This window comes from Pipistrellus hanaki (assembly GCF_964339955.1).
Source record: "Pipistrellus hanaki genome assembly, chromosome: 3".
NCBI classification, from domain to species: Eukaryota; Metazoa; Chordata; class Mammalia; order Chiroptera; family Vespertilionidae; genus Pipistrellus; species Pipistrellus hanaki.
The window spans coordinates 92,068,544-92,140,632 of record NC_140505.1 but is presented as its reverse complement, the minus strand read 5'-3'; the positions used below and the strand labels follow the sequence as shown (position 1 = coordinate 92,140,632).

Below are 72,089 nucleotides of genomic sequence, written 5' to 3'. Positions count from 1 at the left end.
CCTATCTAATAAAAGAGTGATATGCAAATTAACCATCACTACACTACACTCACAAGCCACACCCACCAACCAATCAGAGTGAGTATGTAAATAAACCCAACCAACAGCCACAGAGAGTAGGAGGGAGGTTTGGGTTTCCCAGGCAACGGAAGAAGCCAAGCTTTCTGCCTGCCCTTGCTGGCCTAAGCCTCCACTCAAGGATACAAAGTTTCAATTATAGAAGTTAAACAAATCCAAACAGAAATGGTGGCAGCCACAGAGTAAGCAGAAGGCTTGGCTCTGCCCCAGGCTACAAAGTTTCAATTGTAGAAGGTAAATAAATTCCAGATACCAGGGCCTCCACTTGGAGGTGTGGCTGACCTGCTAACCACCACAGGCCCCTCGCTCAGGCTGCCCCATGTCTCAAGGGAACTCCCATCCTGATCCAGGACACCCTTCAGGGCAAACCAGCTGTCCCCCACCCATGCAATAGGCCTCTATCCTATCTAATAAAAGAGTAATATGCAGATTGATTATCATTCCAACACACAATATGGCTGCCCCTATGTGGACACAAGAAGGCAACCACAAGATGGTCAGCAGGGGAGGGCAGTTGGGAGGCACCAGACCTGCAAGGGAGGGCAGTTGAGAGGGACCCGGCAAGCAGGGGAGGGCGATCAACCCTGCAGGGGAGGGCAGTTAGGGGTGACCAGTCCAGCAGAGGAGGGAAGTTGGGGGAAAACAGGCTGGCAGGGGAGCAGTTAGGCATCAATCAGGCTGTCAGCAGAGTGGTTAAGGCGGTGATCAGGCTGGCAGGCAGAAGTAGTTAAGGGAAATCAGGCAGGTGAACAGTTGGGAGCCAGCAGTCCTGGATTGTGAGAGGGATGTCCAACTGCCCATTTAGGTTCGATCCCACTGGGATGGGGTCTAAACAGGCAGTCGGACATTCCTTGAGGGGTCCCAGATTGGAGAAGGCGCAGGCTGGGCTGAGGGACATCCCCCTCTGTGCAAATTTTGTGCAGTGGGCCTCTAGTGTTATTATAATAAGTTAGCGGCCGAGAGCATAAAATTCATACATGGGTATGGTCCCTAGGGGCTGCAGTTGTTCTGGTCTCTGGTCATTTTGGTCGTTTTGCCATTTCGGTAGCTGGGATTTTATTATATAGGATGAGAACAAATAATTTATCAAAAATATGTAATTTTATTTTCATAGGGTATTTTTTAGTAAGGTTAAATGAAGACATTTCATGTCTTACAAATATAATAAATAACATGAAATATTAAACAAACCTGAAAATAAAGTCTAGTCATCCATGTCAGAGCAAAGCTAGGCTAGGATCAATGCTATTTTTCACGCTGGTCAGTTTGATATTTTGGCTTTTGAACCCAAGAATATTGCCTCATGAATTCATTTTTAAAATTCAAGTATCCACCAAAACCTTACCCAATTGCACCTACTTCTTTATTATGTACTCCTGCTTATCTTTCAGAGAAGACTCATTATCTTGGTCACCAGCCTTTGTTTGTAGACAAATAAAATACTCTCTCACAAACTTTATAACCTTCCATCTCATAAGCTCCAACCCTGCTCTTACTATAAGCCCTAAGTAAAAGATAAAGCAGAGAGCACATTATTATTATTTATTTTTTGGCCTACTGCCCGATTATTTTAAACAGCTCAAAGAAAGTATTAATTTGAAGTTGCATATATTACTATACACTGATCTTCAATGGGCCGTTAGAAACTTTCTTGATCCAGCTGTTGATGGCAACAGGAATGGCACCAGGTGTTAGAACAGTAGGGTCAAACTGAACCTGGGTTCAGCAACCTTATATTTGAGTTCTGGCTAGGAAAGAATTCAGAGCCAAGAGTCCAACTGTTAGAAAACATTTATTTAGAAAAATCATAACGGTAGAAGAAGTAATTCATAAAAGAAATTGGCTTAGGAAACAAGTTGTAGAGGCAAAGGAAGGGCCCTTGTAACTTAGAAATGAGGAAAGTGAAGGTCCTGGGGGGATGGAAGCTGGGAGGGGAGAGGTGTAGGTGCACTCCCAGGAGAGAGAGAGTATACTGGGTCCTTCTTCAATATTCTCAATAAAATATTTCCAGGTGTGTCCTTTCAGGGTCAGGGTCTCTACTGATAAAGTACAATTGTGTGTTTTTTAAAAGGAGAAAATATAATCTCTATCAGTACTTTTAATATGTACAAAAAATCTAAAAGAAATATGAAATGAACAACAGTGGCTACCTCTCGGGGGAAGAAAAAACTTGTTAGATGGAGGACAGGAATTGGGATACCCTCCATATTAGGCCTTTAAAAGAAAAAACACCTATATATTCAAAAGATTAAATGTGTTCTTAAATGAACATATACAAAAGATTAAATGTGTTCTTAAATGAACATATACAAAAGGCTTAGTGCTTCTTTAAGTCACTAGAGTTATCTGCAAAGTTATCTGCACTACATATTCAAAAGATTAAATGTGTTCTTAAATGAACATATACAAAAGGCTTAGTGCTTCTTTAAGTCACTAGAGTTATCTGCAAAGCCTACTTCCTGTGCTAAGAACCAGAAATCTTTGTGGAGTGATATATATATATCACTGGGTTCTAACATCCATGACTCTTCCCTCCCACATCTAACACTTAATTAACAGCAACAAAGTAATAACTAGCACCAGCTCACTATATGCCACTCACTTTTTAAGTGTTTATACATGTTAGCACTATTTAATTCTTACAACAAACCTAAGAAGTAAAATAATTATTATCCTCATTTTAAGATAAAGAAACTAAGGCACAAGAAAGATAACTTGTTTAAGGTCAAAGTTGGGGAGCTGAAGTCAAGCATTATGGTACCCACCCTCACTTATACCGCAAATTTACTCCATTAGAATTAGACCTTGTTTCTCAAAAAGAAAAAAGCCTTGTAATTCATGAGTTTCCTGAGAGGATTCACAAGGCACATATTTTAGATATTGTCCTTAACTCCTCTGAGATGGTGAACTCTCACCTTAGAGACCATGAAATCCATGAATATGACAAAATAGTAATAGTGCTAAGGGGGGAGGAATTAGGATGCTCAGGTGTTCCAGAACAGCAGGTACCTGCTGAGTGAAGGCTATCAGTGCCCAAATGCTCAGGGAGACTTGGAATGGTTATGGTGACTTTTATAGAATAACAAGGCAATTTTACAATTTCTCCATCTTGGCAATAGAAAAACTCTCAGATAATACTTTGGAGGGGATCAAAGACACAAAATGATTTCCTTTCAGAGAAAGCAGTCCATTCCTTGGGATCTGGACCAAAGAACTTGACTTATCCATGTGAATTATCTGGTGGAACCACCAGCTTGTATTTATAGCTACCCTGAGGGATGTCAGCCAGTCTTTGTTATCACTAGTACATTTGAGAAGGAACACCTCCTTATTTTTCCCTCTGCAGTGAGCTGAGCAATGATACTGCTAAAGCAGGAGCCAAAGTACTGCGTCCTTTTTCCTCCCCCTATCTCCATTTCCACCCTTTAGTCTGGCACTTGCCTTTAAGCTCACCAACTTTTGCAGCTTCTATTTTTTTCCTTCTAATTCCCAGGGCCAAATTCAAGTTCACCCAACAAATCTTTATTACATGGCCTCTTACATTCTTGGCCTCATTTTAGATGTTATAGGGTATATGAGAACATAACACTGGAGCCAGTCTGCTTAGGTTCAGATCCTAGTTTTACCACTTTATAGCTGTGGGATAATTGGGTAACTTAGCCTCTCTGTGTCTATTTTGTCATCTCCAAAAGAGAAATAATAATACCTACCTTATTGGCTTGCTATGAATTAATTAGTTAATATATGTAAAGTACTTAAAATGATGCTGGCACATCATAAGTACCTTACAAATGTTAGCTATTAATATTATAAGACATGGCCCAGACTCCACACAAAAGGCTTTCATCCAATTAGAGACAATATACAAAACACCCCTAAAACAGTTAAAGAACAAACAAATATTAACACAGTGAAATGAAAGGTTCAGCTATTAAGTGCAAGAAACTAGCTAAAAAAAGAAACATCATTATAACATTAAGAGTGGCCAGCGAAGCCTGCATAAGACAAATCAGCTGAGGGATAAATTTCAAGTAAGCTGAAATCTGAGGGATAAATAGACAAATTAAGTACAAGGGAGAACACAGGACCTTAGAAGGTTTGGGGATAAAGCTGATCAGCAGAAACAACCATCATGAGTCTAGATAGGAGACTGGAAAAGAGGGGGAGAAATGTAGATCTAGGTTTTCTCTGCAGTTGGAAATATTAGACAAACATTTAGAGGCAGAGTTGGAGCTGGAGATTGGAAGTCATTAAGTTAAAGATAACGATTGAATCCATGAGAGGAGAAAAATTCACATGCAGAAAGGGAAGACCTATAGACAGAGCCTTGAGAGTACAATTTCAATCTGAGGCCAAAAGAAAAACCAACTAAAAGAATAGAAAAGCAAGAGTTAGAGAGGTTAGAGAGAGAGGAGGGTGCCAAAAAAAAAAAAAAAAAATTAAAAAAAAGGGGGGGGGATGATGCTGAACTGCATTTGGAAAATAAGCCTTTTACCTAAAAGTATGACTTTTTTTTTTCTAGAACTTAATCTCTAAGGTCGAAAACCTATTGGTTACCTGTGGGGTGCTGTTTCTCTGTTTTCTGCAACCTGGATGGAAAACGACAGGTTCCTGAGTGGAGGAGCTGGGGATTAAGAAATTAAAGAAAAAAAGAGACAAAGACACAGAAATAGATTCAAGATGGGACCCAGGTGAGGGGCTGTCACTCTGATGAAGGGACAGTCAATCCTTACCACAGACAACACAGCACATTTATTTATTTCCAAAGGGGAGTTTAAGGTCAAAGAAGTTTTGAGTGTGCCCAGGTCCTATTGATTTCCTCATTCCTGGGATTTAGCATATCAAGACCTGGTTGAGTCAAGGTCCTACTTGTTTCTCATTCCAAGCACATGGATAAAGATAAGAAATCAGTACTGATAATGGTCTCCCACATTTTGGGGAAACCCGTTCCCTTAGTACGGCTTTGCCTATGCCTTGAGTTCAGCTGATAATAAGTAAAGGTCATCCATGTGCATTCCCAAGGGGCCCTCTACAATTACCTATATAAGGACTATATAATTTGGTTTTCTTCCTAAGGAACCTCTCTATATAAATAATTATATGTTATTTTTTAGATAGTTTCCTGAACAAGATCACAGGGAAGATAGTAATAATTCTTGGATGTTATTAGTAATAAAATTGATCATAATATTCTCATGTCTTTTTAATCTATGCTATATCTGCAAATATGTTTCAATTTTAGTCATATTATTATTTTCTCCTTTTTCATGATTACTGTCACCAAAGCTTAATATAATTTGATTACATTTTAATGACTTTCAATAGATAAATTATATATATATCGATATATGAAAGTACATACTTAAAATAGTGTTTTTTTAAATTTACATCTCTCCATCCCCATCCCTTTTGGCAACTATCAGCTTGTTTTCTATCTCTGAGTCTGTTGATGCTCTGCTCCATTTATTCATTTGTTTTCTTCAATTCCACATATAAGTGAAATCATACAGTACAGTAAAACCTCAATATAAGTGAATAATTCAGGTAACGGGTAACCATTAAAGCTGAAAATCCTTTATATAATAAAGCAGGTCTGCCTAATGTGTATGTTAAAAAATCAACAATTAGTTTACCTGCTTTTACTTATGTATACATCTTTATGTAATTAAAATTAAGTATGTATGAAAAGGTTAATTTCACAGAAGTTTTCTATATGTATTATAGTAATTTAAATTTATACTGAATGGGTCTAGTAAATGTGTACATTGGCTAGTCACCTCGAGTAATACACAAGGCTGGGGAATGGCTTAGTAAATGTCAGAGTGTAGGCTTGCACATGTTAAAACTGTAGCAGAAAGACACACCACATAACACAGAACCAATTACCACATGAGATCTGGTGTGACCATTTTCTAATCATTTGCTGAACACTGTTTACCAGCGGTGACTCCTGGATTTAAATATGTACACTTATAAATATGTAATATCTATTTATGTCAGTGAAATTACTACAGTGTTTTTTCCAACAAATAACAATGAATTGAGGAACAAGATAGTAGCATAGGTAAATCCCTGTACTCACTGCCTCCAACAACCACATCAAAATTACACCTACAATACAAACAACCATCATACAGAACTACCTGAAAGCTGGCTGAATGGAAGTCCTACCATTAGAGAAGAAAAGAAGAAAGTGCATTGAAATTGGTAGGAGGGGTGAAGGTGCAGAACAGGCTGGTCTAACACACATGTGCAACTTCTAATAAGGAGGGAGACCCCCAGACTAGAGTTCCAGAGCTGTGAAGAGAAGTTCCTGTAACTTAAGGCTATAAAAATCAGCAAGTATTTTGGCTGAGTGACACAGATGTTGCTGGAGTCTCAAGTGTTCCTCTTAAAGGGCACATAGGTAAACTTACATGGTCCTGCTTTTTCTGAGTCCAGGGCTGGGCAGCAGCTTTGCGGGAATGCTGGGACTTATGGGAAAGAACTGGACCATCTGGCATTGGGGCAGGAAAGCAAGGGATGGCTTTTTCCCAAACAGGGGTGATTATAGGGGTCATTGTTCTTGTGCTGGGACCTCCACCATTGTAGATCTAGCACCAACCTGCCTTGCTTCATAGCTGGGCCTTGCCTGGGCACTTCCTAACCCAATACAAGTAGTAGCCATCTGAAGATCACTATAGCTCCTGCTGGGTGGCCCCAGGCAGTGGCTGACTTTGCAACTCTCAGGAGGCCCCAGAGCCAGTGCACCTATTGGGCATCTTCAAATCATAACAGATTATAATTGTATGCATCCATAAGTGACACACTCAGGAGGCAGACACAGTGAGCACCAAAGCCCCATTAAAGCAAATCCTGTTCAATAGGGGTGTCCCCCACATAGAAGTTCTCCCATTGCATACATAGATGGTCCTCACAGCCAATTAGCCTGGGGATCAATTCCTATCAGTGATAGCAGCAATAAAAGCTCAACTACAACAAGACTATACACATAGCCCAGAGAGTCCCAAACAAGAAGAACCCAAAGAGGGCCACATGAAAACACATCATAATTAGAATGCCAAGGCTTAAAGACAAAGAGAAAATTTTAAAACCAGCAAGAGAAAAGCAGTTAGTTGCCTAAAAATAAGGATTCATATGACTATCAGCTGATTTATCAAGCGAAACTTTGCAGGCCAGAAGGGAGTGGCAAGAAATAATCCAAGTGATGAATAGTAAGGACCTACAACCAAGATTACTCTACCAGGCAAAGCTATAATTTAGAATTGGAGGTCAGATAAATAGCTTCACAGACAAGAAAAAGCTGAAGGAATTCATCACACCAAACTGGTATGACATGAAATGTTGAAGGGTATTCTTTAAATAGAGGAAGAAGAGGAAGAGAAGAAGAAAATATGTACAATAAAATGGTAATAAATACATATCTATCAATAATTAAATCTGAAAATCAAAGTAGAGAGGAAGAGAAAATAGAAGCTGAATAGGCAGACCTATTGTGCATCTTGTCCTAGGGCCAGTCTGGAAATACAACTAAATTGGATATCATTCAACTAGAATTACCAACTGAGATCCAGTTGAGGAGGAGACTTATAACAAAGGACAGAAAACACCTGGACATGGTAGGAAGGATGAGGTCACAAGAGGAGCAGACCCAGCTCACAGGACTGTGGCCCAAGAGAGAGGAGGTAACTTCCTGCTATGGGAGACTCTTTTCCTTAAGAACATAGAGGCCCAGAGCCCAGACTAGGCTCCACAGCCCAGAGCATGAAAGCCAAGATCTGCAACACATGTAACATCTAGCCATGAAAGGTGCAGGGCTGCCGGCTGTGGCTGAGTGTGAAGCTGGCAGACTAGAACCAGTGGGAAAGTTGCAATTTAAGTTTTTTGTGTTCTTTTGTTTGTTTGTTGTTTTTTACTTTCTTTATTGATTAAGGTATTACATATGTGTCCTCATCCCCCCCATTACCTCCCAATCTCCCCTTATGCCCAAACTCTCATGTTGTCTGTGTCCATTGGATCAGCTTATATGCATGCATACAAGTCCTTTGGTTGATCTCTCCCCCTTACCACACTCTCCCCTACCTTCCCTCTGAGGTTTGATAGTCTGATCAATGCTTCTCTGTCTCTGGATGTTTTTGTTCATCAGTTTATGTTGTTCATTATATTCCATAGATGAATGAGATCATGTGATATTTATCTTTCTCTGACTGGCTTATTTTGCTTAGCATAATGCTCTCCAGTTGCATCCATGCTATTGTGAAAGGTAGGAATTCCTTCTTTTTTACTACAGCATAGTATTCCATTGTGTAGATATACCACAGTTTTCTAATCCACTCATCTGCTGATGGGCACTTAGGCTGTTTCCAAATCTTAGCTATGGTAAATTATGCTTTTACAAGCATAGGGGTGCATATACCTTTCTGATTGGTGTTCCTAGTTTCTTGGGATATATTCTTAGAAGCAGGATCACTGGGTCAAATGGCAGTTCCATTTTTAGTTTTTTGAGGAAATTCCATACTGTTCTCCACAGTGCTGCACCAGTCTGCATTCCCACCAGCAGTGCACGAGGGTTCCTTTTTCTCCCCATCTTCGCCAACATTTGTTGTTTGTTGATTTCTTGATGATAGCCATCCTGACAAGTATGAGATGGTACTGCACTGTTGAATTGATTTGCATCTCTTGGATAATTAGTGACTTTGAGTGTGTTTTCATGTTTCTTGGCCTTCTGTCTTCTTTAAAAAAATATCTATTTAGGTCCCTTGCCCATTTTTTTTTATTGGGTTGTTTATCTTACTTTTGTTAAGTTGTATGAGTTCCCTGTAAATGTTGGAGATTAAACCCTTATAACATTGTGAAATATGTTCTCCCATGCAGTGGATTATTTGTTGTTTTATTGATGGTTTCGGTGGTTTCTTTAGCTGTGCAAAAGCTTTTTATTTTGATGCAGTCCCATTTGTTCATTTTCTCTTCAGTTTCCATTGCCCTAGGAGCAATATCAGTGAAGAAATTCTTTCTGCATATGTCTGAGATTTTGCTGCCTGTGGATTCCTCTAGCATTTTTTTGTGATTTCCTATCTTATGTTTAGGTCCTTGATCAATTTTGAGTTTATTTTTGTGTATGGTTTAAGTTGGTGATCTACTTTCACTTTTGGCATCTATCTGTTCAATTTTCCAAACATTTATTTAAGAAACTGTCTTGACTCCATTGTATGTTCTTGCTTTCTTTGACAAATATTAATTGGGCATAGTGGTTTGGGTCACTTTCTGGGTTCTTTATTCTATTCCATTAATCTGTAAGTCTGTTCTTGTGCCAGTACCAGGCTGCTTTGAGAACACTTCTTTTGTAATACAGCTTGATATGTGGTATTGAGATTCCACCTACTTTGTTCTTCTTTCTCAAGATTGCTGCAGCTATTTTGTTTTTTTTTTTATTATTCCAGACGAATTTTTGGAGAGTTCTTTCTAGGTCTGAGAAATAGGCTCTTGGTATTTTAATGGGGATTGCATTGAATCTATAGATTGCTTTGGGTAGTGTGGACACTTTGATTATGTTGATTCTACCAAGACACGAACACAGTATGTTCTTCCATCTATTTATGTCTTCCTTTATCTCTTTTTCCAGTGTCCTGTAGTTTTTTGCATATAGGTCTTTTGCCTCCTTAGTTAAGTTTATTCCTAGGTATCCCTAACAGATTTGGTTCAGTGGATAGAGTGTCGGCCTGCAGACTCAAGAGTCCCAGGTTCAATTCCGGTTAAGGGCATGTACCTTGGTTGTGGGCACATACCCAGTAGGGGGTGTGCAGGAGGCAGTTGATGGATGTTTCTAACTCTCTATTTGCCTCCCTTCCTCTCTGTAAAGTTTATTCCTAGGTATCTCAATTTTTTTGGTGCAATGGTAAATGGGATTGCTTTTTTAGTCTCTCTTTCGGTAAGTTTACTATTGGTGTATAGAAATGCCATAGGTTTCTTGGCATTAATTTTGTATCCTGCTACATTGCTGAATTCATATATTAAGTCTAATAGTTTTTGATGGAGTCTTTAGGGTTTTCAGTATCATGTCATCTGCAAATAAGGACAGTTTTACTTCTTCTTTTCCAATTTGGAAGCCTTTTATTTCTTCTTCTTATCTAATCACAATGGCTAATACTTCCAGTACTATGTTGAACAAGAGTGGTAAATGTGGGCATCCCTGTCTCATTCCTGGTCTTAGGAAAAATGGTTTTAGTTTTTGTCAATTAAGTATGATGTTGGCTGTTGATTTATCATATATGGCTTTTATTATGTTGAAGTATGATCCTTCCATTCCCACCTTGCTGAGAGTTTTTATCAAGAAGGGGTATTGTATATTTTCAAATACATTTTCTGTGTCTATTGATATGACTTTGTGATTTTTATCTCTCAGTTTGTTTATGTAATGTATCATGTTTATTGACTTGTGGATATTGTACCATCCTTGCATCTGTGGGATAAGTTCTACTTGGTCATGGTGCATGATATTTTTGATGTACTGCTGGATTCGATTTGCTAGAATTTTGTTGAGGACTTTGGCATCTATGTTCATGAGGGATATTGGCCTGTACTTCTCTTTCCTTGTGTTGTCTTAATTTGGTTTTGGTATTAGTGGGATTTTGGCTTCATAGAATGAGCTTGGAAGAATTACTTCCTCTTGAATTTTTTTTTTTTTGAATATTCAGAGGAGGATAGGTTTTAGTTCTTCCTTGAATGTTTGGTAAAACTCACCTGTGAAGCCATCTGTCATTGGGCTTTTGTTTGCTGGAAGCTTTTTGATGACTGCTTTAATTTCTTCCATAGTTATTCGCAAGGGTGTATTTTTCTAGCAATATATCAATTTCCTCTAGGTTGCCAAGTTTGTTGGAATAAAGTTGTTAATAGTATTTTTTAAGAATCGTTTTTATTTCAGAGGGGTTTGTTGTGAATTCTCCTCTTTCATTTTTGATTTTGTTTATTTGAGATCCCTCTCTTTGCTTCTTGGGGAGCCAGGCTAGAGGTTCATCAATCTTGTTTATCCTTTCAAAAAACTAGCTCTTGATTTTGTTGATCTTTTGTATTGTTTCTTTGGTCTCTATGTCATTTATCTCCACTCTGATTTTTATTATTTCCTTCCTTCTGCTTATACTGTGCTTTTCTTGTTGCTCTTTTTCTAACTCTTTGAGTTGTAGGACTAGGTAATTTATTACCATTGTTTTTTTTTTCTCAATAGGCTTTAGAGTTATGAACTTCCCTCTCAAAACTGATTTTGCTGTGTCCCATAGAATTTGGATTGTTGTGTTTTTTGTTGCCAGTATGTTTTTAATTTCTTCCTTGATCTCTCTGGTAACCCAGTCATTGTTTAATAGCATGCTGTTTAGTCTCCACGTGTTTGATTTCTTTGGATTATTTTTATTGTAGTTGATTTCCAATTTTATGCCACTATGATCTGAGAAGATGCTTGATATAATTTTTATCTTCTTGAATTTGAAGAGACTTTGCCTATCTCCCAACATGTGGTCTATATTTGAAAATGACCCATGTGCACTTGAGAAGAATGTATATTCTGTGGCTTTGGGGTGAAATGTTCTGAAGATGTCAATTGATTCCTTCTTGTCTAGTGAGTCATTTAAGGTTGATGTTTCTTTGCTGATTTTTTGTCTAGAGGATTTGTCCAATGGTGATAGTGGGGTATTAAAGTCTCCTACTGTGATTGTATTTCTGTTAATCTCTCCCTTGATATACTCCAGGAGATTTTTTTTTTTTTATGTATTTGGGTGTTCCTGTTTTGGGTGTGTATATGTTTACCAGATTTATTCTTTCTTGTTGGATTGCTCCCTTTAGTATTATAAAGTGGCCTTCCTTATCTCTTGTTATGTCCTTCACTTTGAGATCTAATTTTTTACCCCAGCTTTTTTTCATTTCCATTTACCTGGAAAACCTTTTTTCCATCCCTTCACCCTCAGTCTGTGTGCGTCTTTTTTTGTGAGGTGGGTTTCTTGTAGACAGCAGATATATGGGTCTTGTTTTCTTATCCAATCTGTTCCATATGTCTTTTTTTTTAAAAAAATAAATCTTTATCATTCATATTAGTACAAATGTTCCTCATTTCCCCTCCCCTCCACCAGGTTCCCATCCTTTGCTCTTTCCCCACCCCCAATTGTCCTCATCCATAGGTGCCCAGTTTATGTTCAGTCTCTTCCCACACCCCCCGCTCCCCTTTTCCCTAAGAATCGTCAGTTCACTCCCCTTCCATACCTCTGATTCTATTATATTCACCAGTTAATATTGTTCATAAGATTTTTTTTTTAATCCCCTTGGTTTTTAGATTCACTTGTTGATAGTTATGTATTTGTTGTTCATAATTTTTATTTTTATTTTCTTTCTCTTCCAAAAGAAGTCTCTTCAGCAATTCATATAATTCTGGTTTGGTGGTGATGAACTCCTTTAGCTTTTTTTTTTATTATTATTTTTATTAGTGAAGCTCTTTATCTGGCCTTCGATTCTGAGTGATAGCTTTGCTGGGTAGACTATTTTTGGCTGTATGTTCTTGCTATTCATCACCTTGAATATTTCTTGCCATTCCCATCTGGCCTGCATGGTTTCTGTTGAGAAATCAGCTAACAATCGTATGTGTGCTCCTTTATAGGTGACTACTTGCTTTGCTCTGGTTGCTTTTAATATTCTCTCTTTGTCTTTTGCTCTTGGAATTTTAATTATGATGTGTCTTGGTGTGGTCTTTTTTTGGATCCCTTTTGTTTGGGGTTGTGCTTCCTGGACTTGTAAGTCTAATTCTTTCACCAGGCAGGGGAAGTTTTCTGTCACTATTTCTTTCAGTATGTTTTTGGTATCTTGCTCTCTCTCTTCTTCTGGGACCCCCATAATTTTGATGTTGGTTCTCTTGAAGTTGTCCCAGAGGTTTCTTACATTATCTTCAACTTTCTGGATTCTCTTGTTTTCTTACTTCTGCAAAGGAGTGTCTTCTGGCTCTTTATGTTCCAGATCTTTGACTTGATTCTTGTGATCTTCCAGTCTGTTTTTAGGACTCTGTATAAAATTTTTTATTTCAGACAATATTCTTTATTTCTTGTTGATCCCTCATTATTTCTTGTTGATCCCTTTTCATATCCTCATAAGTCTTGTTTATTTTTCTAGGAAATTCTTGAAAAACCTTATAAGAGTGGTTTTGAACTCTATATCCAGTCCCTTTTTGTCCTCCATTTCTTTCGTTTGTGATCTGTTTCTTTGTCTCGGCATTTTCGCAGCTTCCCTGAGTTGGTAGCCTTAAAAGTCTCTGTGTTCAGCTTGGATGGGGCAGAGTTTCAGGGTGGAGCCTACAGCCTTGGCTTCTGTCAGCCCCGCCTTATGAGGCTCCTGAGTCTCAGTGTTCCTCAGTGTCCTTTGGTACTTGCTGCAAGCACATCTGAGAGAAAGGTGCCCTCGAGTTTTGCCTGCTACCAAACAGTCTAGGCTCTCCCCCAATGAGCCCAGAACTGGGGTTCAGTTCAGTTGGAAGTGGGGCTGGAAGTGGGGTTCAGAGCAGTCTGGAGCTTTTGTCTCCTTCCCGCTAGGGCAATCCAGTGGCACAGTCAACTGTCTGTTCTCTGTGTGCAATGTGGGCGCCTCGGGGACTTCCTTTCGCCGCTCCCCTGGGTTACCGCCTGACAGCCCAGGCTCCCTCTGTATGAGCCTGGGTCCCCAGGGTCCAGCCTAGAACTGAGGTTCAGTGCAGTTGGAACTGGAGCTCAGCACAGTACGGAGCTTTTGTCTCCTTCCCGCTAGGGCAATCTAGCAGCAGAATCAATGGTCTGTCCTCTGCGCATAATGTGTGCACCTCTGGGACTGCCTTTTGCTGCTCCCCTGAGGTTCTGCCTTACAGCCCAGGCTCCCTCTGTATGAGCCTGGGACCTCAGGGTCTGCCTAGAACTGGGGTTCAGTGCTGTCGGATCTGGGGCTCAGCACAGTCCAGAGCTTTTATCTCCTTCCTGCTAGGGTACGCCAGCAAGGCACTCAGCCTCCCCCTCTTTTCTGGCTCCATCTTCTCTGTGCACACAACGTGTCTCCATACCTTAGGCTTTTACAGCTCCTCTGATTTTCCTTCTGGTTTTCTCTTTCCTTCTCATTGTAGAATTTCCAGTCAGTCAACTTTCCTATAGTTCTGGGTAATGTCCATTTTGTATTTTAGTTGTATTTTATTGAAATTGTTGTGTGCAGCTGCAGTTAGGTGTTTACCTATGCCACCATCTTGGATTCCCCTCTGTTACCCTATGTCTTTTGATTGGGGCATTTAATCCATTTACATTTAAAGTTATTATTGATAGGTACTTACTTATCACCATTTTTACTCTATACCCCTGTGTTCCTTCTTCACTTTCTATTTCTTTTTTTATTTTTACAGCAGACCCTTTAGCATTTCTTGCATTGCTGGTTTGGTGGTGATAAATTCCCTTAGTCCTTTTTTATCTGCGAAGCTCCTGATTTCACCTTCAATTTTGATTGATAGCCTTGCTGGGTACAGTATTCTTGGATTCAGACCCTTCCTTTGCATGACTTTGTATATTTCATTCCATTCCCTTCTGGCCTGATGAGTTTCTGTTGAGAAATCAGTTGCTAGTCTGATGGAGGTTCCTTCATATGCAACTTTCTGTCTCTGTCTGGCTGCTTTTAAGATTCTTACTTTGTCATTGGTGTTTGCCAATTTAATTATAATGTGCCTTGGCATTGGTCTTCTGGGATTCATTTTGCTTGGTACTCTGTGAGCTTATTGGATTTGTGTGGGTTTTTTCTTCTCTATCTCAGGAAAGTTTTCTGTCATTATTTCTTGAAATAGGTTTTCTATGCTTTCCTCAGTTTCCTTTTCTTTTGGAACACCAATTATGCAAATATTGTTTTGTTTTGTATTGTCCCAAAGTTCCCTTAGGCTCTCCTGCTTTTTGATTTTTTTTTTTTTCTAGAAGCTGCTCTAACTGGGTATTTTTTTCATCTTGTCTTCTGACTCACTGGTGTTGTCCTCTGCTTCTTCTAGTCTACTCTTGATGCTTTCTATTGAGTTCTTTACAGTAGCGATGTCATTTTTTCATTTCTTCTTTGTTCCTTTTTGTTTCCTCTTGGCTCATACTCATATTGTCAAATTTTTATTCCATTCTTTTCAGCCATCTTATGATCATTTCTCTGAATTCTTGTTCTGATAGGTTGCTTGCCTCTAATTTGTTTACTTCCTTTTCTGGTGATGCCTGCTTTTCTTTCATATGCAGGCTATTTCTTTGTCTTTCCGTGGTCTCTCTTTTCAGGATGTCTGTTTATGTAGTTCTCTCTCTCCTTTCCATGGTGGAGTGAAGAGCTCCCTTGAATCCACGTGTTTGCGCCGATTGGGGCCTCAAAGCTGTTCGGATGTCTCCACAGTTGTGGCTTTTTCAGGCCTCAGATAAGATCCAATTTTCCTTGCACGATGGAGTAGTTTACATAATAGCTCTGGGAGATGTCTCTGCCACAGTGTGGGCTGCTTGATTAGGGAACCCCGTCCAGCAGTCCTCCACCTTCTCTTAGAGTTCTTCTATCCCTTAGCTTGCCAACAAACACTCCCCAAGTGACTCTCAGGCACTCCTTCTATCTGCTCTGGGACTAGGCTCAGAACAGGTCTGTCTATTCTGTCGCCATGTTTTTCCCAATTTTTTTTTTTTTTTTTTTTTACTACTTTTAATTTTTTTGAGGAACAGTTATAGTGTTTTCCATAGTGGATATATAAGTTTATAGTCCCACCAACAGTGCACAAGGATTTCCTTTTCTCCACATCCTCGCCAGATGTTATTATTAAAGTGACTTTTTTCTGTACTGTCATACTTCTGCAAAAGTTCTTTTATTTTTCAATCATAAACAAAGTAGGATCTCAATTACTAATCAAAATCATGAAGTCTTAAAAAATTCATGCATGGAGGGGGGTGTACCTCAGCCCAGCCTGAACCCTTTCCAATCTGGGACATCCCTCTCACAGTCCAGGACTGCTGGTGCCCAACTGCTCGCCTGCCTGCCTTCCTGATTGAACCCTAACCACTTCTGCCTGCCAGCCTGATCACCCCTAACCACTCTGCTGCCAGCCTGATTAATGCCTAACTACTTCCCTGACAGCCTTCTTGCCCCTAACTGCCCTCCCCTGCAGGCCTGGTCCCCCCAACTGCTCTCCCCTGCTGGCCTGGGTCCCGCCCAACTTCCCTTCCCTGCAGGCCTGGTCACCCCCAACTTCCCTCCTCTGCCACCCTGGTCACCCATAACTGCCCTCCCCTGAAGGCTTGTTTGACCCCAACTGCCCTTCCTTGCAGGACTGGTCCCTCTCAATTGCCCTCCCCTGCTGACCATCTTGTGGTGGCCAACTTGTGTACACATGGGGGCAGGATCTTTGACCATATGGGGGCAGCCATCTTGTGTGTTGGAGTGATGGTCAGTCTGCATATTACTCTTTTATTGGATAGGATAGAGGCCTGGTGCATGGGTGGGGGACTGCTGGTTTGCCCTGAAGATTGTCCTGGATCAGGGTGGGTGTTCCCTTGGGGCATGGGGCAGCCTGAGCGAGGGGCCTGTGGTGGTTAGCAGGTCAGCCACACCTCCAAGTGGAGGCCCTGGTATCTGGAATTTATTTACCTTCTACAATTGAAACTTTGTATCCTGGAGCGAACCCAATCCACCTGCTTGCTCCATGGCTGCCACCATTTCTTCTTCTTCTTCTTCTTCTTCTTCTTCTTCTTCTTCTTCTTCTTCTTCTTCTTCTTCTTCTTTTTTAACATTTTAATATATTTTTTTAAATTAAATTATTATCTGTGTACATATTTTAACATTGCCCCCTCCACTTCCATACATACCCTCCCTCCCCAGAGTTTTGTGTCCACTGGTTATACTTATATGCATGTATACAAGTCCTTCGGTTGATCTATTATCTCCCCCAGATCTCCCTACCCTCGCAGCTGTAATTTGACAGTCTGCTTGTTGCTTTACTGTCTTTATATCTGTCTTTTGGTTCATCAGTTTATAATGTTCTTTAATATCCATAAATGAGTGAGGTCATGTGGTGTTTCTCTTTCATTGACTGGCTTATTTCACTCAGCATGATGTTCTCTAGTTCTATCCAGGTTGCTGCAAATGATGAGAATTCCTTCTTTTTTATTTGCCACCATTTCTGTTTGAATTTGCTTACCTTCTATAATTGAAACTTTGTACCTTTGAGTGGAGGCCTAGGCCGGCAAGGGTAGGTGGAAAGCTTGGCTTTCTCCATTGCTGGGGAAACCCAAGCCTCCCTCCTGCTCTCTGTGGCTGTAGCCATCTTGGTTGGGTTTATTTGCATACTATCTCTGATTGGCTAGTGGACATGGCTTGTGGGTATAGAGGAGGCATGGTCAATTTGCATATTACTCTTTTATTAGATAGGATGCTGTCAATCCCCATCTCAGATAGTTCAAAAGTGACAAGGGTATGTTAAAAGTTTCAAAGAAGCTCTTCAAAATAGCAGCTGGGGAAGAGTGTTAAATATGACCTTGGCAGTCAGAGAAAGATAAATATCACATCATCTACCTCATTTGTAGAATATAATGAACAACATAAGGTAATGAACAAAAATAGATCCAGAAACAGAGAAAAACCAAACAGACCATCAAACCTCAGAGGGAAGGCAGGAGTGCGAGGTGAGGGGAGGGAGGGAGGCTGGGTAAGAGATCAACTAAAAGTCTTATATGAATGTGAGCACAGACACTGGGACAGTGAGGGCTTCTCCTGGGGGGTAGAAATGGCTGGGGGAAAAGGAGATACATGTAATACTTTAAACAAACAAACAAAATTGTATTATAAAAATAATTAAATTAAATTTTAAGAAGTCCTCAACTATTAAATTACAAGACATAATTAATAATCCATTATTACTAATGCAGATAATTCCATTTAAAATGCATATGGCAGTGCAGTAGAGCCAACATAAATTCGTTTTCTCAACTCAGACATTATTTTTCTAAGAATCTGGCTAGATGTAGGCAACCTGACATACTATGGAAGGAAAAGAGAAACAAAGTTTCAGACATAAAACACACACACACACAAATATGTGCTTGGGTCAGTATTAAAATTAGAAGTGGGTCATAAAATCTCACTATTGAGGTCTGGCCCTGTTGGTAAAGTGAGCACTATGGGCTCCCCAGTATTCACTGACACCTCAAGCTCTTTAGCCACCGTAGAAAATAATAACCTGCACAGTCCCTGCTTTCCCCTCTCCTAGATCATCCCACTTTTTTTTAGTAGAGGACTCTTCATGGAGCCAGCTAATTCATCTCATGCATATATCAGTCTGTCTGCAAACTGCTATTTTTTACAAGTTCTCAAACTTCTGAGCTACCAAGAAGTTTTGATGTTTAAAAAAATTAAAACTGAAAGATAATCAACCATTATTAACAATGCTTATCTCTGAGGGGTAGGATCACAAGTCCCATATTTTATAAATATTTTCTAAAATATGTATGCATTGCCTTAAGATAAGAAAAATATTTGTTGTTTTATCAAGAGACCTAGAGGCTGGCAAACAATGTCTAGATCCTTGCACAGAGATGGATTTCATAGATTGCTAGAGACAATATTCCCATTGCCTTTAATTTCGCTTCTTCCCTGTCCATAGGGAGAAAAGGGCCGGACCTTTTTCTTTCAAACACTCCAAGAATTAAGTTCTATAGAAGTGCTACAGAAGGGTTGTGACCAAGGCCTTGGCCAACGTGTAGGAAGCTTGCCTAAAGAAGCCAGAGAATAAGAGCACCAGATTATAACAGCCCAACCAGTGGGTTTCTGTAATAAAAGTCCTTTAGCCCAGAGGCTTTCTTATGCAAGATAGGAAAAGAGGGTGAGGTAGTGGATAGTTGCCCAATTTGCAATTCATGTCAGGCCTTCCTCTTTCTGCCATTTCTTTTGGCAGATTTAACCAGATAGCAGAGAATGCTTTAATGCCATTCTACATTTAGAAAATATTGAATGTCCAGAGTGTAAAGGGCCTGCTCTTATCTCTCCACTGTGGCTATGGTAATTACCAGGAAAGCTATACAGACTGCTCTGTTTGTCAGGAAGTAAGAGAAAAGAGGCATGATCATTACCTGTTATCTCAAATTTGGGGGTTATATACTTCTAAGCTTAGGAAAGGGTAGAGAAGTTTTAATATAGTAAAAAAGGGAATGGGGATGGGGCTTATACACTGTGACCCAACCACACAATGGAATACCTCACAACTAATAAGAATGAGATAATTTTACATGAACTGATAAGAGTTTACCCAAAATTAACATTTTTAAAGTGTGACAGAGTGCATAATGTGTGTAGTATCCAACCATCTATGTAAGAGAAAGAAAAGCTTAATATCAGAGATTAGCTCTGGAAGGGTAAACAAACTGACAACAGTGGAGGCCTCTGGGTAGGAAACAGGGGGGTATGGAATGGAGGTAGAAAAAAAAAAGACTTCCTTTAGAAATACACTTTAGAAACTTTTGAATTCTGTACCATATTTTTCAAATATATGTTTATTGATTTCAGAGAGAGAAAGGAATAATGAGAAAAAAGTCAATGATAAGAGAGAATCACTGATCAGCTGTCTCCTGTACGTCCCCCACTGGGTATCCAGTCTGCAATCTGGGCATGTGCCCCAACAGGGAGGAATATGAATGGTTCATAGGTCAACACTCATCCACAAAGCCATGCCAGCAGGGCTGTACCATATATTTTTAATATATTTTTAAACATTCTACATATACTTCATAAGTAGGATCTCAATTACTAATCCAAAGTGAGGTATGAAGTCACTCACAGATGAGAACACTGAGGCTGAGAGAGGTTCGATCACTTTTCAACAGTCACACAACGAGAGTGGTGGAATGAGGATCCAAACCTGACTCTTAAACATGGCATTGACCATACTTCTTAGTTTCAATGAACTCACAGATCCTGGAGGCAACAAAAATGTCATAACTATGAGGCCATGGAGTCACTATCACAGAAAGGACATGAAATAGTAGCTGGAAGCAGGGGCATTAACACATACATGCAATAGAATGGAAATCACCTCCACAAAGCTATAAACTACTTCTTGGTCCTTTCTAACCCCTGTCTAGAAGCAGAACCCTACATCCTCCACTAGCACTATTTGTTTTACTGTCCCCCTATTTCCACCCATGATTGTCCACAGTAGCCTAATTTCTCCTCCCCACCCCATGACATCTTCCACAGCCTCCCATCTGACCACAGATAAGTATTACCCATTCTTGCTCTCCTCAGCATACCTAAATTTTAAAATATCTGTTCTATGTTATATTCTCTCAGAACCATGTAGAACTAATCAACTATCTCTAGCAGAAGTTACCCCTCCCAGATACACCTGCATATTAATTAACAGTAAGCATCAGCCAAAGAGCAAGTGATTTTAGGGCAAGGGAGGTAGAATCACGGTGCAGTACAAGGAACACTAGGCTTGATGGTCATGTGTCCTTGGTCTTATTTCAGCCTATGTGACTTGGGGCAAATCAATTCACCTCCCTAACTCTCAACTTCCTTAGCTTATATTAAAAAAAAAAAAAGTGCTATAACAGTTGATCTTTCCATCCTGCAATATTCCACCATACAATGCTGCTTTTCTGATTCCCATCCCCTCTGAACTTGATGTACTAAGTGTGTTGAACTGTACTGTCTGAGAAAAATATAATATAAGCCACATGTAATTTTAAACATTCTAGTAGCCCCACAAAAAGGTAAAAAGAAACAGTGAAAATAATTTTAATAATAGATTTCATTTAACCCAATATTTCTAAAACATTATCATTTCAACATGCAATCAATATAAAAATTGAGTTTCCATTCTTTTTTTAGTACTAAGTCTACAAAAGTTGTTGACTTACAATTCTTGAAAATCAATGCACAAAAAGCTAAAAGCACCTCCTTTATTCTTGGCATCAGCACTGACAGAGTTCCTGGCAGAGGATGGCCAGCTCCTGCTGGAAAACTTTGCATAATCTTGATGGCACAGTAGTATTTTACGTTTACTTGCACAGAAACATGTAAGATTCTTGTGGTCAATGCTGAAATATTTCAGGTGCTCAAATTCTTAGGCCCTATTATCTCCTCCCCCTAACAAGGAATAAAATTGTTTACTGCCTGCAAAACCCATGTTTCCCCTCTCCCCAGCCCTCTATGCACATTTCTTCCAGCTTCCCTGATTACTCAGTTCCATTTTCAGATCATTAACCTCTCAGGCTGGCCTACTTTCCAAGGTCACAACAAGCAGAAAAACATCTGTATTATACAAATAATAAATTATAATTAGAATAAGATATAGAAAGGGAGAAACCAGCAAGTGTCTACCAGAAAGCAAGGATTTAGGCAGAATTGGTGAAAAAACCATTAGACAAAGCACAAAAATACTACTGCATGGCAGGGGAAGGGCTTCACAAGAGGGAAAGAGATGGTAACAATACTGAGTATAACAAAACAGGGGCTGGCCACCGACCACCTGGAAAACTGAGCTGAAGCCCAAGAAGCACCAAGCAAGATCACTTTACCCAGTGAAAAGAGTGAAGCAGACTCATTTTGTTCTCAGTAATCACCTGTGTGATTCTGAAAGTCATGTTCTAGTCTGAATAGAGATTGGGCCCAGGTTCTTTTGAACCAATTGCAAAATCATGGAAATTGTGTACAGATAAACAACTAGGCCAGATCCATGAAGAGGAGCATAAGAGAGAAGAGGCCCTCTCAGGTGGCACTCTGTCTAACTAAAGGCCTGGTTCAAGGGTAAGATGTTCAAGGGCTCTATTCACACCATGACTGAAAAATCAACTCCTTGCCTTTGCCAAGAAGATGGAATGTTTCATAGACACACTCTCCATTCCCAAACTCCTCATAACAAGGCATCTCTGGGTATAAGAGGAAACTGTTCTGGAGGACTTCAGCCCTCTGGCCCCACTTTGTTTCCATATGACCTGACACCAGCCAAGACAGTACACATGATTGCATTAGCTCTTCCTAGAATTAAGCTGGCCCCACTTCCATAGGGGCCCAGCCAGCAACAGGAAATTGGTGCCATGGATGAGTTATTCTGCTCTGGAGAGTGGAGAGGCTGAGGTGCATGGGAAAGACCACTCAGTCACAGATGGAGAGCTAGTAGGGGAAGAAAACATAGCCTCCCAGATCCAATGGAAAAGCTGAGCCAGCTTGCAGAGGAAGGGCAGGGAAGAAGGAGATGCTACAGAGAAAAGAATACCATTGTCATTTATGGGACTACTATTCACTTACCTTAGTCCCATTTCCCATCCCTCAGGAATTCTACCAACTTGGGAACATAAATAAGGATTTTTTGGAAGTATATTTTGATGCTTAATGTTATTTCTTCAACAAATAAAGAATTCCACTTTCTCTAGGACATATTCTCTGAAATATACTTTCTTCGCTTGGATTACAATGATCTTAAATTTGCTGCAAAAAAAATTCAAATAGATTATGTTTTACCTTTTTGATATACAAAAAACTGCTAATGTGACTACTTCTGGTGAGTTGAATTTGGGAAGAGACTTTTTATTACAATTCATTTCTAAATCTTTTGAATTTGGAGCCATGTGACAGTATTACCTATTTTTATCATATTTAAATATCCTGAAATTAAAGCAAAATTCGCCTCTTTGGACTTTTCATTATTTAAATTCCTGATTTGTTTTTAATTTTTAAAATTTATTTTAGAGAGAAGGAAGAGAGAGAAAAAAACATTGACGTGAGAGAGAAACATTGATCAATTGCCTCCTGAGCTTGCCTGGAGATCAAACCCTCAACCTGGATGTGTATCCTGACCGACAATCAAACCTGCCACCTTTCAGTATACAGAACAGTGCTCCAATCAACTGAGCCACACCAGCCAGGACTGAATTCCTGATTTTCTAACTGATATTTTGTTTTCTTTCTTAAAAAGGAAAATGTTATTTTTAAAGAAAACTATTGACATACTACCTTCTATGTATCCTTTTTATGGAGGTCAAATTGCAGCCCATTCATGAGTCTTCCTTTCCCATAACAACACCATATAATGAGTCATGACTACCAATGAAGGTCAGGACCATCAGCCAGAGCACTTCTGAAGAAGTCTGAGCAGCTTTGCGAATGGCAAGCTCAAATGGCCTCTTGCCATCTGCACTTAGGAGACCAGGGTTTATGAAATGAAAGGGCTTTAAAAAAAGCCATAAAAATTTTCCTAAATTTTTAACAAGTCTCTGGAACAATGGAGAAAGTCAGTGTCTGCCAAGACAAAGTAATTGCTTGAGCTAAAGCCAACCCATGGACAACAGGGTGAAGGCCTGGGGAGGGGCGGAGCAGGACACAGTGGGTCAATAAAGATAAATTTTTTAAAAGTCAGAGGATAGATATGAATGAATACAAACTATCTTAGCTTACCTGAGGATAATTAGTGATTCTTTCCCGAAGCATACAGAGCTATTCAGAGGGAATTCCTGCTATGTTCATGTGTTCAGCAAAGGGGTGAAAAGAAAACTTTGAGCAATACAAAAAAAAAAAAAAAAAAAAAAGCTCACTGAATTAGAGAAAGAGAAATGGAAACCTAATGATTAATAAATAAAAAACTGGCAGTTTGAAAGACAAATTGTGTATGTGATTCTGGGCTAGTCACTTAGTCACTTTTCTCTGTGGTTTTCAAGTTTCTCAACCCAAAAAGAAAGAAGAAAGAAAGAAAAGTACTGGAATAAAGGTTTCCAGTTTTTTTCTCCAGTTTTAAAAGTTATATAATTGTATTCTAAGTCTAAATTCATGAGAAGAGTAGAGATTAGACATAACTCACATAGAGGGAGAAAAAGAATCTAAAAGCGTGAACTCCTATCCTTTGGAAAGGAGGCCAATGATTACATGTTTGAGGAATTAATCCTCAGGAAATAACCAAGGTTGTTCCCAAATAGTACTTAGGGAGCTTGTTTGCTTTACAACACTGAAGAAAACAGAATACAAAATAATCAAAATGTTCTGCAATGGGGAGTTGTTAAAATTAATTATAGGACTTTCTGTAAATCGGAATATTATTTCGCCATTCAAAAAATACCTATCATATGCAAAATTTACTTATATCCATATATGTCTATACAGAGAAAAAATGCTGAAAGTATAACCATTATAATAGCAGACTTATAGGTGATTTGTTCTCTTCTTTAAATTTTTCCTATTTTTCACATGTCTTAAATGTATAAATATTTAACTTACAATTTAATATGGTTTAAATTAAGTTTTTTTAACATATGATAAGGAAGATTTTTTTTTTTAACTCTGAAGTTCTATTCAGAGTTCAATCCTGCATAAAGTACATGATAAAATAGATGTGTCATGACTCAAACTCAATGTTCAAGAATCAGCAGGTTAGACGTTTTCCAAACTGCTCTCATAGACTACAGCACTAGTCTCTCCTAGGTGGGCTGGGCCAGCTCTTGCTCAGGTCTAGTAATTCCTCCTTGTATAAGAGACTCAAAGAAATGACACAGGAGGTACCTCCATCCCCAAAAGGGCTCCTACAGGCCCAGTCCTTGACAACTGCCCCTTCTCCAGGAAGGGTAAGAGAGGTAGGCTTCATCACTCACCTAGATCAAACCTCACCACCAAGAGGCAGAGAATCAAGGTGGCCAGGAGGCTCTTTTTGAAGGGCAGGGAAACAAAGTGATTCACTACAGAGTCCCAAAGCCTGCGAAGCAACATCAGTAGTGACAGAAACTTTTGGGAGGAGTCTGGCCAGGGAGACAGAGCATAACTGTAAGGTAAGTCACAGGAACCAGCTTCCCTAAATCTGAGCTTTGAGCTTGATTATAAGAGTTGAATAAAAGGTAATTTTATAACTCATGTAATTCATAAAGTGGTTCTAAAGGAGATTCCAAAGCTTCAACAATGTTTTAAGGACTACATAACCAGACTATCATTTCCTAGGGGAAGACTTTGACACACCACATCTACTCAGCTAGGAAAATCTGGCATATTTGGTGTTTTTCTAAATACCCTATTCTATAACATTATTTATATTTTAGCCTAAGATATGTGCATAGAGTTACACAGAACAATAGGTCTTGATTATCACAATAATGCAGGAAAATAAAGGGCACTTACCACACATAGTGAAGAATTCAAAGGTCGTGGATTATGAATATAAACATGAACATTACCAACCCTAGAACAAGTGGTGCCCAGTCCTGATAGAATCCTCTGAATTTGCCATCAAACCCCTTTCTTCCCCCTCCGCCCCATAGGTGGAGGGGCAGAGGGTTTGGGGGGGGCCATAGGTAATCTCTGAAGCCAACATGTCCTGTTTGCAAAAAAGTGATCCTGTCTCAGCAGGTTCATGCTCTTTAGCATGCACGTGTGTGTGTGTGTGTGTGTGTGTGTGTGTGTGTGCACGCACACACACACACTCATACACAACAACAACACTTGACAACAGTATTACAGTCTCATACAGCTGAAGGGCCCTTGTGGGGGGGGGGAAAGGAACTCAACCTAATCTATATATTATGACCAATACATTAGAAACTGAAATTCATGATAAAGAACAATTTCCTTACAAAACTGCCATTGATAAAATGAGCTGCTTTAGAAAACAGTGAATTTCTGCACTGTATTTATGTACAGTCTAGAAGTCTAGATCACTCAAGGAAAAGGAGATGAAAAGGATTAAAGAACCAGGGGAAGGGTCTGGAGGAACTTTTAAGTTCCTTTGTAACAAATCAACACTTAAACCCACCCCTTTGCCAGTTCCCCAAGTGTGTGGTATTGAGTCCTGAAGTGGTTTCTCTACAGAAGCTGGTCTATAAATCTGCAAGCTAATGTGCAGAGGTGGGCTGTCCACGAAGGGGGTGGACATCAATCACTGGAAAAGACACCCAAGAGGTTTGATGAGTGAGGCAGATGGGAGATTGAGCAGAGGCACCCAAACTGAAGATAAGTAATTTTTACCTCATAAGTCAGGTTACCAAGTTATCATGTTAGTTTCTCATTATCTTTTGGCTATCCCCAAGCATATCTCAGCTGTGTCTACATTTGCATTAGCATTTAAAGGAATAACATCCTACCTAGCCCAGCATAGTACAGGCAAGAGATCTAATGAGAGGACCCCAAGGAGATGGTGACTTTTAGGAGAAAAGAATCAAGGTCCTGAGATCCAACAACACATTCCCATATGAAGATTTTCTTTCCACTACCAACTTCAGCATGTCTGGACTTTCTAAGCAACTCAACTGGTTTCTGATTCTGTGATTTGGGAGTTACTCATAGAAAGAATTGTTCCGAAACTCCCAGGAATGTCATGATGGACCCCAAGGCCCAGAGGAAAGCCCACAACTACACTTTAAAGCCGCAGAAGGATAATATCCTACCTTCCTGGTTTAGCTTCTGGTCCTCCTTAGAGTCAGAGTGTTCATGTTTCTGCTGTTGCCTTGCTATGCTGATGACCTGGAGTACATCCAGCTGCTGCTCCTCACTGAAGGCTGCAGAGCCCACCACTAGCTCCTCAGCCTCTGACAAGCAGCCCAGAGGCAGTAGCACCTGCTGTAGGTAAAGTTCTGTCAAGGCTCTGTATTCTGGATTGTCTGGGTCTTGGATCCAGGTACTGGCTGCTTCCAGCATAGCTCCAGGCTCTTGCATTTTGTTGTATAAAAGAACACTGCAGCCCAAAATAATCCAGTCCCCACCTCCTCTCCCCCCCCCCCACCCGCCAACCCCCCAAAAAACAAAGGTCAGTGTTCCACAGTTGGTTCATTTCTCATTAACCACTATACTCTCTTATCCAATTCCTCCCCTGTGTCCTCCAGTCCTCCCTTATGGAATGCTGACATTGAAAGAATTAGGAATTCCTAGAAAGTAGCAAAAAGTTCTCTTCCACTATGACATTTCACTTTGTCATCCCATTTTACATCTCCTATTCCAGTATCCTCTACTCTTCCTCTTTCCTTTGACCCACTCTTAAATCCCTCTTTCCTCATCCTTTAGTGCTGTTTTGAGGTTTGAAAAAAAAAATCAGATTTGGAGGAAAATGGAAGGGAATGTGGAAGAGGAGAGGCACTGATTCAGAAGAGAACAAAAGTCTTCATTTCTGGAATGATCCAATGAATCAGTAACAAGGACCTACAACATCTCCAGGACTTTGAGGGGTAGCTTTTCAGGGACCTGGTAATACCGAAGAACCCAGGAAATAACTTCCCGCCACTGATCCATTTCTGCCAGGGCCTGGATCCCCACAACACACAAGGAGCATTTTACCTCCAAGGAACTGTCAGCAGAAAAACCAACTCAGATTTAGAAGCGGTCCCTCTCCATTTCATTCACATCTCCACACTGGTTCTTTTCCACCTTCCAATTTAGCAGCCATCACTTCCATCCTCCCCATTAGTATTCAAAGTGCCCTCACAATTACAATTGGTCTAAAGCAGTGTTTTTCAACCTTTTTTCGGCAAAGGCACACTTGTTTCATGAAAAAAATCACGAGGCACACCACCATTAGAAAATGTTAAAAAATTTAACTCTGTGCCTACATTGACTATATATAAAGTAATTCTCTTGAATAGGAATCAAATAAACACAAAGAAAGTATTTTATAATTACTTTATTATGAAATATTAAGTAAACAAAATAGTGAAAAATTATAAAATTCTTGTCTTGTCTGCACCTACGGCACCAGGCAACATCTCGCGGCACACTAGTGTGCCGCGGAACAGCGGTTGAAAAACGCTGGTCTAAAGGGCCCCAATGTAGAGAAAACTGCCCCTTCTAGAAATTAAAAGTTCTATAAATCTGCTAGAGGCAAATCAACTCTTACCCAACATCTTTTTAAAAAATATATATTTTTATTGATTTCAGAGAGGAAGGAAGAGGGAGAGATAGAAACATCAATGGTGAAAGAGAATCATTGATTGCCTGCCTCCTGCATGTTCCCCAGTGAAGATGAGCCCACAACCCGGGCATGTGCCCTTGACCTGAACCTGGGACCCTTCAGTCCACAGGCCAATGCCAAACCGGTTAGGGCTATGGTCTGCAAACTGCGGTTCACGAGCCACATGCGGCTCTTTGACCCCTTGAGTATGGCTCTTTCACAAAATACCACGGCCTGGGAGAGTCTATTTTGAAGAAGTGGCATTAGAAGTTTAAGTTTAAAAAATTTGGCTCTCAAAAGAAATTTCAATCATTGTACTGTTGATATTTGGCTCTGTTGACTAATGAGTTTGCCGACCACTGGGCTTGCCCAACATCTTTGTATGCATGTGTACTTTCCCCTTTGTATGCCAGAATTAGAAAAGTACACCTGCAACACAGGTGTGTGGGTGGAAAGAGAGCTGGAACTAACAGTTTGTGTGAAGAAATGGGGATGGAGCCTGAGTGTGGTATAGGGAATCCACTGGCCTTAGTGCCAGCCAATGAAATACCTCCAGTTACATTTCCATAAACCAGGAATCACAGTCTTCAGCGTTCACTGTTACAAGCCCCCATACAATCCCTAAAATCACAACCAGGGCTCCTCAGCTTTGACTATTCTACCCATCACCTAATGTGTGATCTAATCCAATATTATAACCCACAGAGAAATGATTTCCTCAAGTTCCAGAAGAGGCTAGCAGCATTAGAAAAGGCAGTGGAGCCGAAACCGGTTTGGCTCAGTGGATAGAGCGTCAGCCTGCGGACTGAAGGGTCCCGGGTTCAATTCTGGTGAAGGGCATGTACCTTGGTTGCGGGCACATCCCTAGTAGGGGGTGTGCAAGAGGCAGCTGATGGATGACTCTCTCTCATTGATGTTTTTAACTCTGTCTCTCTCCCTTCCTCTCTGTAAAAAATTAATAAAATATAAAATAAAGAAAAGGCAGTGGAGGGCAAGATTTTTCTTTCTCTAGGTTATTCTTTAATCCAGCTCTTTAGCAGGACCAGAACCCTATTCCCACTCATCAGCCAAGACTAGATGTGAACAACTTAGGGATGGGGAGTGTACCTAGGAAAGGACTGAGACTGCTTATTGAAAAAATTTAATACAACACACATTCTATCTTCCCATCAGATTGGAGCAGGGAGCAAAGGATTGGCTAAGCTCTGTTCAGAGGCTCCTTTTTCTCCTTTGCAGAATGTGCACATCAGCCTGTTAGAGGCTTCCTATGTACATTCTGGGAATGACAGATTTTAGAAATGCTGATCTCTCCTCAGGCAAACCCCGCATATATGTACTCTCAGGCCATCAGCCAGGGCTTGTTGCTCAGGCTCTGGACGGCTTGCTGACAGGTGTGCAGCGCCTCCCGGAAGTCCAGGTATACCACTAAGTGATTGGCCGCCTCCTCCGGTAGAGCTTCGGCCTCTGCCGCGACAGGACGACGCACACCATTTTGCTGCTGCTTAGGGCACTCCCGATCCCCCTAGGTGTGACTGCAGCTGTGGACTGATCACTCTTCATAGCAGCCTGGTTCGAGGCTTCTACAGACGTCCCCATGTGGCCCCTCTCCAGGGCTCCAGGGGAGCCCTATTCGGCCTGGGAGAAGTGGGCAGTCCTCACAGCCGTGTCCACAACCCTTCAGGAGGCCGAGTCCTGGACAAGGAAAAGAAAGGGGCTATATTCTAAGGCTAAAGCTAGCTTCGCCCAGCTCCTGGAGAAGCAGTTTATATCGATGTGCAGAACGGCTGAGTTCCTCAACTACCTGGCCTAGCTTTTCTGTCCTCACAACGTGTACGGATGCACCTAAGCCCTGGGAGAATGCAAGTGTTTGCTACTTCCCAAGAACAGAGCCACTCACCCAAGGAATAAACATTATCTTTCCAGTTCTCGCGGTTCTGCAGCATGGTTTGAGCGGTGCTCTCGGGACTGTAGTTTTTCGGCCCTCGACTCTAGCTTTAGTAATGCAAATGGGCAGATTAGGACTACAACCACCAGCATGCCGCGCACCCCAAAACTGGCTGTGTCCCAGGGAAAAAAACAAACAAGATCTCAGCCCACAACCTCAGCAGTTTCTTTGCAGGTAGGGAAGGCCTCTGTCTACCCTGTCAGGGTGTCTACCATGGTGATAGATATTTGGTCTTCTTGTGGGGAGGCATATGGGTGTTATGAAGCAAATTCCCCAAGAGATGAACCACCTGAGCCAATTTGATTAAGCATGCAAGAGTTTATTACAGATTCGAATCCGGGCTCAAACCTTGGCTGATGCTGCAGCCGGTAAACACCCAGGCGAGAGCCCAGATGGAGGGGCAGTCCCTCCTCTTATACCTTTTTTTCCCCACCCCTCCCACTGTTGGTATGTCACTCCCAGATTGGCCCCTCAGGACAAAGACCTGAGCTATTTCTCAGGTAGTTTACACAACCTGGCCTGTTTTGCCTCAAGCAGAATGTCTGTTCTGACTTCAAACAGGAGTGCAGGATGCTGCGGTTTTGATGATGCCAATCTCCTAGCCAGATCTGGAGGGAGGTCTGCATATCTTACTACAAAGGAATTCCAGGCACTGAGTCTTTATCTCTTGGGCAGACAAGGCGGACTGTCACAATGGGTGAAGTCTACCTGCCAGTCCTGCCTTGGGAGGTGTCCCCTTCATTTGATGGGAAGGAAAGTTGGGGTGCATTCCTCCCTGGGGTGAGGCAGCTGCACACGTGGAGCAGGAGAGCAGGCACTTGTGACTGCCTCTCCCAGTGTGGGCGAGGTGAAGAGGGATGAAGGTCATCTCCAGGGTCCGCTCGAGTGTTACAATCACGTAGGGGGTTTTCTGATGTTCCTGGGAGTCTAGACACGAGCTCTCACCCACAGAGTTAAATCAGGATTAGAGTGAGGAATCTAGAGTGCTTTGCTGCAGTTTGGATAGAGGCAGCAGGAAGGAGAGTGGCTGAGTTCAGGACTTGGGGCTGGATTAGGGAGATGTCAGGACTCTCGAGGAATAGGAGATGGAGTTCCTGCATGCAAGAGGGGGCAAGGAGAGGTCAGGATCGGTGTGACGGAAATTCCTTTAGTCTATGGGTGGAGAAGACCTGTAAGGATTGCTGGAGGCAGATCTTCTGGGCCTCCTTGATGAGAAGAGCAGCTGCAGCCAGAGCCCAGAGGCAGGGCTGCAGTCCCAAACTGTGGGATCAAGCTGTTAGGACAGGTAGGTTATGGGGGTGAAGGCTGGACCTAGGGGCTGGGTGAGGACCCCATGGCTATTCTCTTGTCTTTCATCAGTAAGTAGTTGGAAAGGCTTAGAGATGTCTGGGAGAGAGAGAGAGAGAGAGAGAGAGAGAGAGAGAGAGAGAGAGAGAGAGACTGACCAAGACCAGAAGGGTGTCCTGGAGTTAGAAAAAGCTTGTCGAACGAGGGAGGGTGAGAAAACCTGGTATAAGGGCTTAGCTAGGAGAGAAAATTTTGGGATCCAATGATGGAGAAATCCAACCGGTGGAGGCCAGCTGTTGCCTCTGAGACGTGTAGTGTTGGGTTCTAACAAGCATCCTTGGAGGTCTCTGGGTAAGGCCTGGCCAAACAGGTGACTGTCTCTGAAGGGGAAGGATTGTCCAAGTGAGTGGGAGACAGATCTGGAGCTGAAAGATAACTGAGAACTAGATGTTATTTTTAGGGGGAAAAGAGTAGGGCTCTTAATTGCCTCACTAGTGATATGAAAGGGGAGAATAGGTTACTGTTGGAAGTAGGTTCTTGTTTTTCCAGTTTTGCCCCTTGCTGGGCATAGCATGGGGAAGGCAGAGAGCGCCAGGGGAAGGAAGGCTAGAGCGTAGAGGGGGAGGAGCCAGGGTAGGTGGGCCATGAGTGAGCGGGCACTGGGGAGGGCGGGGGAGAAGCATCAGGGAAGGTGGATCGCAGGGGGAAGGCGGAAAAGGTGGGTGAGGTTAGAATTCTCAGGTAGGAATGCCCCATCCTACTAGGGTGGGACTTGGAGGGACTGCCCAGGGAGGGACCTGCAAAAGGTGCAGCGACCGAGGCTGAAGGAAAAAAAAGGTTAAAACTGCTCCTGGGAGTCCGCACCAAGGACTCCCGCACTCAGGCGCACGACCTGGGAAAAAGTGCTTAGTTAGAGGACAGGTTTAAGGTTGTAAGGATGTGGCAGCAGTCGTGGAGAGAAAGAGCAGTCAGAAGACAAAGGGGTTTGAGAACAGGTTTGAGAGTGCAGAGAGGATTTGCAGCTGAGAGAGGAACATGAGGAGTAGAGTGAGATGGGAGAGCGAGAGGGTGAGAGGGGGAGGGGAAGCCTGTTTGTGGAAATCTCTGAGGCTTCCTTGTCCGGTGGATATCGGGATGCACTTTTATGAGGTGGGTTGGCGGAAGATATTGGAATCGAAAATGCCCTTTTAAATGAGCGTTTTTGGTTTGAAGTAGCCAGAAAGACCAAGGGTCGAGAGATTGGTGAGAAGACACCTTAGGGGCGTCTGGATTGAGAAAGTTCCCATGACTGGAGGGGATAGGGCCAACGAGGAGAAGTTGGGGAGGGAAAAGGAGTGTCCTTCTTTTCCCCCTAGCCAACCTGTAGATAAGGTCCCAAGGTCGTCACCCTGAAACCTTTCCCGTGGAGTAGAACAGAGTTTTCCCGGCCAGGCGCCTGGGCTTTTGTAGAACGTAGAATGTGAACGTAGAACGTTAAGCCGAGTAGACGAGAAAACTCCGAGGCCCTTCCAGGTCAACGGAACCGGGAGGGAGGGTGTGGGGGGGTTGTCCCTGAGGCCTACTGGTAAGGAAGCGATCAGATTCCCACGTGTCCTGGTACGGCAGGGTTCCAGAGGGGTTCTGAACGGGCCAATCAACTCAGGTCCATGCCACCGAGCATAGCCAGAGGATTTACCACGTTCACCCGAGTCCGAGGCACCATCATGATAAATGAAATAGAGAAGGTAGACCAGAGACCGGTATGGCAGGACACAGGCTTTATTGGAGGGATGGGTACCCCCTGCTGGCTGCTTCCACGGAGAGGAGCAGAAGAGAGAGCGAAGGGCTTACAAACACCTTTAAGGATAGAGGGCGGGGCTTAGGGAACTCAGCACATGCTGATTGATTGGGGCGGGGCTTAGGGTATTTGGCAGGTGCTGATTGGTGGTTCAGAGCTCAGGAATGTCTGGCCGCAAGTGGGATTTATGTCTGTCCAGATCCTCCCTCTCCACAATCTCCACAGCCATTGCCCTCAGGGCCTCCTCTCTGTCCTCCCTTCTCACCTACAGATCTGTAGTGTACTCACCCACTACCACCACTACCATGCTGCTAGGGCTTGGGGATTGGAACTGTGCTGAAGGCTGGGAGGAAAATATAGCCTTTGCTGACCTGGAACTATTGAACTGAGGACCTGAGGTGACTGAGAGTCTACAGATCTGTAGGTGAGAAGGGAGGACAGAGAGGAGGCCCTGAGGCCAATGGCTGTGGAGATTGTGGAAAGGGTGCAGCAGTGGAATCCTGGCTAGAGTAGCACCAGACCCTGCAGGTGACAGAGAGGAGTTTCCAGCCCACCAGACAGAGCTGAAGCATTAGAATGAGAGTAAGGGCCCCGTCCTCGCTCCTACAAGCTGTTGGCACCATCCCAACATGGGTTTGATCAAACCATCTGGACAAAACCATAATACTCCCACAGAACCAGCTTCATGGGGGAAGGGAGTACAGCTCAGAAGAGGAGCTATGAAAGTGTGAGACTCAGTTTCGGGGCCAATGAGTCCTACCCATGGACTAGTAGGGTCTTCAACCTCTCAGGCCTCTATCAGGTTGCCCAGGGATAGTGACTCACATTGACCTGCATCAGAGAAGCTCCTAGGGGGCCCAGGAAAGATCCACCAAGGGACCATATTCAACAACATTAGTGCAAAATCCAGCAAGCTCCACAAATAGCAGACCTAAAGATTTTTCAGTGTGTCAGTGTGTATGGCTTTGTTTTTTGGTCTGTGGTGAGTAGATTTTTTGTTTTTCCCTTTCTTCTCTTTTTTCTTCCATATCTGTAATTTCTCTTTACCCTTTGATCCTATTTTAATTTTGTCTATTCTTATTATTCATTTTTCTTTATTTTTCTCTTTTTTTCTGTTTTACTTTTTCTATCTATATCTTATAAATATGACATTTTAAATTCATCATTATTATATTTCATTTATTTTCTGTTTCCTTTTCTTTTTTCATCATATACTAGTTATTTTAGCTTCCTCCTTGCTTCCATATAGCCATTTTTTTCATCTTCTTCCTTCTCCCTTTTTTTTTTTTTTTTTTTTTTTTTTTTTTTATATGCCCTCTCAGGCTTGGTTGCATGGGTTTTAGTATTCTTTTTTTATTACTTTGTTTTGCTTTCTCTTATTTTTCTTTCTTAGTATTTTCTGTTGTTGCACTGAGTAGTTTGATTTTTGTGGTGTTTTTGGTTTGATCCTGTTGTGTGTTATTTTGTTCTGTTAGTACATGCATAAACAACTGGCATGACAATGTTGGGGTTGACCTCACTGGCAACACATCGAAGAAGAGATCCCTCTCATGAATGGGCATTAACAGTCAAGTCCCAATTACAACAGAAGAACCCAAATAACACACACAGGGGCATTTATAGATCATCCAGCTCAAGAACCCAGAGACTGCACCAATTGATCCCTCATGACACTTTCTACATAAGGCCATACCACAAAAAATGGGAGGCATAACACTTCTATCTAATACATATAAGAAAATACAAAGATACACCTAGAATGGGGAGACAAAGAAACAACCCCCAAAAGAAGGAAAAGAAGGAATCTTCAAAAAAGAACTAAATAAAATGAAGACAAGCAACCTGTTAGTTTAAAGCAATGGTTATAAAGATGCTTAAGGAAGTTAGTGCAAATTCCACAGCATGTAAAAAGAAATACAGGCCATGAAGAAGAACCATATATAAACCATTTCTTCAGAAAGAAATGAATATTGATATATCTGACATGGAAAACACACAGGAAGTAATTTAAACTAGATTGAATGAAGCAGGGGATTGAATCAGCAATTTGGAAAAAGACAAGGTAGACATAAATATCCAATAAGAGCAGAAAATAGAAAGAGAATTAAAAAAACAGGAAGATAGCTTACAGGAGCTCTGGGACAACATGAAATGTAGCAAAAACTGCATAATAGAAAAACCAGAAGGGGAAGAAGTTGAGCAAGGAACAGAGAACCTGTTTAAAGAAATAATGACAGAAAAGTTTCCCAACCTGGTGAAGGAAGATGTCACACAAGTTCAGGAGGCACAGAAGAGGCCCCGGTTCTTGAAAGATGGAAGCTGGAAGGATGGAGGTGAGGGAAAGGAAATGAATGAGTGAGGGTATGAAAGGAGTTTGTGTAGATGTGCATGGGGTGTGTGAGTGAGTGAAGGAAAGTTAAAAATTGCAGGAGCAACAGGGGCTGGCAGACAGGCTCTCCTTGACAAGGAGAGACTACCACCACTGCACACCCCCTTCTCCCCCACAGATAGCAGAACTCCAGCATGGAGCCTACGCCATTTTGAAAGGGAGAACAGCCTTTTTTAGAAACTCATCAACACCACCAACAAGACAGGCATTGGAAGTGCCCCACGACCCAGCAGCAACTCCAGCCAAGGTCCTGCTACCCCAGTTGTAGACCTACAAACCCTGGGACTTTCACCTCCAAAGGTACACCAAATGGCTCCCATAAGTGCTACCTCCCCTCTCCCAGTGGCAGAACTCCAGATTAGCATGTTTCCAGCCAGAAGATCCATGCCACGTGAGCCCTTGTCTGTACAAAATCACATCCTCAGGGGCTCTCAGTGGCTCCCAAGCACTGCCTATGGAGTGGAGTGTCCTGGCTATTTGCATGGCTGGAGATGCACAGATCTGGCTTAAACTCGCTAATTCCAGCTAGAAACGTGAGAACTCTTGTGTTTCTCTGTGGGCTTGGGTGTGTGCATTCATCATCACATAGATAGACCTAAACCTTACTCCTGCTAGCGGGTGTCTACTTGGACGGTAGTGGGGAGAGGCCGAAAACACCTGAGGGTGTGTTTCGGTGCAGAAAGGGGCATACACATTCCTCATCCCATAGGCAAGCCTGAAAACTTTACTCCCACTTGTAGGCTTCTCCTTGGGTGGCACTAGGGAGTCACCGAAAGCACCCAAAGGTGTGTTTCTATGCAGACTGAGTCGTGCGGCCCCACAGTGGAAATTTGAATTCTCTCTTTCTAGAGGGTTGCCACATTCACCCTAGCTGCTCAGCGGCAGTGCAGGGACCCCTAGGAGTATATCGCAGTTCTGCACCCTGAGAGCTTGCCGTCCTGGCAGCCTGTCACACCAAGCACAACTAACCATAGGGCTCTAGTGGGAGCCACTGTGAGCTCCTCTTTGGGGACAATCTTGAACAAGCAGGGAGTGCACTCCTCTCCAGCAGTAGAGGCTTTGTATTCACTTAGCCTGGATAATGACCACAGGTACCTCAATTGCACGGCTACACTGCCAGAACCTTCAGCGTGCCTCACTGACAAATGCACTGAGAGTGCTCCTGTGAACTGCTGCTGGGAGTAAACGCCTATCCACCACAGGTACAACAACAAAAGCTGGGTTTGCTCACCCCATAACTGCAGAACCCTGGGCAACATAGTCACACCTTTCCAAAGAGCAGGTCATCTGAGACCCAAAAACCCAACAGATGGTTCCTGGGGCCCACTGTGAGTCTGTGCAGGGCAAGTGTGATTACAATTAGGGGTGCAGGAAAGCAAAAATTGGGACCTCCCCCCCAAACAGTGGCTGATTCCTAGACACCGCAGTTGTGCTTTTCAAGCTCGCAGGCCTACACCAAGAGAACCCAAATAGCTCAAGTATGGAGCTACACAAGATTAACAAACACAGGAAAACTGAGAGATTACCACCCCCCAAAAAACCTGGGAAGCAAAGCAATTGGATCTATAATTAAAGCATTACAGGAAAACATGGGAAGACAAAAAAGTAATCCCCAAAGGAAAGAAAAAGAGGAATCATCAGAAAGGGAGTTAAATGGCCGAAACTGGTTTGGTTCAGTGGATAGAGAGTCAGCCTGTGGACTGAAAGGTCCCAGGTTTGATTCTGGTCAAGGGCATGTACCTTGGTTTCTGGCACATTCCCAGTGGGGGGTGTGCAAGAGGCAGCTGATTGATGTTTCTCTCTCATCAATGTTTCTAACTCTCTATCCCTCCCTCTTCCTTTCTAAAAAATCAATGACATATATTAAAAAAAGAAAGAAAGAAAGGGAGTTAAATTAATTTGAGGCTATCAGCTTATCAGAAAGAAAAGGGTTAATATAAACTAACTCAACATCTCAAAGAATTCAGAATAATGGTTATAATGATGTTTAAAAGGCTAGAGGACAAATGCACACAACTCAATGACAAATACACCCAACTCAATGAGACTTACAAGGAGCTGAATGAGAATGTCACCAACATGAAAAGAAAGCAAGAGGAGATGAAGAACAACATAGCTGTAATAAAAAACACAATGGAAGGCTTAAACAGTAGACTAGAAGAGGCTGAGGACCACATCAGCGAAGTAGAAGACAAGGTAGTAAAAAACACACAAACACAGCAGCAACTGGAAAGAAGACTTAAAAAGCAAGAGGAGAGCCTAAGGGAGCTGTGGGACAATACAAAACGAAAGAACCTTCTGAAAGAAATAATGACAGAAAACTTCCCTGATATTGGCAAGAAAAAAATCTATCCAAGTCCAAGAAATACATAGAGTCCCAAACAAGTTAAACCCCAAAAGACCGACACCAAGATACATTATAATTAAATTGGCGAACACCAATGACAAAGCGAGAATCTTAAAGGTTGGAAGAGAGAGACAGAAAGTTACATACAAGGGATCTCCTATTAGAATAACAACTGATTTCTCAACAGAAATATACCAGGCCAGAATGGAATGGAATGAAATATACAAAGTGATGCAAAACAAGGGACTGAACCCAAGAATACTATACCCAGCAAGGCTATCATTCAAAATTGAAGGTGGAATCAGAAGTTTCACAGACAAAAAAAGCTAAGAGAGTTTATCACTATCAAACCAGCAATGCAAGAATTCTAAAGGGACTGCTATAAAAAGAAGATAGAGAAAGGCGAGGAGAAACACAAACATTAAGGAAAAATATGACAACAAACAGGTACTCATCAATAATAACATTAAATGTAAAAAACTTAAACACACACACACAAAAAAACATAGGGTAGCTGAATGTATAAGAAAACATGACCTATATATTTGCTGTCTATAAGAGACCCATCTCAGAGCAAAGGATTCACACAGACTGAGAGTGAAGGGATGGAAAAACATCTTCCAGGCAAATGGAAATGAGAAAAAAGCTGGGGTTGTGATACTTATATCAAATAAAATAGACCTCAAATTAAAGGCCATAATAAGAGATAAGGAAGGCCACTACATAATACTAAAAAGAACAATTCAACAAGAAGATATAACTCTGATAAACATATATGCATCCAATGCAGGAGCACCCAAATGCATAAGAAATCTCCTGGAAGATATCAAGGGACAGATCGACATCAATACATCGACAATAATGCACCACTGACATCACTAGATAAATCCTCTAGACAAAGAATCACCAAAGAAACAGCAATTCTAAATGACACACTAGATCAGTTGGACCTAATCGACATCTTCAGAGAATTTAACCCCAAAGCCATGGAATATACGTTCTTCTCAAGTGCACATGGGACATTTTCAAAAATAGACCACATATTGGGTAACAAGCAAAGTCTCCCCAAATTAAAAAAGATTGAAATCATATCAAGCATTTTCTCAGACCACAATGGCATAATATTAGAAATAAACTATAATAAAAACACTCCAAAAATTTAAACAATTGGAAGCTGAATAGCATGCTATTAAAAATAATTGAGTTAATGATGAGATCAAAGAAGAAATTAAAAAATTCCTGGAGACTAATGACAATAAAAACACAACAATACAAATACTATGGACACAATGAAAGCAGTCCTGAGAGGAAAATTTATAGCTCTACAGGCCTACCTCAAAAAACAACAAAAAGGGTAATAAATCATCTAACTCAACAACTCAAAGAATAAGAAAGAGAGCAACAAGATAAGCCCACAGTGAGCAGAAGGAAGGAAATAATAAAGATCAGAGCAGAAATGAATGACATAGGGACCAAAGAAACAATACAAAAGATCAATAAAACCAAGAGCTGGTTCTTTGAAAGGTTAAACAAGATTGATGAACCTCTAGTCAGGCTCACCAAGAAGCAAAGAGAGAGGACCCAAATAAACAAAATCAGAAATGAAAGAGGTGAAATAACAACAGACCCCACAGAAATACAAATGATTGCTAAAAAATACTATGAACAACTCTATTCTAATAAACTATACAACCTAGAGGAAATGGACACATTCTTAGAAAAACACAACCTTCCAAAACTTATTCAGGAGGATTCTAAGAATCTCAAAAGGCATATAACTATGGAAGAAATTGAAGCAATCATCAAAAAGCTTCCAGCAAACAAATACCCGGGGCCAGATGGCTTCACAGGGGATTTTACCAAACATTCAAGGAAGAACTAAAGCCTATCCTCCTCAGACTATTCCAGAAAATTCAGGAGGAAGGAACACTTCCAAACTCCTTCTATGAAGCCAGCATCACCCTAATACCAAAACCAGATAAAGACAACACAATGAAAGAGAATTACAGGCCAACATCCCTCATGAACATAGATGCCAAAATCCCCAACAAAATTCTAGCAAATCAGCTCCAGCAGTACATCAGAAAGATCATACACCATGACCAAGTAGGATTTATCTCGGGAATGCAAGGATGATAAAATATTCACAAATCAATAAACATGATACATCACACAAACAAATTGAGATATAAAAATCCTATATCTATTGATGCAGAAAAAGCATTTGATAAAACCCAACACCCTTTCTTGATAAAAGCTCTCAGCAAGGTAGGAATAGAAAGATCATACCTCAACATAATGAAAGCCATATATGACAAACCCACAGCCAATATCATACTCAATGGGCAAAAACTAAAACCATTTCCTCTAAGAACAGGAACAAGACAGGGATGCCCACTCTCACCACTCCCGTTCAACATAGTGTTGGAAGTACTAGCCATAGCGATCAGACAAGAACAAGAAATAAAAGGCATCCAAATTGGAAAAGAAGAAGTAAAACTCTCCTTATTCACAGATGACATGATACCATACATAGAAAACCCTAAAGACTCCATCAAAAAATTATTAGACTTAATACATGAATTTGGCAAGGTAGCAGGATACAAAATCAACACCAAGAAATCTATGGCCTTTCTATACACCAATAATGAACTAACAGAAAGAGAGACAGAAAAAGCAATCCCATTTACCATCACACCAAAAAAATTTAGATACCTAGGAATAAACTTAACTAAGGAGGTAAAAGACCTATATGTGGAAAACTACATGACACTGAAAAAAGAGATAGAGGAAGATTTAAACAGATGGAAGAACATACCATGTTCATAGATTGTTAGAATCAACATAATTAAAATGTCCATACTACCCAAAGCAATCTATAGATTCAATGCACTCCCCATTAAAATAGCAACAGCATATTTCTCAGACCTAGAAAGAACACTCCAAAAATTAATGTGGAATAAAAAAAAAGACACCAAATAGCCACAGTAATCCTAAGAAAGAAGAATAAAGTAGGAGGGATCTCAATACCAGATTTCAAGCTGTATTACAAAGTAGGTACAACCTGGTACTGCCACAAAAACCGACATAGAGACCAATACCAGATTTCAAGCTGTATTACAAAGTAGGTACAACCTGGTACTGGCACAAGAACAGACATACAGACCAATGGAATACAATAGAATAGAGAATCCAGATATCGAGCCAAACCACTATGCTTAATTAATATTTGACAAAGGAGGGATGAACATGCAATGGAGTCAAGACAGTCTCTTCAACAAACTGTGCTGGGAAAATTGGACAGCTACAGAAAGAAAGAAAGAAAGAAAGAAAGAAAGAAAGAAAGAAAGAAAGAAAGAAAGAAAGAAACTAGACCTCCAACTTACACCGTACACAAAAATAAACTCAAAGTGGATACAGGACTTAAATATAGGACGGGAAACCAGCCGAAACCGGTTTGGTTCAGTGGATAGAGCGTCGGTCTGCATACTCAAGGGTCCCAGGTTTGATTCTGGTCAAGGCCATGTACCTTGGTTGCGGGCACATTCCTGATAGGGGATGTGCAGGAGGCAGCTGGTTAATGTTTCCCTCTGATCAATGTTTTTAGTTCTCTATCCCTCTCCCTTTCTTTCTTTCTTAAAAAATCAATAAAATATATTAAAAAAAAAAGATGGGAAATTATAAACATACTAGAGGAATCCACAGGCAGGAAAACCTCAGATATATGTTGAAAGAACTTCTTCACTGGTACTGCTCCTAGGGCAGCGTTTTTCAACCGCTGTTCCGCGGCACACTAGTGTGCCGCGAGATGTTGCCTGGTGTGCCGTAGGTGCAGACAAGACAAGAATTTTATAATTTTTCACTATTTTGTTTACTTAATATTTCATAATAAAGTAATTATAAAATACTTTCTTTGTGTTTATTTGATTCCTATTCAAGAGAATTACTTTATATATAGTCAATGTAGGCACAGAGTTAAATTTTTTAACATTTTCTAATGGTGGTGTGCCTCGTGATTTTTTTCATGAAACAAGTGTGCCTTTGCCCAAAAAAGGTTGAAAAACACTGTCCTAGGGCAATGGAAGCTAAAAAGAAAATAAACAAATGGGACTACATTAAAATAAAAAGCTTTTTCACAGCAAAGGAAACCATCAATAAAACCACAAGAAACCCCACTGCATGGGAGAACATATTTGCCAACGTTATCAATGATAAGGGTTTAATCTCCAACATTTACAGAGAACTCATACAACTTAACAGAAAGAAGATAAACAACCCAATAAAAAAATGGGCAACTGATCTAAATAGACCCTTTTTGAAAGAAGACAGAAGGAAGGCCAAGACACATATGAAAACATGCTCAAAGTCATTAAGCATCAGAGAGATGCAAATCAAAACAACACTGCGGTATCATCTTATACCAGTCAGAATGGCTATCAACAAATCAACAAACGACAAGTGTTGGCGAGGATTCGGAGAAAAAGGAACTCTTTTACACTGCTGGTGGGAATGCAGACTGGTGCATTCACTGTGGAGAATAGTATGGAGTTTCCTTAAAAAACTAAAAATGGAACTCCCATTTAACCCAGTGATCCCGCTTCTAGGAATATATCCCACAGAGCTAGAAACAGAAGTCAGAAAGGATATATGTACCCCTATGTTCATAGCAGCTCAATTCACCATAGCTAAGATTTGGAAACAGCTTAAATGCCCATCAGCAGATGAATGGATTAAAAAACTGTGGTACATCTACTCAATGGAATACTATGCTGCGGTAAAAAAGAAGGAGTTCCTACCATTTGCAACAATATGGATGGAGATGGAGAGCATTATGCTAAGTGAAATAAGCCAGGCAGAGAAAGATAAACATCACACGATCTCACTCCTTTATGGAATATAATGAACGGCATAGACTGATGAACAAGAACAGACTCAGAGACTGAGTAACATTGATCAGAACTCTCTTAGCCCTTTTTGTCTGTGAAGCTGCTGATTCCACCTTCAATTTTGAATGATAGCCTTGCTGGGTATAATATTCTCGGATTCAGTTCCTTGCTTTGCATCACTTTGTATATTTCATTCCATTCCCTTCTAGCCAAGTGTGTTTCTGTTGAGAAATAAATTGATATTCTAATAGGAGATCTCTTGTAGGTAACTTTCTGTCTCTGGCAGCCTTTTAGATTCTTACTTTGTCGTTGATGTTCGCCATTTTAATTATGATGTGTCTTGGTGTCGGTCTTTTGGGGTTCAACTTGTTTAGGACTCTATGTACTTCTTGGACTTGGATAGATTTTTTCTTGCAATTATCAGGGAAGTTTTCTGTCATTATTTCTTCAAACAGGTTTTCTCTTCGTTGTTTCTCTTCTTTTCTTCCTGGTATCTCCATTAAGCGAATGTTATTTCATTTTGTGTTGTCGAATAATATCATGTAAAGATATTCTTTGGTCTAGGCCATGGCAATTCAATTTTAAACTGGCTGTCAATTTTTTTTGTATAGACAAGGTCTTTGTGACATTTTCTGCACCTCTCCCAGGGGGAAATAGTGATGGTCCCTTCCTTTGGTGTCCTCACAAGCCAGAAACCTCTCTTTAATTTTACACACAAAGGAATAGCGGTTTGATTTTGTGTCATACAGAAGGGCAGCTGGGTGGTGACCCCTTTGTAATTATACTTCCTTGTCGCACCCGTGGTCCTCCTGGATGACCAAGGTGTTTGGTATCATCAGTGACTACTTTGGGCAGAAAGATAAGCCTAGGTAAGGGCTCCCACCCAAGAAGGATTAGGAACATAAGTCCAGAAATACTTACCCAATAGCCCCAGGTTATATTACTGTACAGCTGATGACTGCTACTATGGCAGTAAAGGTGTTCTCAGGTGTTCTTGGAGTTCCGGTTACCTCACACTTTCTTCTCTCTCTCTCTCTCTCTCTCTCTCTCTCTCTCTCTCTCTCTCTCTCATATTATTATTTTACATATGTGTTCTTACCCCCCCTCCCCCCCCTTATCTCACTCAGATTAGGAGCTGAGTGAAAACCAGCCTGAAGAAGCATCCACATCACCCCTGGGCACTTATTCAATATACAAGTAACATCAAGCAGGGAACAATGACCTTAGGAGAGTGATGCTCTGAAAGGAAGGACCAGATCTAATAATGTGATGTTTAATATAAATAAGAGTGGGACTCAATTTGGATTCAAAACACACAGCAGATACAGGTTGAGAGCTACAACTTGCCAGTAGGCAAATGTAGTTGATTCTGACTCTGCACCAATGTGACACAGCCTCTCCCATAACTGCTAATGGAACCGGAGCCACACTGTTCCAAGTGCAGCATCTGGGCCATCGCCTGGCTGTGCTTGTTTCTTAGCCTGACTGTCCAAGTGTGAGAGAGATACAGAGGCATGGGCAGAAGAAAAGGTGACTCAGACCAGCACAAAGGGTAAAGGAACTGAGGAAAGGATTTGCCCAGAGATATGGGAGGAAGGCAACCATGTGAAGGAGCTTCCTCACTCCATCTGGCTCCCAAGGAGCACTGAGTGGGAAACCCCCAGGGAGGAGAATGCCTCTCATTGGAAGGCGGTACTTTCTAACAGCCATGGCTTTCAGAAGACCCCGTCCAAGAAATCATCCTGGACTGGATGACTACAGAGCACAGAGGACTGCTGCAGAGCAGAGAGTTCATGCAGCATCAATAAAAGCCTTGGAGCTATGTGGCCAGCAAAGCTCATTTTTGGTAGGCACCTACTACCCAGAAAGCCCCATATCAGGCACTTGACGTGCCTGATCCCCCAGCACCCTGCAAACTGTTCATGGACATATCTCCTCTACATGGAGCAAGCTGAGCTCAGAAAGGTGAAGCAATGTGCCAATGTCCCCCCTGAAGTTACGTAGCAGAGGCCCCTCTGTCCATTGCCACTCTGGTCATGCTAAGCTCAGGCCCTTTCCATCCATGACAGGTGTGTTTTAGGACATGCACCAGTAAAAGAGAAAGAAAGGATACGCTTTCTTACCTTTCGTTTTCTGAGAAATAAAAAGGGTATATTTCTTTTGTTTCTAGAACTAATAAAATTGTATTAGTCCCTGAGCTCCTATGTCAACATTTACAAGTGAATCTACCTTTTTAAGCATAGCAGCAGCCCACTGGTTTCCTGGGCAGAGAGAGGAAATAATAGTTGTCGGAGCCTAAGTCAGAGAGGAGGCTGTGGGCTTGTGTGGGGGCCACGCACGTGGAAGCAACTGTGTGAGGGCTGCATGGCTGCTGCATGGCTTCATGGAGCTGCATGGCTGCACGAAAAGAATCCATCCTGAGGAGCTGTGTGGAGGGGAGAGGGAGTGAGATTGATTGATGCTGGGTGGCAGGTATTTTATGTCCTGTGTTGCTATTTATGTCTCTACACCTACACTCCAGAGACACACACAAATGCTGGCTGACACAGAATTTCAAAAGCATTTCCATGGAAGCATTTGTGCAGTTAAACTGTCCCCTCTCTAGTTCACATGCCAAGGCTGGATGAGCTGTGCAGCTGACAGGACCCTGGCCACCTCTCCCCTCCACCCACTGTTGCTACCTGAGGAGGCAGAGATGAAAGCAGCTCTGTCTTCTAAAGGCCCATCCTCCTGGGCACAGTGTGTGTGAGGGGGCAGGAACGAAGACAGGGCATGGGGCACAGGGCTGGCTATTTACTTGAGGACAATTGTTTGTCCTTCTTAGCCTTTGCTTCAGTGACAGAATCAAGTGTGAGCCGTCAACATAAGAAGCATGGAACAAGTCCATTCTAAAGCCATCACGTGGGGCTGAGCAAACCAGACCCCTGTGCTGCCTCAGGAGGGGTGGGGGGTAGACGCTCACTCCAGTTTGAGGTGTTGAAGCTTGCGCAGTGAGAGCAGCCAGCACAGTACATCAGAGCCAGAGCGGGAGAGCAGGACACTGTGGTGTGGAAAAGGGGGGGGGGGGCGCTGCAGGGGCCCAACTGGAGCCTGAGCAGGGAAGGGAGGGTGCCCTGTGGGCAGCTGCCTGGCACAGGGTGTCGGAGCCCAGCACCTGGTGACAGAAGCATCTGCAGGGGCAGGAGGTGCTGACAATGGGAGGTTGTTTACACACAAGGGATTGATCCAGTACATAAACACATGCAGAATAACAGGAGCCAGAGTTTCATGCTCTGATAAATGAGGCACAAGCATGGGAATGTGAAAGCTAGACACTGTGATGCTGGATTAGAAGTGGAGAAGTATGATAAATGGACTCATACCGACAATATGTGCAGATAGATGTAGAAATGCATGTTCGATAAGTATGTATGTACACACACACACACACACACACACACACACACACACACACACACATTCTTTCTTCTGAGATAGCCTGGGAGCATCCACACCCTGCAGTCAGGAAGCACACTTAGCCCAGAGTCCTCATTTCTAAATGCCACTGTCCACTAAATGGAATCAAGGCTTGGAGAGAAGGCTGGTCCTGGAACAGAGGTGTGGAAAGTATGAAGAGAGCCTGAAACATCCATGCCAGAACATGAGAACACTCACAGGAAGTGAAGAAATCATGTCAAAGGAACTTAGAAACCAGCTTGAAGATGCTCCAGTGGCCAAATCAGGGAAAATTTGAGAATCAAAGTAAGTACTGATAATAATACAGTCTATTGAATAAAATTGGAAATGAATGACGAGGAATGAAATAGTAGTATTTACATGGTTTTGAAGTACCTGTCCCAGAAAACCTTACTGACTACAAAGGGGGAAAGAGCAACTTGACCATGAGAAAGCCTAGCAGACATTGCCTGAACTACATGGTCAAAGTCAATGCTGTCAGGAACCAGGAAACCCAAACTGCATGCCAGTGCACAGGGAGAACCAGTGTGGGACTGCTGTTCCTGCAGGTGCATCACTGAGGAAGAGCCACACTCGCACAGCCCAAACTGAGGGGCATCCACAGAACACGGCCTGTGGTCGAAGGCTACCAAATGGAGGATAGTCTGTCCCAGCCTGGAGGAAAGAGAGACTCATTGACAAATGCCTCGCGTGCCCGGAACTGAATTCCTTTGCTGTGGGTGTGATGGAAACAACTGGCAGGATGTGATGAGGATCTGAGTACTAGATAACGACAAGATATTCACGTTACTCTCTTGATTTCAATGGCTTCCCTGTGTTTATATAAACAAATGCCCGTGTTTGTAGCCATGTCCATTCATGTGTTCAGGGATGATTGGGCACCATGTCACAACTTACTCGCAAATAGCTAAAAACCCACAGTTGTATTTGTCAATTGGAATGTTTTACAGGCTACAAGAAAGAAGAGGAAAAGGAAGGGGAGGGGAATTTTAAGGAGTTATAGGAGTCTGAAGCAGGGAAGGGAGGTGGGGACCATGAAGTGTGAATCAGAAGGGGTGGTCAGGGGCTGAGCAGTTCTTTTCCTGGCAAGTTTCAGCATCAGACCTCTCTCCTTCTGAAGTTCAGGGATCTATCTGCTTCTGTGAGTTCCTCTCACCCCACACTCTTCTACCAACGGTGCAGCACAGTGGCCCTCTGCTAGCCAGAGCAGGGAGGTGAGCCTGGAGGCTACAGTTCCAGACTCCAAGACCCGGAGGCAATAGAGAGAGGTGAAGAGTAAGAGGCTGGGCAGACATTCAATGGGCAGGAATCCCTGTGCATGTAAAGCCTGGGCAGAGCAGGGGATTCTTAAATGTTCCTTGAAGGCCCCTCAGAGCCCAGAGTTGAGACTCAATAACTCTGACAGGAAATCCGCCTTTACATCTATTTTCATTTTCATTTCCAGAATTGGCAGGCACTCAGAATTGATGAGCTTCCACATCAACTTTAGGAAAGAGTACTGGAGTGAGAGGTGAAGCCAAAGGCTATGCCCCACATCTCCTGTCCTCAATATCCACATCTATTAAATGGGAAACCACCTGTCCTACTTCACAGACCTGGGGAAAGGGAGGTCAGATGAAAACACACAGGTGTTTTCCCTTGCAGAGAAAACCCACCGATTTCTTTTGCCATCTTTAGTAGGCCAGTGGGGAGGTCACCTCGCGTCACTTCTACCCAGCTCAAGTACTTCCCTGAAGGGTGTACAGAAAAGATCCGCCCCTAAGTGAACCAAGACAGGTTGAATGACAAACTCTAGATCTCGGGTACTGAATGGCAAGCCCTAAGTCAGTTTATCTGAGCAACACTTCCTCTACCCAGGCTGGAAAGAGGCCTCTGGATGTTGGCTCTGCTCATGGCCCCACAGGTGTTGCTCACCCACCACCCCTAACCTTTTTCACTAGCAGTCACCTACCTGTGCTTCTTCACTCCCTCACCTCCTTGTTCACCCAGCTCAGATTTCAAGGCTCATTATTCTAACTCTGGTTCCTCCCTCCCTCTGTGTGTCCTCCCAGCAGGGCCCCCACCCAGGCAGCTGTCCCCTCCACTGCACCAAGGCTGCTGAGCACAGTAGGAGCACTGATCTCAATGCATAGTTATGTCTATACACCTCTAACAAGGCTGCTGGCCCCCAGCCATCCCCACTAGCCAGGGTGTTAGCTTTCCCTCCTTGCCCTCTCTAAAAGACCATTCTATTTTTTCTCATCTCCCAAAACACTTACACTCTCCCACCAATGACTTTCTCATTCTTCATTGACAAAATAGAAGCAACAAAGCAAAGGTTTCCCATCATTGCCCCAGTTCCATTTGAACCCACATCCCTCACCCCTTTCCCTCTATTACTGTGGTTAAACTGTCTCTACTCCAAGAGAAAGGTCAACCCTGCATCTGTGCTTTGCACCACAGGCCCTCTTACCTTCTCAAGGTCTTTGCTCCTAAATTTACCTTTTCCTGTGTCTGCAATTTTGTTCTTCCTCTCTACTGGACCATTGAATCATATACATGTTTTCGTATCTCCTGTCCTTAAAAAGAACAACTCACTTCTCTGATTCACTTGTAAATGTTGACATGGGAGCTCAGGGATTAATACTCATGTCACTCTCTGCCACCCAAACAAGGAAGTAAAAGCCCCCTCCATTCATGGGGAAACACATGGAGGTATGTCTTACTGTTGTCCAAGTTGTTGGCCTTAATGATCTTCTCTGAGTAGTCAGAAATACTGGAGCATTCAATCTAGAAAGGCACAGAACAAAGGAGCAACAAAAATACGACAGCACCAAGTTAAGGGACAGAGAAGCTGAGACCTACAGGGGTGCAATAATGTGCCCACAGCTGTCACTGCTAATCTGTGGCAGATTAAAATCTACAGTGCAGCCCTCCCACCTTGTGGGGTGCCTTTGCTGCCAGGCTGGAGCCCACCCTGTACTTCACCATGGAGGCCCGTGTCTAATTTGGGAGATTTTGGAGGAGCTGGTAGACCTCATTCTCTGGACCAGGGAAGCATTGGATGAGTTGGCACAGCCACTATCCTCCTGGGAGAGGATGTAGGACCGACCAGAGGTGCTGTGAGCCTCCTTCAACATTATCTTCCTACCACACCATAAGGTATTTGAGGGAGTAGTTGGTAGTTGACCATCAGCTGAGAGAAGACCATTGTGGGAGCACAGGAGAGGGTCAATGGTGCTGGAAACAGAGGGGAAGCTGCCCAAGAGCTATTCTCACCTCTTTAGCTGGCCCTCCACAGAGACCAGACTGTGCTAAATCCAGGGCACCTCACCTTCACACTCAGGCCCCACCACAAACTGCCTCAGTGCCTTGAGCATTTGCATAGGGCCACTGAGGGTTGCTGGCAGCCTCCTCAAAGCCTGAGGTAAGGTGAGGGCACCTACAGGGTCAAAAGAGGGAAACTCTGGTAGAGGAGGCAGACTCTAGCCAAGGCTCAGACCCCAAAGGACCAGCCTTTTCTGGGCTACCAGGCTCCTGCACGACTGCTTCTCTCCTCTTCTTTCCCTTGCCACGTTTTCATCCTGAGCTTAACCTTGGAGAATGGGACCTGGAACCAGAATGCCTGGATTTATATGTGGCTTCTGCCGCTTTCTAGCTACGTCTTTGTTTCCTCATTAAGTCACAAGTCCTGCTCACATGGTCAATGTGAGGATGAAACACACATGGGACACATGAGGTTGCACTCAGATTCTTTCCACCTTTTCTTACCTCTACCTTTACCTTTTCCCTTCTTTATTCTTTACTCTATCTTCATTTCCCCCATTTTCATTTGTTTTCTAGTTTCTTTTCTTTCTCCTTTTTATTAGTCCCTCTCCCAGTCCTTTCGCTTTTCTCTGAGTCTTTCCATCCTTCTGTCTCTCTCTCCATTTCTTTCATGTCTGTCTCCCAATTTCACTGTCTCCAACTGCTGTCTCTGTCAATTTTCTCTCTCTCTTCCTATCTCTCTCCCTCTCACCTTTCTCTTTCCTGCCATCCCGGCTCCCCTACTAGAGAAGAGCTGCGGGTGGAAAGGGGAGCCTGGAACAGGAGAAACTGAACTGTGAAATGAGCCAGACTGAAAGGAGCCTGGCTAACTGTGGTGGAGCTGTTTATAAAAGAGCTGTTAAAGCAGAAGAGTGGGAGGCAGCCAGGTTGGGACCCGTCATCATAGCTGGAAGGCACCTTGGTCGGAGCCCCTGCCAACTTGGAAGCCCCAGTGACTTGAAAGGTGGTGACAGGTGGCCTAGCCTCTCCCTGGGCAGCTTTCTGCTCCCACGTGCCTAGCAGAGACTGGGGCTGAATTGGCGCCTCACTGTCAGCACTGCGAGGAAGGCGCTCTGGGTCAGCATGCAGTCTCACCGCTCTGCAGCGGGTGTGAGCTGCTTGGAAGTGGAGTCTGCATTGGTCAGGAGGCCTCCACCCTGGTGAGCAGGGCCTTGTCAAGGGAAGCCAGAAGGTGGAAAGGGCAGCACCTATGATGATGACAGTACTTGACCTTGGGCATCAGATTGGCCCCGTACCCTAACCACATGCCTCAGCTGAGTGCATTACAGATTTTCTGGTCAAGGTTTCCAGAATACCTTCTACAGCTAAGGCCCAAGTGCTTTCCGGGTGAGGCATGAAGAAGGAATTTGGTCCCTGCTAAAGGGGGGTGGCCAAGGGGATTTGGAGGGTCCTAGTCAACCCAGGAGCCTGGGGTTCTTGGGATAGGTTCTCATGACCCAGCGAAATGACAGAGAATTAGGCCCCACTGAAACCTGCCCGGGAGCCTCTGCAAAGGGGCTGCCTGTACATATTCTATGAGTTTTTTATTGTAATTTGAGTTTTGATCAATATTAATTCCAAATTTCCACTTCTAGAGCCGCTGCATTTTTTCAATGGCAGCCAGCAGCACGGATCTCTCTTTTTCACAGAGGAATGCTGGGAGGTTCCCAGAGGGTCAGCCTCCACCTCTGGCCAGAGAGGCTGCAGCAGCCAGAATTTAAATCTACCAAGTTGCCCTTTAAAGGACAAAGCAGAGGGTCTTCTTGTTGTTATCTCCTAGGGCCCTATCCCGACTATCCTAATAAACACTGAGCATCTGTCCTATGCTGGTTCTGTTCTTGGCTCCTTACATATCTATTAAACTTTTCATGCCTCATAATGACCTCATGGGCAAGACACTATTTTCATGTCCATTTCATACATTGGGGAAACTGAGGTACAGAGCCTTGAATTGCCCACGATCACACATCTCATGAGCGGAAGAGCAGAGATTCAGGCCAGAACTCACACGTGTAATCATGCTGCACTGCTTCTCAAGCATTGTGAGGCACTGATGACACCGGAATGGTTTCTGAAAAGTCAAAAATCTTTTGCAAATGTCAGCAATCACCAGGACAAGAGGCCAGGAGTGATGCCTGGGTGACAGGGAGCCATGGAGACTGTCCTGCCTCCTGAGGGGCACACTTGATTTTTTCTTTGAGTGTGTGACCTCAGCAGAGGGGTGGATCAGGGTTTGTACTACTAGGAAGGGCCGGAGAAGGCAAGGGGCAGGGCCAGCTCTGCTGAAGCCACCGAGAGGGACTGGGATGGGGGGAGGGAGATGGGTGGCATGCTCACCCCAAACACCTTCTTGGCCCCTGCTTTGGCAGCAAACATGGACAGGATCCCGGTACCGCTCCTGATGTCCAGCACCACTTTGTCCTTGAACATGTGCTTGTTGTGGTACATGGAGTTCCGGTAAGTGAGCGTCCGCACCTCGACCTTCAGCATTTCCTGTATGGAAGGAAAGAAAAGTCAGTGTCAATGCATTCAAGTTACTTGGGAGTACGCCAGGGTCACGGGCCCCAGGACTGTCCAGCCAAATTCTTCAAGGATCTTCATGATGTCATTAGGCAAGCCACAGAAGAGTACTGTGGGGCAGCTAGACCAATATTCCTTTTTCTACCGTTATTTAAGTGTTTTGTGGTAAGAAAGAAACTAGATTACTTATTACAGCTGCCTGCAGCCCAAGGAGAACATGATTAACCTGTGCATGGCGATGAGGCAGGGGTCTTCGTCTATTCAAGGTACCAGCAAACACTCTAAGTCATCACCAATAGTCCTGGAATCCTTTGGTATAATTTTAGTATAGTTTTTAGTATAACTTGCATACAATAAAAAGCACAGGTTTTAAAAGTATAACTAAGTGTAAGAGTTTTTAGAAATGCACACCATAAGTAAGATACAGAACTTTTCCATCATCCCAGAAAGTCTTTCATGCCTTTTTGCAATTAATCCTCACTCCCACTCCAGACAATCAATGATCTAATTTCCATCACCAAAGCTTCCTTCTGCCTGATTTAGAACTTCATATAAATTGAATCATACAATATGTACACTTTTGTATGTTTCTTCTGCTCAAAGATTTCGAGATTCATTCATTTTCTTGCATGTATCCAAGGTTCGTTTCTTTTTTCTTGTTACCGTGGTTCTCATTCTTATTCTTGGTCCTGTTCTTGTTGTTGACTGGTATTCCATTGTATGACCATATTCATTCACTTGTTGATGGGTATTTGGATTGTTATGAATAAAGCATTATTGAGGATGCATGTTTCTATTTCCTTTGAGTAAATACATAGAAGTGGGGTTTTGGGTCTTAGGGTAGGCATTTAATTATATTTAAAATTGCCTAACATTTTTTTAAAATAGTTGTGCCATTTCATGATCCCACCAGCAATATATGAGAATTCAAGTTGCTTTACATGCTGACCAATTAGACTTATCGGTTTTTTGTTTTTAATGTTAGTTATTATAGTGCAGTGATTTTCAACCTTTTTCATCTCATGGAACACATAATTACTAACACATAATTCTGTGGAACACCAAAAGTACATTTTTTGTTGATCTTACTAAAAATAGGTATAACTTTGATTCATTAAAACTGGACAGATATTGTGTTGGCTCTTGAAATTTTTTTATTTGACAATCTAAGGTAGGGGTGTCGAACTCAATCAGAGAAGGGGCCAAAATCTAAAATCCAGCCTAAATCGAGGGCCGAATGGTTTACTGAACAGTCATAAACTGACAATGTCATAAACTGACAGCGGAGTGCAGTGATGACAGCGCGGTGCGGGCCACATTGCAAGGCCTGGCGGGCTGGATTTGGCCCGCGGGCCTTGTGTTTGACACATGTGATCTAAGGGAACAGAGTTCAGTTATTGAATATTTTAAAAATTCTTATAGCAGCACACCAGTTGAAAATTGCTGTTATAGTGGATATAAACTAGTATCTCATTGAGGTATTAATTGCATTTCCATAATGGCTATTAATGTAGATAATTTTTCATGTGTTTATGGACTATTCATATATACCTTCTTTTGTGAAGTGTCTTTTTTTTTTTCTTGAGCTATTTGCTTTTCCTTATTGAATTATAGGAGTTTATATATTCTGGAAATGAATCCTTTGTCAGATATACATATTGTGAATGTCTTCTCCAAATCCGTGATTTGCCTTTTCAGTTTCTTAATGTTGTCATTTGAAAAGCAGTTTTTAATTTTGATAAAGACCATTTCTTTTAGTTTTTTCTTTCATGATTAGAATTTTTTGTGCCCTGCCTATTCTTTGTCTACCCCAAGGTTACAAAGATATTCTCTTTTGCTTTCTTCCAGAAGTTTTATAGTTATGGCTTTTACTTTTAGGCTATAATTCATGTCAAATTAATTTTATATATAGTGTAATTAGGGGATGTGAGTTCATTTGCTTCATACAAGTAGATGGCTCGAGCACCAGGCTTCATTTTCCCCAAGGGATTACATAGGGAGATCCTTTGGAACAATCCTTTCTTTGTTTCAATTGTGTTACCACCTTTGTAAAAATCAATGACTGTATATGTTTGTCTTCTCTGATTTGTTCCATTATACCAGTTTAACACTCACTTGATCACCATAGATTTATATTAACTTTGAAATAAAGTAATGTCAGTTCTCCAACTTAGTTTTTCATTGACATGATTATTTTGGCTTTTCTAGAACTTCAGCATTTTCATATACATTTTAGAAGTAGTTGGTTGGAACTGCACTGACTCCTATAGAGCAATTTGGGGAAGATTGATATTTTAGGAATATTGAGTCTTACAATCCAAGAACACAAATACAACTCTTCATTTATTTTGGTCTTGTTTAATTTCTCTTGGCAATATTTTATAGATTTCAGTATAGAGGGCTTGTATTTTTAAAGTAAACTTATTCTTAACTATTTTTTGGCATTATATATGACATATTTTAATTTTTACTTTCCAATTTTTAGTATATATATTGGCCTTGTATTTTGCAGCTTTGCTCCTTCACATATTAATTCTAGTAGAATATTTTGGTAGATTCATTAGTTTTTCTATGTAAAAACATCTTGTCATTTGCGAATAAAGACAATTTCACTTCTTTCATCCTATCTTTCTTTCATCCTATCTGTATGCCTTTTACTTCTTCTTTATATTTCTTTTACCCAAATCTGTCTTTATTAAAGTGAACAAATCATCAGAATGCTACCCAAACTCAGTGAGCAATGCTGAATCTGCTCCCCTTGCCCGCCTTCAACCAGGCCAATGCTGGCTCCTATCCGACCCAGCAACCCACAATCAGAAGCTCGGCTCTGCGGTGTCATGCAGCACAGATGCTGCACATTTCAGTGCTTTTAGTGAACTGGTGTCTTCAGCAAACTTTTTCTGAGCATCAAGGAACAAGAATTGTTTTCAGAAATCTTAGAATTGGATATAAACATTGGCAATAGATACAATCAATAAATATCATACAATTTCCCAAATGAACAAGACGCCCCAATACGAGTTCTTTTTCTGAAGACACTCAAACACTCTGACCAGAGAGCCTGTCTCGATCCTCCAACCACACAAGGTCTCAAATGCCCGCATGTGGGGGTCGGGCCATGTACAGAGGTGGGTGTGGTGAGAGGGCAGAAAGCAAAGTAAATCACTTTTAATGGATACTGAAGAACTTCAAATAAAAGGAATCCTGCCACATGCACTTCCCTCATTGGCAGCCTCAGAGACAGTGGCGACAACAGTGGCCATGCCCTGGACCCGGTGTGTGGGTCTATTCCATCTTGCCCTTTATTTCTTGTTCTTTCCCCTTGCTATGTTGGGAAAGGGACACACGCATTTTATGTGTCCATTGCTATATTGCACTGGCAAGGATGGCCATTCAATAATATGCTAGGCATCCTTCTTTTGTTCAGTGATATACAAATGTCATCATTAAGTATAATTTCAGCTGTGGCCTCTCCATAAATGTATTTTACCAGACTGAAACATTATCTTCTACACTTGATCTTAGCCAAAAGGCCAAGAAGTGATGACAAATTATCTTCTATTTCTAATTTTCTGAGAGTTTTTATCATAAATTGGGGTTTAATGAATTTTATCATATACTTTTCTACATTTATTAATATGATTACCACTTCTCTTCTTTATTGTGTTAATGTGTTGAACTTGAAAAATTGGTTTCAAATGTTCCATCAACTCTTTGTCATGATGAATTACCTTCTTAAATATTGCTGGGCTTTATTTACTAATATTTTGTTGCAGATTTTTGGATCTGTATTTATGAGAGATATAGAATCATAAATTTCTCTTATCTTCTCTGATTAGTATGCTGAGCTAAGTTAGGAAGTGCTATCTCTTTATACATTTTCTGAAAAGGTTTGGGTGAGATCGATGTTTTCCTTTTTTAAATGTCTGTATAATTCACCAGTAAAAACATCTGAGCCTGGAATTGTTTTTGTGGAAAGATTTTAAATTAGAAATTCAATTTATTTAATAGATAGAAGGCTATTTTCATTTTCTATGCATTCTTACATCAGTTTTCACAAAGTGTTTTTTTCCAAAGAATTTATCCATTTCAGCTAAGATGTCAAGTTTATGAGTATAATCCTACATAATAAAAGCCTAATATGCAAATTGTCTCCTTCAACTGCTCACTATGATGTGCTCTGTCCACCTGGGGGCGGCACAAAACATGGCATTGGCTACATGGTGCTGGCAGCAGGAAGCAGTGAAGGCACTGCTGGCTCCAATGGGCCCCCATGAGAGCCTGGCAGGATGGTGGAGTAGGTGAGTAGGCAGAGCCAGGCCAAGGTGGGAGCAGGGTGCAATTGTCCCACCAATCACCCCACAAATGATGACCAGCAGTAGCTCTGACACTTCCATTTCAGAGAAGGGGCAAATAGCAATATTAAAATATTTCTTCTAATTATTTTCCTTCAATGTGCACAAATCTGTGCACCGGGCCACTAGTATTGTTATAATAGTCTTTAATGACTATTAGGTGTCTTTAGGATCTGTCGTAATGTTCTTGCCTTCATTTATTTATAATCAGTGTTTTCTAAGATTTTTTTCTTGACCAGTCTAGATAGGTGTTATTGATTTAATTAGTATTTTCAAAAACCAACTTTTGGCTCTGTTGATTTTCTTTAATGTTTTATTTCTACTTCATTGACTTCTGTTTTCATCTTTATTATTTCTTTCCTTTGACTTATGTGGATTTTATTTGCTCTTCTTTCTCTATTTCATAAGGTAGAAGCTTTGATCATGGATTTTATATTTTTGCTTTCTAATAAAAACATTTAAGCTATACGTTTTCCTCCAAAGATTTATCTGCATCCCACAACTTTTCATATGCTGTGTGCTTAGATCAGGCTGTTATAATAGAATGCCTTAGACTGGGCAGCTTAAAAAAGCAAACATTTACTTCACATATTCTGGAGGCTCAGAAACCAAGATTAAGGTGCCCACAGATTCGGCAGGTGGTTGCCTTCTCCTTGTGTCTTCACATGGCAGAGAGAAGAGTGAGACAGCAAGCCTTCAAGTCTCTTTTAAGAAAGGCACTAATCCCATTCATGAGGGCTGACCCTCATGCCCTAGTTACCTTCCAGAGGCCACACCTCCTAATATTACCACATTGGGGGTTAGGATTTTGACATATGAAACCTGAGGGGACATGTTCAGTTCATTGCATTGTTTTCATTATCATTACATTTGGAATATTTTCAAACTTCTTGTTATTTCTTCCTGACAATGTTCTCAGTGCTGCTTAACTTCCAAATATTTGGAGATTTTCTACATAATTTATTGTTTTTGGTTTCTAATTTAATTCTATTATGGAAAAACTAGGGGCCCAGTGCATGAATTCATGCACCTTGAAAGAAACTGTGGGCCACAAGGTTGTAGTGGGCACAGGGTCAGGTTTCAGCCCATCCCCTGTGCCTCTCCCTACTGCAGCCTCTGGTCCCCTGTCTGCCTGCAGTCCTGCTCCCACTGCCACCACTCCCATGTGCTGATTGTGCTGACCCCACTCACACCCGCTGACAGTGTGGAGCAATTGGGGCCAACACCAGCAGTGGGTGCTGGTCCTATCAGCAGGTGCAAATGGCAAATGCTGCCCCAATCACCCCTCAGGAGTAAGGGCGGGGGGGGGGGGCGGGGAAGCCCTCAGGGACAATTAGGGCCAGCAGCCACCACTTGCACCTGCTGACAGTGCCAGGTGGTCAGTGCCAGCACCGGGCACCAGCAGCAGGTGCAAGCAGTGGCTCCAGTGCCAGCAGCAGGTGCAAGCAGTGGCTCCAGTGCCAACAGCAGGTGCGAGCAGGGCTGGTGCTGGTAGAAGGTGTGAGTGCCGGGCTGGGCATGGTGTGTGGAAGCAAAGAATTTTCAGGAACCATCAAAGCCTCACCCTGATGACAGCAACCTGTGCCCTACATTAGTCTGGCACCCCCACTCACCTGCTGCACCATCCTGCCATGGCTGATGCCCACCATGTTCCATACGTGCTCCCTGATAGTCAGTGCACGTCATAGCAACCAATTGTTCAGTTGTTTGATTGTTCTGCTGCTTGGACTATTTACATATTAGGGTTTTATAGAGAGAGATATATACTATGCAAACTTTCAACCTTTTGAAATTCATTGAGATTTGTTTACAGCCCAGCATATGATCTATCTTACTGAATATTTCAATCTGCACTCTAAAAATATGCGCATTCTATAGATTGGTGGTGCAATGATCTAGAAATGCCAATTAGGTTAGGTTATTTGACCATGTAAAAAGATTGTTCAAATTTTCTCCAGCCTTACTGATTTTTTTGTACATTTGTTCTATCAATTACCAATAAATTAGCATTAAAACAAATCTTTATTTATGGTTGGGGATTTGTATTTTTCTCCATCTAGTTCTGTAGATTTTGCTTCTTGTTTTTAAGCTCTATGCACACATGTTCAGTGGCTTTGTAACATGTCACCTTGGCCACCTGAACTACATTTCACAGAATTCTCTTTCCATTATCTTTCCAGTTAGGTGGGGCTACAAGAGAGACTCCTGTGAGACTTAGAAGGCAAAAAGGAGGCAGGAACCATTTTATAGTACACATATGTCATTGGCAGAAGCACAATTGTTCTGCCTTCAAAATCAGCTTCTCTGACTCCTGGGCCAGGTATGCAATTCCGTGGTGAAACACCCCAGGCTCTATAGGTGACCAAGGTCAAAGGCAACGGAAGAATACTTGTTTCATCCTGTTGAAGGGTTCAATCTTGTGACTCTATAGGTGACCAAGGTCAAAGGCAACGGAAGAATACTTGTTTCATCCTGTTGAAGGGTTCAATCTTGTGCTTATGGGTTCTAGCTACTCCTGATCTCCCCTTATTTTATATCTAAATTTCTATTCTAGCTACCTGTTCTGTAGACTTCAATCTCCAACATCAGACATGGAGATATATATATTCCTACTGGATCTGCTTCCATTGTTGAACCCTGACTGATGTAGAGTTTGGTGCCAATAATAGCTCCAAAGGAACAGAACCTGAATTCTCTGAATCAGTTCTGAGTTTTAAAGGCACTAATAGCTCTACTGCCATTGGTAAAGGGGGCACTGGTAGTCACTAGCATAAAATGGCAAAGAAGTTACTCAAATTTAACATTAATTACCTGTAATAAAGTATCTATAGAAGACAAGACTGAGTGGCCAAGCATTTGCTACCTTAGCACATTTTGGTCAAAACACTGAATAATGTAATATGGTGGGTTAGTTGGATGATTATTACTAACTTTGCTAGAAAATTTGGAGAAAACAAATCATGAGCACAGGGATTTAAAATTTCCAGTTCAGGGTCTGAATATAGCACCTAAAAGCGTGTATAAGTTCTCAGGGCGGGGGAAGAAGGGTGGCATTTCCTGTAGGTGCAGGGCTAAGATTTCTGCAAACCAAATCTGAAGTCTAATCCTGAAAATGCCTGAATTACAACACAAATTGAATTTGCATCCCTGCAGGACCTCTTTTGTTAAAGTTGAGGCACCTTTGGGAAGAAATAGGATCTTGAATATTGGAATTGGGACATATGGTCAAATTCTAAAGAAGCTGGACCTAAATGTCAAAGTTTTCTTTGCCAGTAGAAGCATCTTTTACCCCTGCCTGAGGGAGTTTTCTTTTTCTGAAGACACACATTGGCCTCCCTTGAGGTACCTGCTAGCAAGGTACTGCTGATTTCCAGGACCTACCCTCACCAACCTTATTGGCTGCTATCCCTACAACTAGATTAAACTCCAAGCAGTCCCAAAGGGTATAGAGTGACTCATTGGGAGGTATGATACACATGAAAAGAAATACATGATATTTTTTATTTTTATAGACTGAAAACTAGGTAATATATATGGAAATATATTTTATTTTTTGTTAATCCTCAATCAAGGATATTTTTTCTATTGATTTTTAGAGAGAGTGGAAGCCCAGGAGGAAGGAGAGAGAGAAACAGTGATGTGAGAGAGACACATCAATTGGTTACTTCCTGCACATGCCCAACTGGGATGGGGAATCAAACCTGCAACCCAGGTTTGTGCCCTTGACCTGGTATTGAACATGTGACCCTTCTGTGCATGGGCCAACACTCTAACTACTGAACAAAAGTGGTCAGGGTTAGAAATGTATATTAAGAGTATGTGATCAACATGAAAGGAAAATAAAGGTGGATGGGCCAAGTTTATTGATATAGGACCACTAACCAGAGATTCTGGGTTCACCATTTTAGCTTCAGAGGCTTGAAATGCTTCTAACTATTGGTTTGGTTGGTTGACTGAAACATGGACCCAATGTTAGCCTTCATTAAATTAAATTGAAATGTCAGAACTTTCTCAGTATGCCAAAGAGGGAGGTACCCAAGGTTCAGGGAGATCAGAACATTTGTGTGCAGTTATCATGTGAGACCTACTCACCAAGACCAGATAGCACACCTTCCACCACAGCTGTGTGAAATGAACTTGTGAGAGGAGGCCAGCATCCTGAAGAGCTCTGTGGTGGCTCTTCTCTATAAGTCAGAAATTTCAGGAGGAATTTCTACCACTAAACTGAGATCCCTGAATACTATGGGAATAACATCAAACTGAGATCCTGACATAGTGGGGGCTAAATTGCAGCAGCATTTAATCACCAAAGATGAGGTGGGCACGGTTACTATGAAGGACACGGGAGCCAAAGATTTCCAGAATAGTATGAATTGCAAAGATCTCTGATGTTTACTACTTGATTGCAGTATTTCAGAAAAGAAATAAAAAGGAATCATACTAAATTCTTGCTTAATATGTTTAAGCAGAAAAGTTATACTAGTCGATCTGGTGAGCAGAAGTCTGGTTTGAATCACCAGAGTCAGTCCTCTGTGATTCCTAACTTGATTATAGAACCCCCTGAATGAAGGAAAAGCCATGACCTCTGAAGGAAAATCCTGTTGCATTGCCAAGAACTGATGCTGTTAATCATTTTCCAGAAGGCTTGCAGCCATTTATTAGGGTGATAACATTGGAGAAAAAAAGACAGATTTTTGAGGATTACTGGACACTGGCTCTGAACTGACACTAGTTCCATGAGGCCCATCAGTCCAGGAGATGAATTCCTGGAGACCCACATCCCCATTCAGTATGTCTATTTGGCCAATGCAGAAGACAGAGATGGATCTTAGAGAATGACTAGGGATTATCATAAACATCATCAGGTGGTAATTTCAGTTGTTTCAGATGTGGCCTCATCGCTTGAGCAAGCTGTTTTTTATCACTCTTTGAAATTTATCCATCTATACTTTTTCCAATATTTTTTCTTCCCTATTATTTTTCTTCTCTGGAACTCACATGTTTTACCATTTGATTCTGTCCCACAAATCACTGAGCTTGTTGTCAATTTTTTTTTCCTCTTTATGGATGATTTCTACTGGTCTCTCCTTAAGTTCATAGATCTTTTCTTCCTATGTATCCTATTTGCTATTAATCTCATACTATAAATATCTAGTTTAGATCTTGTACTTTTATTGTAGAATTTAATCTATTATATACATCTTTTCTTGGAGATATTTTAAAAATAATATTTATTATAGTAATTTTAAAGTGTTTTTCTGACCATTCTAAGGCCTTGGCTGTTTATATGTCTGTTCCTATTGACTAATTTTCCTCTTGATTATGGACCAAATTCTCCTGTTTCTTTACATCTTACAATAACTATTTTATACTGTAGATAATGTGTAAGGACACTACCAGCTGTTAGTTTTTATTGTTGTTACTTTTTATTTTGTAAAAAGTACTGTCTTTTCCTTTGTTAGGCAACTAGAGTGATGGGCTTCTCAGTTCAATCCAATCAGGAATTGAGCAAGTTTGGGATGGGTTTGTAGCTTTAATCCTTCTGTTAGGGAATTTAATCACAGGGACTAAAAGATCTTGTACTATTTGCTTTTCAGCGGAGCCACTAACTACTTCCTGTGCTGCCTCAGAGCTCATATATTTGATCATACTAAAATCTGAGCATGGAAGGGTTTACTTAGGTTGAGTTTACTTTTGGCTTTAACTTATTTGAAAGTGAGCTCAAACCCTTCCCTCCCAAAGATGTCTGGGATCAAATACTCCAAGACTTCTAGACATCAAAACTGCAAGACTTCACAGTGCAAGACTACAGACTGCAGATGTTTCCCCAGAACCAGGCACAAGGCATGGTGCATAACCCATGCTCTATAAATACAATAGCATATAGTGGAGCCAGAATTCCTACATTCAAATCACAGCTCTAATGCTTTTGAGTTCTCTGATACAGAACATCATGCAGACTCTGTATCTCAATTTCCCCATCTGAAATATGGGGTTATAAGAGCGCCTACTTCATAAGGTTGCTGTGATAGTTAAATAAATGTAATAAGCTTTACATAAGTGTTAGCTCTGGCCTTTTGTGATGACAACCCTCTTCATCCATGCAAAGAAATTGTTAGAGGTGAGCAGAGAATGGAGAAAAAATAAAAGCAAATATTTCAGAAATCTCTCACTCACAGTTATGGTTAAAAGTCCTCACAGCCTTTCCTGATGGAATTAGATTGGCTCAATACCTCTGCAGATCCTACTGTTGCTGAACCAAAGCTGCCCAAGTGCCTCCTCCCCTTTAATTCATTGCCTTTTGTCTCTTCTTTGGTCCCTTCTTCCCTTCCTTAGGCTCCAGGCCACAGGAGTTAGGTCCAAAGATGCAAGTTTTTAGAGAAGGAAAGTTGTGACTTAGCAAATCTTCCTCCACTTAGCCTGTCCAAAGTAAAGGCTCTCCCTCCTCCACCCCTGCTTTAATCATCCCTGGGAGAGAATGACCCAAAGAGGTCTCAGACATTTAAGAGCAGGCTACTCTGGTGAGAATAATTCCCAGCTCCAGCTGTGGATGACTTTGTCTCCCAGCTTTCTTGCCTGTTAAACATGTGACAGCACATTGACTAATTGCTGAGAAATGAGGTCTTGAAGAATGTTTCAAAAGAAACTGCCGTCAGCAGAGGATTGGATCAAAAAACTATGGTACATCTACACAATGGAATACTATGCTGCCATAAAAAGAAGGAATTCTCATCATTTGCAGCAACCTAGATAGAACTAGAGAACATTATGCTGAGTGAAATAAGCCAGTCAATGAAAGAGAAATACCACATGACCTCACTCATTTATGGATGATAAAGAACATTATAAACTGATGAACCAAAAGATAGATATAGAGACAGTAAAGCAACAAGCAGACTGTCAAATTTCAGCTGGGAGGGTAGGGATATCTGGGGGAGATAAGATCACGTATACCGAAGGACTTGTATACATGCATATAAGTACAACCAATGGACACAAAACTCTGGGGAGGGAGGGTATGTATGGGAGGGGGGGGCAATGTTAAAATATGTGCACAGATAATAATTTAATAAAAACATTAAAAAAAAAAAGAAGAAAGAAAGAAACTGCAGCAAGCTTGTCAAAAGAACTGAGCTGGCCAGGAGTGGGACGGGCGCCCAGGGTGCAACACAGCCCACTGGCAGGCAGCTGAGGCATCACACCCAGCACCTATCAAAGATGCTGAGAATTCAGAGCGGGGCTGCGGGAGGTCACAGAGTGGGCCCTCTCCACTCTGAGCAGAGGCCTCAATTGGCAGACACCTGTCTCTTCTGTTCCTGATTAAGATTCCATTCTTCTCAAAGAGGCTCTGTGATGGAAGGCCACAGGGTCCTCTCCCTCATCCCACCCTCTGAAGGTTGAGTATGGAGTCCTCTCTGGATGGAGTCATGAGATGGAAGAACAGAAGTGTCCAGACCACCTCCTGCTGTGCTCTCTAGACCCCCTAGACCCCAACAGTGTCCTTCCCCAAACCCAGCGCTTCTCCTTTGTATTTGCCGACTCATCAAACCCAAGCACCATGTTTCCTAAACACTCAATGATCACTATTAATCAGCAAGCTGGTGTTGCTGCTGCCTGCCCTGTGAGCATCTTGTTAATGATGGGAGAAGACTGCCAAACGGCCAGCTCGGCTCTGGATGGCGAGATATGGGTCTTGCCCAGACTGAGGAGGCAAAGGCATTGCTGTGAGCTGTCTGCTGCAGAACTGAGATCTCTGGCATTCGATAACAAAAATGAGCAGGCCCTCTCTCCACGAAGAACAATGTAAAGAGTCCATCCACTCATTTCCTACCAGAGGCCAAAAACAGGGTGAAGGGAAAGCTTCAACTAGGAAGGAAGGCCAACTAGCCACCCCTGCATTACCGACCTTTGTGTTTCCCTTGGCCAGGATCTAGAGATGGCCAGCAGCAGCAGGAGGAGAAACTTAAGTTAGATGATCAGAAGCACTTTCTCATGTGAAGGATTGCTAACTATTCTAGGGTAGGTTACTAAGAAAAGACATGTTATCTATGACCTGTAGATCCCTTACTCCAACTTAATTAGCTCAGTCAACACTATGTTTATATATGTTCATGTACAAATTTGATTTTTCTTTCTATACAGGAAATTGAGGAGGCATACTATAATGTTTATTTGATGACCCTTGGTGTCCCCTCTCAATGGAGATCGTACCCTGCTGGATGGTTGGCCATGGTGCTAGCCAGGCATCACCTGAGTGATGAGGATAGCAGGCACATCAATAAACCTTTGCCAATCAGATGATGTTCCCAAACACTGGGTTAGAGGCTGGGGAACCAAGACCTGAAGAATTATAGAGATTACAGTAGCCCAGGAGAGCACATCCTAGGTGTCAAATGTTGCCCAGCAAGAACTTAGCAATTCAGAGGGAGGTGTCCGAGAAGTCAATCAGAGGAGGCTCAGTGAGGGAGCGCAGCCTAAAGATGAGTGGGGAGTTGAATGCACATCATGGAGGGTTGGTTTCTGTCAGGAGGGGTTTCGGAAAGCCCCAAGGGGAGCACATCAGGGCCCCTGGGACTGCAGTTCTGCCCTGATATAGGTTCTCAGAGCCATGAGCCTGTTAGAATTAATCATATGGAGGGCACATCCTTTAACTAGCCGCAGGACCTTGGGGAGCAGAGCTCTTGAAGGAGTCCTTTCTGCCTCTCAGAGCCTCTCACAGGCCCCAGACAGGGCTCTACGCATGCACCATCCCAACCCCGGGTCCCACAGAAGGAGGATCACAATAGGCACAACAACTCACCCATCTGCCCTAACAGGGCATTCGATCCAGCAAAACCAGCAAGCTTGACTGCCCAGGCCACCCTGGGCCAGGCCCGCACCACAGGCCGGAGCTTTTATGTGGAGAGGGGTTCTCAGGGGGCCAAATCTTGAGCCAGAGTCTGGTAGTAACAGAGGGACCCCACATCCACTCTCTACCGCCACATGGAATTGCAAAGGAGCCAGCAGGAACAGCATCAACATTTCCAGGAAGAGTGAACTGTTTTAGGAACTATATGGCTACGTTTTTTTGAATTTTGAATTTTGAAGCCCCAAAATTCGAAGGTTTCATTTCTAGCTCTGCTATTCATTAGCCCATAACCTTGTGTGCAAAGGAGCCGGCAAGGATGAACAAAGGTCGATCTGATGTTTAAGGTCTTATATCCTCATCTATAAAATGGAGACAGATAATAATACCAACCTCATAGGATTGACCTGAGGAATAAATGAGCCAATAATAACATACCCAGAACAACAGCCAGATTCTTGTAAGCACTCAAGAAAAGTGCTGATTATTATTACTAAACATGCCTGGCAATGGCAGTGCAGCCTTTCGATACAGGAAGGGCTTACAGAAGCATCCAATTGGAAGGCGGGCTTTGAGACATATTTTGAAAAGGCATTTGCATACCAAGCAAACCTTTTTCCCTTTTTCAGTATTTCTTGAGGAGATAATAGAAATATTTTCTTTGTAGGGTTCTTAGGAAGAGTAAATGAAATGATACATATACTGTGCTTAGAGCAGTAAGCATGCAGTTTAAATAGAGTTGTTTATTTGGGGTGGCTTGAAAGAGTTAAAAAGTGATGCAGGCAGGGCTGGGGGTACAGGTCTCAGGAAGCCTCTTGTCAGGAAGCTCTGTTCTATGCTGCAGCTCCTGGAAGTCTTCCCTGCTGTGGATTAAGACAAGCATTTACACAAAGAAATTTCCTGAGAACCAATCAGGGTGCCAGACCTGGGCCAGGTTTCCAAGGACACTTGCTGCATTTCTTCCCTGGAGGCACTCATTGGTCCAGGAAAAACCTAAGGGTTCATGTCCATCCTGCCTGAAGACTGACCCTATGACCTCAAGAAGGCCTTTGGCTATAGGTCCCTAGCTGCAAAGCATCTGAGCTCCCGGAGAGAGGACCACGGATGTTCAGTCCACCTGGACCCCCTGAACTGAGGACTGGGAAAAGACACAGGTGTTGGGCTGTAAAACAGATACCCTGAGCTCTCCTTGCTCACCAGCTAAGTAACACAGACACACGCTTTCACCTACTCACCTGAGCCAGGCCTGGCCCTGACCCCCTCCCAGAGGGACTCTGGATGGAGAGAGAGTCAGGGGTCTCGGACCACTGGGAGAACTCATTTCATGACAGTGGAGAGTTGAGCACATGCTGCCTCAGAGGACAGTGATGAAACAGTAGGGCTAAGCTTGCCCCATTCGGCCACCAGCTCAGGATGGTTTACCTCGTGGATCCCAAAGTGGGTATAGGAGTCGAAGTAATAATCTCTTGAGGTCATCTCCTCTGGGTTCAGCAGCTTGGACATCTTGCCCCGTCCTGGACAGCTGGGTTGAGTGGACACATGATGGACACATTGCACAGGCTTGGATGGGACCATAGGCTGAGGGGGCTGAGAGGGGGTACTACTCACCTGAGGGTGAAAAAAGGGAGCCTGGTGTGAACAGTGGTAGCAAGGCCCTGCCCTCTGAGATTTTGCCCCTTCTCCCTTCCTGGTCCCTGAGGCCTGCTCTAGTCATCCAAATGGCCACTCCTGAGGGGTGGGTGGTGCCTTCAAGCTTTCTGGCGGTCATGTTGATGGCTGAGGTGCCATGCAACTCAGGAGCCAAACAGATCTGGGTTGAACCCAGGTCCATCTCTTGCTAGTCAAGTGACTTGAGCCCATCTAGGCCTCAGTTTCCATCTCTGTTAAATTAGGACAATACCTTTCTTTAGAGGCAAATAGTGAACATTCAATAAAGGGAAAGATGTGCAGCATGGTCACTGGAGAAGAGACTCCAGGGCCAGTCTCCTGAAACATGAATCCTGCTCTCCGTACTAGCTGTATTACCTTGAGCAAAGTGACGAACCTCGTGGTGCCTCTGTTTCCCCTTATCTAGAATGGGGATAGAATGGTTCTCATCACCTAGAGTTGTCCTGAGGATTGGACAAGTTGGTGCTTATAAAGAGCTTAGAAAAGGTCGGAGCACTGAGTGTTTATTAAATTAAAATGAGTCCCATCTGCCTTCTTAGGAAGTCACCCCCAAGGGCCCCCACAATGCAAGTCTCTGGGGCTCTGGGCCTCACACCTGCTGTCTCCCACTCTGGTTTCTGATTCATGGTCGCTCTGGACTTCAGCAATTTGCCTGAACTGTGAAGACCCGCACCTCGGTGACCTGTCCGGGTACCACCAGCCCTGCTCTTTCTGGGTTCCCAGACCTGACACTGGCCCAGCTGCACACCCACTGCTGCTGCCCAGCACTGACCGCCCGCCACTCCCACAGGCCAAGGGGAGGAGGGAGAGGGAGATAGAAACTTGGAGAACTTCCGGGCCCAGAAGTTTTAGCCTCTCTGCACAGTCTGACAGGAAGAGCCTCCTCTCCCTGGAGTGGAGGAAACACAGGAGTGGACAGCACAGCAAAGGCCTCAGAGCAGAAGCGTCTTTAAAAACAGAGGGAGTCATGTGCAGTGTGGCTGGATGTCTGAGGCTGAGAATCAGGGCTCCTGGATCCTACCCGGACTCTCGTAAAATGAAAGAAGACATTGAGAGGCAGACAGCATAGAGAAAGAATGCAAACCGTGAGACCACACCGCCTGGCATTCAAACCCTGCCCTGCTACTTGGCTGACAAATGACCTTGGGAAGTCATTTTGTCATCACTGTGCCTCAGTTTCCTCCTCCATAAGCAGAGATCAAAATAAAAACTACCTGATGGAGTTGTCCAGAAATTTGAATGAGTTACTATAAGTAAAGATATTAAAACACTGCCTGGCATATAATAAATTATTATTATTATCCTATCTAATAAAAGAGAAACATGCAAATTGACCGTACCTTTGCTACACTACCAGCCAATAGGAGTGAATATGCAAATTAACCCAACCAAGATGGTGAGGCCCATAGCGGCCAGGTGGGGGGGGGGGGTGTGGGCTGGATTGGAGACATAAACCAGCAGGGAGGCTGGCACCCCACAGTACCAAGTCCTGCCATGGCAGTGCTGGGGCTGCTGTGGGCCTGATCTGAGACACAAACCAGCAGGGAGGCTGGCACCCACAGTACCAGGTACCCTGCAGTACCAAGCCCCGCCATGGAGGTGCTGGGTCTGCGGGGGACCAGATCAGAGACACAAACCAGCAGGGAGGCCAGTACCCAGCAGCCCCAAGCCCCGCCATGGCTGTGTTGAGGCTGCAGGGGGCCAGACTGAAGAGAAAAACCAGCAGGGAGGCCACACCCAGCAGTACCAAGCCCTGCCATGGTGGTGTTGGGGCAGCAGGGGGTCAGATCTGAGACACAAACCAGCAGGAAGGCTGGCACCCAGCAGTCCCACGCCCCACCAGCCATGGTTGGTGCTGGGGCTGTGGGGGACCAATCAGAGACACAAACCAGCAGGGAGGCTGGCACCCTGCAGTACCAAACACTGCCATGGCTGTGCTAGGGCTGAGGGGGCCTGATCTGAGACACAAACCCGCAGGCCTTTTGCCCAGCAGCATTAAAGCCTGTGGCCAAGGCCCTGGAGCTGCTGGGGGGCGGGAGGGGGGTTGAGGGGGGAGGCAGCAGAGACACAAACTTCCAAGAAACCTGTTTAAAGGGAGATAAACTATCACAATTTTATCTCCCTTTCCATAAGATGAGAAAACTGCCCCTGGATTATTTAGCGATGTGGCCCACACCTTCTACAAGCACAGGGTATGTTATGACCACTCCCAGGAAGGTCTGGTCAGAATACCGTTTCCAGGGAATAATGCTACTGTGGCAAATCATCTAAGAGAAGAAACAAGCTTTTGTTGGATTTATTCTGAAGGTCAGAGAACATGCTACTCCAACATATGCTGTCTTGTTATATTGATGCTCTTGAGCTGCAGATGCTTGAAAAATAGCAAATGCATGCAGAGGCTTTCATTGAAGTCTCCTGATCTGCCTAAAACTGGACCCCCCAAAAGGAGCTTAGATATCATAGGTCCCCTTAACAGGAGAAGTGTCATCAGGCAAAGAAGACTGACTCCTGTCACAGGACAGGAGAGTGGAAGTTGACATCACACCCAAACTTTGTTACAAACTATTACTCCCCCCACCCCCACCCCATTCATCTTTCCTAAAAATCATTTACTCTCCACTAAGAGGCCTACATCCCCCATCCCCTTTTCCTAGGAAGAAGGTATTTAAATCTGCATTCTAAGCCACCTTGGGGAGTTAATCATTTTTCCCTGGGATCTCCCACATATACAAGAGGTACACATGCTAATGAATTTTTGTTTTTCTCTTGGTGATCTGTCTTTCATTACAAGAACTCAGAAAGGTAGAGGAAAACAAATTTTCCTCCTCCATAATTCTATCTCAGGAAATCAATTCCCCAGCTGAACAATGAGGTTGGCTCAAGTACCAATCAATTTTGGCTAACAAGAGGGAAGCTTCTAGGGAGAAATCAATGATATTGGCATCAAAGTGGGACAGAGGGCACATGCATGGTTGGTGAGAGTTTAAAGTGGTTCAACATTTTTGAGGATGATTCAATAGAAATGTTCAAGGTACATCCAAGAGTCTTCTAGGAATCACATCTGCTGAGATAAAGCACAAGCACATAAGCTTTGGTCAGAACCCAGGATGTTACTGTGGACTACCCTTCCACAATAGGAAAACCTGGGAACATCTTGCATTTTTAGGACAAGGTGGTAAAAGGGTAATATGCTAATTAGACTGAACATCTTCCAGATGACCTTCCTGATGTCCTTCTTGACATCCGTCTGGACAAAGCCATGCTGGCGGGGCCAAGACAGAGGAAGTGAGAGATGATCAGGCAGGCAGGGGGATCAGACCAGCAGGGGAGAACAGTTAGGGTGAACAGGCAGGCAGGGAAGAGCAGTTAGGGGGATCAGGCTGGCAGACAGGTGAATGGTTAGGAGCCAGAGGTCCTGAGGAGACCCAGATTGGAGAGAGTGCAGGCTGAGTTGGGGAGACCCTCTTCCTGTGCTAATTTCATGCACTGGGCCTCTAGTTATTAATATTCAGGTTACATAAACATGTCCCTGTTCTCTGCCTCATTTTTCTTATCTGTGAGCTGGGTCACCTCAGACTTCCTACCTTCTTTCGTGCAAAGGAAACAGGGAGGAACTACAACAGAGCAAGATAAAGAAAAAGCTAATGGCTTCTTCCCTTTACCATGCTGTGGGCACAACCCCAAGACTGCCAGGGGCTGTAGGGGAGTCAGCAGGGGGATGTGATGGTCCCATTTTCCTGGTGTATCTAGACTACAACCTCTGGGAAATAAGCAGGCTTCCCAGTTTAGCAACATTGGATTTCAGGTCGTCGAGATCCTAGGCTCGCTGGCACAGGCAATCGGGTTGCCTCATTAGAATGCAGCAGGTGTGCCCATCCTCAGCTTGGGATGCTGGTCACAGTCTCAGGGAGGCTAAAAATAGACTGTGTCAATTGTACTCTCTTGTGCTGCCTGCAGAGTCACCTCTAAAGCTGAAAAAACGCTCTGTGCATGAAGCTGACCCCAATCTTGACTCTATTTAAATATATTAAGAAGAGAAAAAGTCCTAGTTAGTCCACCAGTATGTGTGGTCAAGGTCACAGGGGCCTGCCTCTTGCACTCGATAACTGCCATTGAACTCATTCCAAGTTCTCCTTTTCTGTGGGGTCCCTGAGACCCCCGGCAGCCAATTTACAAAGCGTCAACCACGTGCACTCATTACATTCATGAGAGAAAGAAATGAGTAAATATAGAGGGTCATTTAGCTCAATCACTACAGGTCGGGGAAACAAAATAGTAACTGGGCCCTGTTTCTGGTGTCACAGGCTGTCAGCCTCCTGCAGAGGGGACTTGCACTCTGCCCATGAGCTCAAAGTTGTGTCATCCCAGGAGGCTGGGAGTGGGGTGGGAAAGAGCAGTGGCCAAGGATCCCTGGGCATTCAGCTACGTGGGTGGCGCTTTTCACTCCACAAATACCCAATGAGCACCTATTGCAGCGAGGCACCCTGCGGGTCCTGAGGGCACAGCAGATGTACAGGAGAGTGCCCTCAAAGCACTCTGCTTTCTAGCTGGAGAATAACACCTTTGAGGCTCCACTGGATGATGGAATAAGGTTTGTTTTACAAGAGAAGGTCAAGTAACTTGTTCTGGGGGCTCAAAGAAGAGAGAATTCATTTCCATTTAAAGAGTCAGAAAAGCCTGGGATGGCAGCAGTGGGGCTGGTGGGGTACTTTCTGAATGAATTTGGTAGGTGGAGTGATGGGGAGGATTCCAGGAGGAGGGAATGGCTTGAGCAAAGAGGTAAAGGAGCAGGAAAGCAATGAGTTTTGGAGAGCAATTTGGCGGAGATAGTGGGAGATTCGGCTGAAGGGAAATCATGGCCAGGCTGTGAGGTAATTAAACAAACAGGACAGTGGGGAGCTGTTGGCCATTCTTAAGCAGAGAGTTGTATGTTCGAGCTCTACTTTAGGAAGATGAATGTGGTGAGCGTCCCACATGGGCAAGGAGGAGTAGAAGCCCTGGCAATGGGGAGGCAAGGCATGAACTTATGAGACTATTTGCAAAGTTCAGTCAAAAAGTAATGGTATCTGAAGCACTGTGTGTAAGTAGAAGCTGCTGCCAGAGAAGAGAAGGAACCAGAGATGCCTCCAACATTTCAAGCCTGGGGACCAGGAAAATGGTGGTGCTCCAACAGAAACAAGCCAGCCAGCAGGAAGGGCAGGGTGGCCAGGGAAATAATGAATTTCAATTTCGGTTCATGAAATGTTTAATGCTATTGAGGCATGTAAGAGAAGATGTCTAGCAAGCAGACAATAGTGCAGTCCCAGTCAATAAGTATTACAAACCAAATTTAAAGGCAAGTGGTAAACTGAGAGTACATTTCTGCCATTCC

The 72,089-nt window shown here is 42.7% G+C and overlaps 1 protein-coding gene across 1 annotated transcript; it reads right to left on the bottom strand.

Moving 5' to 3' along the window:
- Window positions 1-22,028: 22,028 nt before the first annotated feature.
- Window positions 22,029-66,586, bottom strand: PEX26 (peroxisomal biogenesis factor 26). Its single transcript, XM_084878235.1, has 8 exons — window positions 66,473-66,586; window positions 51,668-51,823; window positions 48,734-48,814; window positions 29,311-29,480; window positions 27,218-27,358; window positions 26,466-26,752; window positions 24,687-24,830; window positions 22,029-22,306 (listed from the first exon to the last, which is right to left on the bottom strand). Exons 1-8 carry the CDS (start codon window positions 66,551-66,553, stop codon window positions 22,155-22,157), a joined length of 1,212 nt encoding a protein of 403 aa, XP_084734361.1. The 5' UTR covers window positions 66,554-66,586; the 3' UTR covers window positions 22,029-22,154.
- Window positions 66,587-72,089: the final 5,503 nt, after the last annotated feature.

What these genes read in the sequence shown, in the direction of transcription:
- PEX26 (XM_084878235.1), bottom strand. Translation starts at nt 66,553, where the DNA reads ATGTCCAAGCTGCTGAACCCAGAGGAGATGACCTCAAGAGATTATTAC. An exon ending in CCCACTTTGGGATCCACGAG is followed by an intron (nt 51,824 to 66,472) that starts GTAAACCATCCT and finishes CCTTCCATACAG; the next exon opens with GAAATGCTGAAGGTCGAGGT. An exon ending in ACAGTAAGACATACCTCCAT is followed by an intron (nt 29,481 to 48,733) that starts GTGTTTCCCCAT and finishes AGTCACACCTAG; the next exon opens with GGGGATCGGGAGTGCCCTAA.